At 54.4% G+C, this 70,022-nt stretch overlaps 1 protein-coding gene across 1 annotated transcript; it reads right to left on the minus strand.

Moving 5' to 3' along the window:
* Positions 1 to 15,585: 15,585 nt before the first annotated feature.
* KCNK3 (potassium two pore domain channel subfamily K member 3) lies at positions 15,586 to 53,630 on the minus strand. Its single transcript, XM_081797078.1, has 2 exons — positions 53,238 to 53,630; positions 15,586 to 18,832 (listed from the first exon to the last, which is right to left on the minus strand). The coding sequence occupies exons 1-2, from the start codon at positions 53,518 to 53,520 to the stop codon at positions 17,904 to 17,906; spliced, it is 1,212 nt and encodes a 403-aa protein (XP_081653204.1). The 5' UTR covers positions 53,521 to 53,630; the 3' UTR covers positions 15,586 to 17,903.
* Positions 53,631 to 70,022: the final 16,392 nt, after the last annotated feature.

The raw sequence follows: 70,022 nt of genomic DNA on the forward strand, positions 1-70,022 counted from the left end.
GGAATGTGAATGATCTACCCTGGCAGAGAGGTGGTAGATGGTGGAGTTCACCAGCTTTTTCTGGCTGACTTTGATGGTTTCTATGGTGACTGAAGATGATTAGATTAGGAGTCACCTGCTCCTTCCAGCTTCAGACTCTCATAAGGTCATTCTCAAACCTTCTCTCTGCTTTTCTTTCTTAACATCTTTTTGGGAGCCCCTCCCACCTTCCTCTGGAGTGTATCACTAGATCCTGGGAACTGGTGTTTGCCTTGGTCCTCTGGGAGCACGATCAAGTCAGATCCAGATAAAGCACAGACTTCCAGTTAAATTGGATTTCAGATGAGCAATGAGTCATTTTTTTAGGATAAGCATATCTCCAATATTGTTTGGGGGGTACACTTATACTAAAAGATGATTCATTACTTATTTGAAATTCAAATTTAACCGGGCATCCTGTATTTCATTTGCTCAGACTGGCAACTCTGCTGGTCTGGCACCCAGCTCAGCTCCCTTGCTCAGAGAGAATAAACCATGATGATGGCTGAATTGAATTGGTGTGTCATGAAGCAAAAATCTTCCTTTGAATATGCTGTTGAGTAAGCCCAGGATATTTTCTTTTCTTTTCTTTTTTTTTTTTTAAGATTTTATTTATTTGACAGAGAGAGCACAAGCAGAGGGAGAGGGAGAAGCAGGCTCCCCACTGAGCAGGGAGCCTGATGCGGGACTCGATCCCAGGACCCTGAGATCATGACCTGAGCCGAAGGCGGACGCTTAACTGACTGAGCCACCCAGGCGTCCCGCCCAGGATATTTTCTTTCCCTGACTCTGTTAAGTCTTAAATTTATACCGGCCTCTGGGATGTGGGCCTCACACAGGAGAACCCCCATCTCTTGTATTTAACATCCTTGGGAGGAGGAGTGAGGGAATCTGTAGGGGATTTTAAGGCACAGACCAGGTTGAGAACCCTCCCTCCTTTGCATCTGGTTTCGCAGATCCCAGAGGGAATACCTTGTCTAGCCCCACCCCATCGCTTTTCAGATTAGGAAGTCCAGGCCCAGAACAGAGGTGACTTGCCCAGGTCAGTAGTGAGTGACTTGTAAGCTATATTTATTGATTATGTATTTCAAAAGAATCTTTTTAAAGACTTTATCTATTTACTTGACAGAGAGAGAGAGCACAAACGGGGGGGGGGGAGCGTCAGGCAGAGGGAGAGGGTGAGGGAGATACAGGCTCCCTGCTGAGCAGTGAACCCATTGCGGGGCTCGATCCCAGGACCCTGGGATCATGATCTGAGCTGAAGGCAGACGCTTAACCAACTGAACCACCCAGGTGCCCAAGGAGAGAGAGAATCTTAAGCAGGCTCCAGGCTCAGGGCGGAGCCGGACGCGGGGCTCGATCTCACAACCCTGAGATCATGACCTGAGCCGGAATCAAGAGTGGGATGCTTAACCGACTGAGCCACCCAGGCGCCCCTTGATTAGGAAATTTTAAACGAAGCATGACAATGTGATGTTGGCCAGACTGTAGGGAAACACTTCCACACTGATGGTGGAAATAAAGACATAGAACCTCTGAGGAAGGCAATTTGGTGATGTCTATCAAATTTTCACAGGCACACCTTTTGCCCCTCCATGGGGCTGCCATGGGCCTCTGGACCATCTGCTTTTAGACTTGTTTTATGTGAGAGGCCTTCAGTATTTAAACTCTTGTTGGGTTGGGTTTTCCGGTGTATGAGACACAAAATGAGTCATAACCAATACTCCCAGCCATGCTACTTCAAGGAATTTAGTCTAAAGGTTGTCCAGTGTGTGTGTTATAGCAGTGGAGTGGAACCACCGAAATGTCCATCAAAAAGAAAGTAGTTAAATTCATGATGATCCCTTCATACACCCCCCACAGGGAATGCAGAGAAGTTTTCCACAGGATTGAGGATGCTCTCTATGTGCCAATGTTCAATGAACTCCGAGATGCTTTGTTAAGTGCCCTGGGTAGGAAATGCTACCATTTGTGTAAAAAATTAAAAAAAAAATACACCCTTGTAAAGATACAATTTCTAGACAGATGTGTAGAAATCGGTAACATTGGATGCCTCTGTGGCTGGGAACTGTGTGTGGGGGGGCTGGGGTGAAAGACTCACCTTTCATCACATACCCTTTTGGTACCTTCTGGATTTTATGCCATGTACCTTTATGTATTCAAAAGTGATAAACGGAATACAAGGATGCAGTACTGGGAAGATGGTACACCCTGAGAATGGGACCCTTCCCTCACACTCACGACTACTAGGATTTCGAGCTGCATCCAGACACTCAGCTTCCCCAGAACACCAGGGAGGTTGGGAAGCACAGTCCTGCTACCCAAGAGTTGGGTTAAAGTCCTGGAGAGACTGGATTCTAACTTGCTGTGTGCCTTTCGGCTGGTCACTTCCCCTCTCTGAACCTCAGCTGGACCACCTGTCAACCTAAGGGCCTCCCAGATCCCACCCAAGCTCTGCTCTCGCAGGTGGGCCAATACGAGGTTCACCTCACAGCCACTAGGTGGCGTGCTGCCCCTGCTGCTGAGAGATGCTGCAGCTGAGGCCCACCCAGCTTTTAAGAATACTCCAGTCACCTGAGGGAATTTTCACGTCAAAAAGCATTCCCCATCTTGAGAATTGAAGGGTGAGTGATTCAGAGAGATGCAGAATGATGAAACAGAGGGGCTGCGGGCTCAGATGGAAGATACAGTCAAGTGGTCCTCAACCAGGATGGTGGGGGCGGGGGGGAGGTTGGCTTAAGAGGGTGGCAAGACCCCAGGCCCCGCTCCAGGTTTCAGACTGTCAGTTCAGGGACATCTTGGTAGGGGCTGGGAGCCTTGAAGGGCATGAGCTGTGGAATCAGGGGTGGGCAAGTCGGTTGACCCATCCAAGCCTCTGTTTCCCATGTGTAAGATGAGTGTAATAATCATGGTTACTCTATACGGTTGATCTGGCAAATCAAATACTAGGTGTAGTTCTTAGTAATCACTGCCCTTGACACATTGGAGAGGCAGTGAATGTAGCTGTCATGTGGATAAAGCTGCTTCTACAGGGGACACTTTTTCCTAGGGACTGACGTCCATATCCCAGAGCCCAGATGAGAGGCTTGAGGGCTTCTCAGAGGAAGGAGTACACAGGTTTGAGGCAGCAGTCTTCCAGAACGATTTTGCAGGAGGAACTAATCATTGCTGGGCTCAGCAGGCATTCCCTAGGCATCCAATGTAGATGTTTCCCAGATTTTACTTTTTATGGGGACATGGGAGGAAAGGACTGCATATCTCTGCTTAAAAGCAGTTCTGTTTAAATGTTATAAAATGTAAACGCTATGGAATAAGAAGGGAGGATGACCTTTTTAAGAAGTTTTTGGCCAAAGCCAGCACTGGAAACTGCTGGACATCAGTAGGGCCGTTCATGTGTAATTTTTAGCGACTCCGGGGAAAATGACCTTTTCTCTGCAGCAGAGATAGGCTTTAGCAGGGAGGCGGCAGGCAGGAAGATGTGTCAGGGGATGACTTCTCCTGACTGAAAAGTAACCATGTGGGAGGGGCATCGGTACCTCATGACTCCCTGTCCTGCGCAGCATCTCCCCATGCTGCGTGCCTGAGGAAGGGGCATCATTTTGGCCACACCAAAGGGACTCTTTGCTTACCCCATGAGGTTGTCCCTCCCAGAAGGGGCTCCTTTTCAATTCCATCAAAAGGGCATCCTTGCTTACTTTAGTCCTCAGAGGGTAGAGTGGAAACTGGTTTTCCTTCTCCAACGGAGAGATACCCACGGAGCAGAGCGGCAGATCCCAGCCTTTTTTCTCTTTCTTCAGAAGAGTGCTAACACAATGTTCCTGTTAGAATGTAGTTTCCCAGGTCGATTACCGGAAGATTCTCAAGGGGTGGGTCTGGTGAGTTGGTCCTGGCAGGCCTGGGGCTGCCTCAGCACAGTCTAATGAGAAGAATCTTGTGTGAGGGGCCCTGGGGCAGGGGCTGGGGGACAGCACAGAATAATCCCAGAAGCACAGGCTGGGGAGAGCCAGCTGGAGGACCACAGAGGCCCAATCTCAGGGATGCTGGCTGAGCAGATGAAGTAGGCCATTCCAGCCCAAAGCAAAGAGCGGCCCAGTAGCCCAGGCTGAGGGGAATGAAGTAGAGGGGGAATAGCACTGTATCTTCGCTCCAGCTCTGCTCCTTCCCACCTGTGTGACCTTGGGCAAGTCATTCAACCTCCCTGAGTCTTGGCCTCATCTGAAAAATGGGGAGAGTGACTCCTGCCTTGCATGGTGCTGACATCCGGGTCCCTGGGGCAGGCTTCAGAGTGTCTGCCTGTGCTATGGGAACAGGGGATGGGGTGCGCTAAGCCCGTGCCCCTCAGAACTCTGCCCATACACACCCTTCCCTTGCCAAGACTCCCCTGGGCCAGCCTGGTCGGGCTTCTCCCTGACGCCTAGTCTCTCAGTTCAGAGCGGCTGAAGGTGCAGACTCAATGGCCACCTCCTTGGTTGGAGCCTCAGTTTCCTGATGAGTGAAATGAGGCAGGTTGAGATGCCTTTGGGATTCCTTCCAACTCTGGCCAAATCTGTGCAATGATTAGTCCCATGCTATGCCAACGGGGGCAGAGAAAGGCGAGCCCCGGGCAGGAATTCACAGCCCTGCTGGGGACAGTGTTCAGTGCAGCCTCAGTGACATGGGGCATTGTCTGGAGGCAAGGGTCAGATATTTGACCGTGAACTGACAGCAAGGAAGGGGACAAGCGCTCTCCACAACTGGTAAAACCAGAGGCCTTTCGGCTAGAGCCTGGCTCTGCCATTTCCTTTGTATGACTCCGGACACATTATTTCAGCTTTCTACGTGGAGTCTCCTGATTCATAAATGGAGGGGCAGAATCAGGTGGCCCCCGTGGGGGCTTGTTCCGAACCGGAGCTGTCTGTAAGTTTCCCCATGAAGGTCCATCCGGGCCTCACTGTTTCTGGGCTTGGAAGTGAAAGCTCCCACTTCCCAGCTGTTTTAGCTCTGGGATTTTGGACAAGCCCCCTGGTCTAGGTGCAGTGTGGAGCCTTCATCTGCAGGGTGGGCACGATTTTTACTGCTTCACACATTCAGGGAGCAGATGAAGGGGTTAACTGTAATGTGGAGGGCCGGGTTTGGTGGATTACAGTGTCCATTTTAACACCTCAGGGCAGGATGGAGTGAAGGCAGCTGATGTTCTTTTTTTTTTTTTTTTAAGATTTATTTATTTATTTTAGAGAGAGAGAGAGAGAGAGCACAAGCGTGCGGGGGCAGGGAGGGGCAGAGGGAGAGAGAGAATCCTGAAGCAGGCTCCCCGATGAGTGCAGAGCCTGATGCAGGGCTTGCTCCCAGGTCCTGAGATCATGACTCCAGCCAAAATCGGGAGTAGGCTGCTCAACTGACTGAGCCACCTAGGCGCCCCTGATATTCATTTTTGATGCTCCAAGTGGGAGTACTATGACAGCAGTATGGATGGTCCAGGCAGAGCACTGGGCCCAGCACCTGGAGAACCTATTCAATTGCTCATCCCCACTCCCAGCCCAAAGCTGGTCCTGAGGGAGGTGGTGTCCAGGGGGAGGGACTTGGCTTTCCTCAGTTTCCTCAGCTGCTGGTGGTGGAGGAGCCAGGTGGATGTGTGGCACCCTCCACTCCTACCCTCAGCTTACTCCTGGAGGCTTCTGGTCCTCCTGCCTGTCCTCAAGGCAGGGCTCTGGGGCTGCTGCTGTCTCCAGGGGTCTGATTTGTGGCCTGGAAGCTCCTGCGAAGCATGAGGCCAGGGAGAGCCAGGGAGAGCCCATCACAGGGTTTTAAAAATCTTCTCCCCTCTGGGCTATGCTGCAGGCCCTCCTTGGCTTCCCTGGCGGATGGGGGTGGGGGGTGTTGCGGGGGAGAGTAGCTTGTTCTTGGCCCTGGAAGCAGCAGCTGGGCATCCCAGGCCCTCCCAGCTCTTGGAGAGGGGGACTGCTGTGTGCTCCCCACCGTTCCTCTGTCTAGGTTGTATAGAGAGGGAGCCCCCACCCTTCCAGGGAGCAGGTGCATCCATCAGCCTGCACTTTGCTGCCAGGTTTATTTTCTGGAAACTCTAAATGACATGCATTGTTCCCCTGTTCTGAAACTTCCCCTGGTTCCCTGTTGCCTATGGGCTAATATAGCCACCCCTCCTAGCTTGGTGGAAGCCTCCAAGGTCTTCCATTCTCCTCCTCCCTTTCTTCCTTCCCTCCCTTCCACACTTGCACACCATCTTCTGATGCCTGTGAGGCTTTAGAGAGGTAACTGTGAAGGAGACGGATACAGAGCTACTCTCCTCAGCACCACTCCCTTTCCTTCCCAAGGCAGCCCGGGGCTCTTCCCCTTGTTCTGGATCCTTCTGAGAGCATTCCTTGTCTGAGCCCAGATTGAGCTCCTATCTCTGAAGTGCTGTTGCCACTTGCTACATCCCAGCCTTCCTTCAAGGCTCGGTCAGGACCAGCTCTACCCCTCACCCACTTCCTCCCCAGCCTTGGAGCCCCCTCTGTTTCAGCTGGTGCTCAGCCTGCAACCCTTCACCCTGACCTTCAGCTCTTTCTGCAAAGCTCGGTTGGCCATGGAACCACACTTCTAGTTGGGGGGTGGGGGTGGGAATGGGCCTTGTCCAGGTTTGTCCCTGGGGCCCAGGTCCTAGCATTGGAGCAAAGCATGGGGGTTCGCATAGGGCCAAAGTTGGACTCATCTAGGAGTGCAGCCTGCTGCAATGAGGAGCCTGAAGGGTCACTTGGCATTAGGATTCGAGGTGCTTCTTGGCCATCTTCATTTGGAGGGAAGCAGTTAACCTATAAGGGAAATACCAAGGGAGTGTGGCATTAAAGTTCTCATGTGTTCAGCCCAGGCCTCGTGACCTCAGGAGAAGGGGCTGAGTCATAGGAGGGGGCTAGGAGTAAAAACCTGAAGGGATGGTCACTAGGCCCACCACGAAATGTTAGAGCATCAGACAACATGCTCTGAAGTTTCTTCTAGAACACGGTGTGGCACCACATGGGGGGTGCGTGTGGGGACTCTCCTTATTGGGGTGGACCCTGTGGCCTGAGCAGCAGGATGGCCTGCCTCTGAGGCCACTGTTGTAGAAACAGAACAGCCACCCCTTGTCCCCACCTTGAGCGGCTTCAGTCCCAAAAGCAGGTTGTAGGATGACTGGGCCTCATGACGCTTGGTCTGTTGCCCTGGTGTGGGGGTTGGCCCAGGAGCTGAGGAGGTAGATGGTGACCACTCCACCAGTGGCTTAGGTGGCCTGAGATCCCTCAGGACTCCTGGAAGGAGCCAAGAGGGTGATTAAAAAGCTAAGTAACTGCCAAAGGAATGCTGTTTCATGGATTTGGGGGACTTTCCATTTACCCCCAGGCTGCTGGGGCCTGGGAGACCCCGTTTCATTAGTCAGAGGCACAAAGTTTCAGGTTATCCCCCGATTCTATCCACTCCTGGGGAGAGGGTGGACAGGGTGGGGTGGAGCTGGGTCTGTCTCTGTTCTCTCTCCCCGGCTGACTGGCCTCCCTCCCTGCTCCCAGCAGCCTCAGCAGTGCCCTACTTAGACCCCAGGGAGGGGTCTGCCCATCTGTTCACATGATGGGCTGGAGGGGGTGGGGTGGCAGCAGATTCATGTCGAGTGTGTGGTGCCAAATCTGGAAGATTAATCCCAAACCGCTCAGGTCTTGGGAACAATGGAGTGGATTCCCTGCAGCCTGATGTCACCCCCACAACCAGCTGCTTCCTCCCGGGGCCAGGAAGGGCTGTGCTCAGGCTTACCCTGCCTCCCAGGGGCTGCTGAAGCAGCAACTGGGTGCCCAGTCGCCTGGGAGGGGAACAGTGGGAAGGTGACAAAACAAAGCGGCACAACTAGCCAGGGGGTGTGGTGGCTGGGCGTGGAAGGTGGAGACACAGTCTTGGGGTCAAACCCTGGTTCTGCAACTCCCTGCTTGGTTGAGTGACCGCCCTTGCCTCCTCTCCTCGCCCCCGTGATGGAGACGGTTATGTCTCCTTCCCCCTGGGTTGTGATGCAGCTCTGGTAATGCACGTAGCCCAACTCCTGACACGCGCTTAGTAAATAGTCTTTGCTCCACCCACCTCAGCCCCAACTGACCTAAGGGCCCTGGAAATCTGGCAGTTTCCTGTGGCGGATCTCAACTCTCAGGGAGCCTGATGGCTCCAATGACTGGTCTCCCCTCAGGGTCAGACCAATCGCCCGAGAGAGGGGCTGAGTCTGAGCTGGGAAGCGGGCAGGAAGGGCAGTGCTCAGCTCAGGAGCTGGGGCTGGGGGTAGACTTGGTTGAGTGGAGCGGAAGGAAGAAGCCCCAAAAAAGGTGGTGGGGGGAAGGGGGTGAAGGCTGAACCAGGTGAGGAGGCACCCGCTATTTCCAGCAAGTTCAAATCCCCAGCCCAGGTCAATGACATCTGGGGACTCAAGAACTGTGCTAATGTGACTGGAGCCCAGCCACCTGTGAGCTTTGATTAAACAGACAATCTTGGAGCACAGATAAAAGGAAGGGGTAAGTGGCTGGAGCCAGTAACAGTTCCCCAAGAACATGCCATAATAAATGTCACCCTGAATTAAGGTCCTCTATTTTGTCCTGTCCTCTTTGATATTTTCATCAGAGGTTTGAATAATGGCACCAGAGGCTGGATTATCAAATCTGTGGGTGACATGGAGCTGGCAGAGAGTGGGTATAGATTTTATAGTGGAGCCTGGCTTCAACACCTGGAATGCCATCAAAAGCCTGGGACAAACCAGATAAGATCTAGTAGTGCTAAGTCAGTGAGATCGTGCACTGACATTAAAAAGAGCAACCGCTCAGCTTTGTGCAGGAGAGGACTGGCTCGCAAGGTACATCACAGGCACTGACTTTTTCTCTTACCTGGAATTTGCTACCAGAATGCCTGGTCAAGCTTGGGGGAAGAACGCTGTGTCCCGTCCCTCAACCTGGCCAAGTGGGGCAGTGGGCTCCCGGGAATCCTTCCTACAAATTCCACGACACGGGAAGATGGCATCTGCTTCCCAGGTTGGGTGTCTACTTCAGAAACGAGGGTGCTGCTCCACCCTCTACCTGTTTGAACAAGGGTAAAGAATACTGGGGGGCAGTGGCGGGGCTCACTGGCGGCTGTCTGCACTCTCGCCACCTGGCATGGTCAGGATGTGTGAGTGTCCTGTGGGTCAAGTAGACACTGGAAGATGGTGGGGCCACCTTTGCATTTTTACAGCTTTCCAAGAGCACTAGCTGTGGGGCCAGAGTAAGCTGTGAGTGGACCTTCCCCACCAAGGGCTGGAGCTGTGGGGGCACTGGGTTGCCCCTCTGGGGTTCAGGGCAGTGAAGAGTCTCCTGTACGGCTTCCAAAAACCCCACACAGGGCCCTGGAGAGCCGGCACTTGGAGCCAAGGCACAGAGAGGTCTTTGCTCCTCTTTTTAGCCCTCTACGGCAGCCCGACTGTGGAATAGCTAGAAATAGGGGGTGGGGGAGAAGAGCAGGACTACCCGCCGCCTCTCGAAGTCCCTCTGGAGCAGGGAGAATATTAGCATTAAAATGGACTTGAGGGGCGCCTGGGTGGCTCAGTTGGTTAAGCGACGGCCTTCGGCTCAGGTCACGATCCTGGAGTCCCGGGCTCGAGTCCTGCATCGGGCTCCCTGCTTGGCAGGGAGTCTGCTTCTCCCTCTGACCCTCCCCCCTCTCATGCGCTCTCTCTCTCTCAAATAAATAAATGAAATCTTTAAAAAAATAAAAAATAAAATGGACTTGAGATTAAAAGTTTTCAACCGAACTAGACAGACTGGACTTCCTGAGACCAAGAGGGACCATGAAGCTTTGGGACTGGCCCCAGCTGTTATTTAAGAGACAGGAATGGGGGCCTCAACCTAGTGTTGCTAAGGGCCATGAAGGGATGGAAAACAAAGCCATTTCTTCCTTGTGGCCTACCAGGTTCGCACTGTGCAATAATCCTGTCAGAGGAGCCTGGGAGCCATGGGGCTCTCAGCTGCCAAGAAGGGGAAAAGCTCGCTCCAGCAGCACCACCTCCCACCTTCTGTGACAAGAGGTACTGATGTCAGGGGCCCCAGGGATTGCTTGATGTCACGGTGACAAGTAAGCTCTTCATCTCTTCCTTCTGCGATCTTCACTGTGTCCACGATGTCTTTTCTCGTGGTCACAAGACAGCTGCCACTGTTCCAGGCATCACTCATAGACCTGACAATGTCCAGTCAAAGTAGACTGGCATTTGCTCCACAGTGATTTCTTTTAGGAGGAGGAAAGCCTTTCTACCCCAGCAGACTTCCCCGAAGAGCCCATTAACCAAATGGAACACACTCATACCTAATCCGATCTTTGGAAAGATGTGGAGGTCACCATGACTGGCTTAGTCTCTAGAAATGAAGTTGGGAGAGAGTGAGCACCTGAGGAATGTCAGTCCTCTGCCACCAAGGCAGAAGGGCTCAGGGATGATTTTTGATTCGGTAACCAACCGTGTCTGCCACAGTGGTTCACACAACAAACTCCAGGGCAGGTTTGGTGGGCTGCAAGCTCTGCGTGAGCCTGTAAGTCAGACACACTCTCAGGCTGCATTAATAAGGGAATAGCATCCAGAGCAAGGGAGGGAATGGTCGCTGTGTCTCTGTGCTGGCTGGACCACATATAGTACTCCAAGCCCTAGGGGAAGAAGTAAGCTGAAGCTCTTACAGAGCAGGGAGTTGGATGGGTGAGTGGGTGGGGTCTAGTTGCACTGTCTTGGGAAGTAGGGTTGAAAGAATAGGGCGTTTAACCTGGAGAAGGGACGGGCACCTTTCCATGTGGGGAGCCATCCTGAATCCTTTAGCAAGATGCGCACAACAGAGAGAATTACTTCATGTGGTTCCGGAGGGCACAGCCAGACCCGGAAGCAGTTCTCGTCTCAATAGAAGGAAGACATTTATGGTCATTAGAGCCGCTGTTCAATGAATGACAGGACTGCCTCAGAGGGTGAGGGTCCTGTAAATGGAGGCTGTATGACCTGCTGGGAAGCCATTGAGGTGATTCTTGCTTTGGGAGGGAGGCTGGATTATATGCCATTTAGGCACGGAGGTGCAGGAGAAAGGGCCCGAGTTTAAGAGTCAGAAGGTCCTGGATGGGCTTTGCCACTTACTAACTGTGTAACCTTGGCTAAATCACTTAACCTCTCCGAGTCTCGCCTTTCTCATCTACCTGCCTCACAGGGTGGTTGTAAGATCTGTAAAGCGGTGGCACATAGTAAATGCTCGAGAATGAATGGACCCTTAATTCTCTGGTGTCTCCTTTACCTTTGGAGAGAAGCTGGCAGGGATACCAGCTGTAAATACCCCCGCTAGCCAAAAGTGTCCTTTTTCTGCCCTGGATGAGGCAGAAAGGGAGTTTTTACCACAAAGGCAAGGACAGAGCACACGAAAGCCCAGGCCAGACCTTCTGTCCCAGCAGGGCCTGTGGTCTCCCCAGGCGGACCTGTGCACTCTGGAAGGATAGCGCCTCTCCAACCCCGACGATGGCTCCAAAGCAAGCCCAGGGATGCGGGCCTTCTTCCTGCCACTCTGAGCAGATAGTCAGACCAGAATATTCTGTAGCTGGGGTTGACCCAGTCCTGTGCTCCCTCTTTAGGGAACAAGAGCTGTGGAAGTGTGTTGTTTGGGGGATTTGGCCGGGGTCGAAGGCACCACTTTTCCCCAGGAACCTTTGGACCTTCCATCTGAAGGGCAGGGGTTGTTGACTGGACATTCTGCTTCCCTTCGTCCCAAGTCTAGGGCTCTGGGCAGAGTTTGCCCAGGACACATGGTGAAGTGGGGAAAGTGTTCATGACCCCTTGTCTCCTTCTGCTAGTGGGTTCTGTGAGCCATGTCCATCTGGGGGCTCCCTGACCCATGGGAACAGCATGGCAAGCGGTGTGGGATGCGCAGCTGGGACTGAGCACCAGCCCTGGCTCGGCACGTCTGTGGCCAAGGAAATGCCCCAGTGGTTGGCGTGGCTCTCAGATACGGAGGTCACCGTGAAACAGTCCCAGCTTTCAGGACCTCTTTCTAGCTTCAGTTCTGACAGCTGTAAAATGGGGATGTTAACCCTCACCTAAATCACAGAGTTTTCCAATGATCAGATGAAAGAACGAAGTGAGAGAGCTTTGTCAATGGAAAATGCTGTCACGTGGGTTCTTGGGGGTTCATGGCCAGAGAAAATCATTAAGGTCAATTCTGTCACAGCCCCTGGCCTAAGGGGGTGGCACCACACACAGAAAGCCCTCCCCTGCCACTGGGAGACTGAGGGACAGGGGTCTCCTGATGTTTGTCCAGATGTACAAGTGGGAAATTTCCAGCATCAGAATGACTCAACCTCAGAGATTAGCAGCTTTCATCTGGGCCCCTACTGTGTGTGCGTGTATGTGTGTGTGTGTGTGTGTGTGTGTGTGTGTGTGTGTGTGTGTGTAGGGGAGTGGAAAGTGAGCCTCCTTGGATACTAATCCTGGCTACGTCGTTATCTTGCCTCACGACCTTGAGCATCTCACTTCCTCTCTGTGAGCCAAAATCTCTTCCTCTGAAAAAGAGGAGCTGGGCCAAGGATCTCAGGGAGTGTGTGTGTGTGTGTCTTTGCAATCTTCCAAAGGTGGTGGCAGTGCCCAAGGCTGCGTTCCAGCATCACTGTCACCTGGGCAAGGGGAGGGGACTGCGTCCTCTGTAGACTGCTCCTTCCGGGGCTCCCGGGGAAATGGCGTCTCTTAGCCTTCAAACCGGAACCCAGCTCTGGGAGTCAGAGGGGGCCCCCACTTTATGCTTCTCAGTGGAGATGGCCAGAGGTGCCCTGGGTGGGGAGGCTGGTATGGCCAACATGGGCAGTTGTCTGTCCTACAGAATTCTTCCCCGGGCACTGGCTTCCTGAGATTAGTTGTGGGGGATGCTGGGGGGCTTGGGGGGGCGGTTAATGCTGAGCCTGTGGAAAGAGCTAAATGGTCTTCGGTGGGAGTTGGGAGAACCTCAGGTGGGACAGGATTTCTTAGCTCCATTGGCATCTGCCATCTTTGGAGGGTGACATTTTTAGATTCATAGTATCCCCTCGCACCAAGGTTCTGAATGAGAAACGACGCGTCCTGAACAGCTCTGTGAAAGCACACAGTGAGGTGGGTGAGAGCACATTGCTTGGGGGCCATCGGTTCTGGGCTCAGATCCCAGCTCTGCCATGGATCCACGGCTTGATCTTGGCAAGTGAGCTGCTCCGAGCCTTGGTTTGAGCGGACACATGATTGAGAATAGCATATGTATTTTGCAAAGGTCATGGTCCTCAGTTATAGAAGGACTTATAAGCTAAACTCCTTTTAGAATTTACTGTGGGGGAAGGACCAGCCTCTCGATCGGCATGTCCCAAAGCATGCTCTATGGAACGCGGGCTGTGCGGAGATGTCATGCAGAGGGTCTGGTGCTGCAAACGAGTTGGGGCAAGGCTAGGTTAAGCACAGGTAAACAGCTGTGTTTGCTGCAGGGCTTTTCCTAAACTTTACTAAGCCGAGATGGCTCAGGAAGCTCCACGAGTGAGTGATATGTGCCGCGTTTCCCGAGATTCGTTTGCCCGTGGAACCCTTTCCCACAAGGCATACCACAGGACACATTTGGGAAGAGCTGTCATCGCACGCCTCTTTCTCTCTGGGCTCCCAGGAAGATTCTGTCTCTATGTGAAGCTTACACAGAGTAACCACATCAGCGGGGTTCTGATATATTTATACCCCACATCCACTCTGCGGTGCTGGTTTTCTATTTCTGTTTTGCTGTACATATATTTTTTAGTGCAGGATGCCTCTAATGCTGTGTGAAAGTGAGGAGGGGGGGGATGGCATCCTGCGGAGATAAAGAGCCCATGGTAGTTCTCCAGACAGTTCTGAGTCCTTAGGAGCTGGGGGCGGGGGGCTGCGGTGCATTTCATCACTGCCATCATTCTGATCACGATCCTCAGAAGACTGGGGTGAATGTAGCCCCTTGGGGATTCCTTCAAGTTCTGATTATTTTGCCCCCCGCGAGGAAGAAAGGAGGGCAGTTGTCAGCATATTTATGTCCTGCAAGAGCTGCTTAAGAAAGTAAAAGCAAGGGCACCTGGGTGGCTCAGTTGGTTAAGCGACTGCCTTCAGCTCAGGTCATGATCCTGGAGTCCCGGGATCGAGTCCCACGTCGGGCTCCCTGCTCAGCAGGGAGTCTGCTTCTCCCTCTGACCCTCCTCCCTCTCATGCTCTCTGTCTCTCTCTCATTGTCTCTCTCGCAAATAAATAAAATCTTTAAAAAAAAAAAAAAAAGAAAGTAAAAGCAACCTTGCGCTGGTCCCTGCTGACCTCAGAAATGACATCATTTCTACTGTTGCGTTTAGCTTTGTTAAGAAAGACAGAGACAGCTGGGTCGCGGGCAGGAAGCCTGGCTTTGGATGAGGTGGTCTTAGGTATGGGTGAGCCAACAGGAACTAACATCCAGTTTTGCCATAGCCACCCTCAGAGCCGTGGGCCAACGAGGAGCTCATCCCAGGAACAGCCTGCAGGTGTGAGGAGCGCTGTCCCATGAAGACTGGCTGGGTCCTGCCTCCTGGGAGAGGGGTGCAGGCACCACCACCTCTTTCTTGGAACTCTGAACCCCCAATAAATAGGTCTCTCCCTGTATATTTCAAGTGATCCAAGTGGGTAGATGGGGGGACTTGGAGAAGTTGCCCCTATCCAACCCTCCCCCTTTATTTCCCTGGAGCATTTCGACCTGTAGGGAGCAAACCATTAGTGGACAGAGAAATCAATTTAGTGGGTTGTGACCAGCATTTTATAACATGAACTAGAATAGAAAGTATTAGAATGTGTTGGCTACAGTAGGGGTTAAGTATTATTTCATGGAAGATAGGTGGGCAGAAAGGCAGGCAGATAGATAGAAATGGGGTTGCAGTGGACAAGGTGTTACTGTGCGCTGTCCTCAGTGACATCTGGAAGCCTCTGGCACCGGCTGGGAGGGTGCATCTGCTCCCCGGGTCTGTTCTGGGATCTGGGGTCCAGTCCCAACCGAGTTATCCCTCCACACCCAGAGAGAAATATACCTGGAAGACGGGAGCTTGTGATGTGTCTTCCTTTGAAAAAGACATTTTTGTGTCCATCAGACCATTGAGCCCGGGGGGAACGGGTGGATCCCCACTCTGGCAGATAGGGAGGGGTCACTGTCAGCTGGGGTGCATCCAGCCAGACTCTAGGCCACGTGAGGAGGGGGGAACACTGGATTTGGAATTCTCAGTTCTGGTTCTAATCCTGGGTCTGCCATTCACTCCTGTGTGACTCACAGCAAGTGACTTGCCCTCTCTGGGCTTCAGTGTACTCATGTACAAGGGGAGGACTGGACCAGGTGATTTCTCTTCTAAGGTCTTATGTAGCTCTCATAGTCGTTCCAGGATGACACTGAGAAAATCTGGATCTTGGAGGAAATTACAAAAGGGACGCCAGTGTTGCCCCGGGGTTTCTTCCTAAGGCCCCTGAAGCAAAGGGTTTGGTCAGCCCGAGGCGCGTCAGCTCGGTGTGTCTGTGGACCTCGCTCCTTGGCAGTGCCAAGGGTATACGATACAGAGGCAGCTGAGCCTGAGCCTGGTCTCCATGGACAGCATTTATTAGACGCCATTCTCAGTGTGAAGACAGATAGGCAGGAGGGGCGGAAGGGAGGCCGTGGCAGCCGTAGCCTTTGGGGTCTAGGGGCTGCCCGGGGTGGGGTGTGGGCATGGGGGCATGTCACCCACATGTATTGCATATTCTGTGGCAGTGTGCCCAGGCATAAGGCATTGGGGAAGCAGAAAGGCTGCCTGCAGCGGGAGGGCGGGAGGCAACGCCGGCCCTCCAGTTCCCGGAAAGACCCAGCTGGAGACGGAGCAGTCTGCCATGCTCTGCTGAGGACCGCCTGGCCTCCTTCCTCACCATCTCCCTGCGACTTTGGTTGTGGCTCCCTCGGGACTGACAGGACAGGACCCCTCGAGGGCAGGGTCACACACAGGACAGAGGCAGCCAGCACCCCACACATAACACAGAGGGCGCCCCTGGGTCCCGGGCCCTCTTCTCCTCCACACTGAGACAGGACTCACACACCGGCCAGACTTCTTCTCTCTCAGCGGTTCCCAGAGGCTGGAGCACGTGGCTGGGGTGTGGCCGAGGCCGAGCCCCCTGGGGCTCCCCCACTCCAGCCATCTTTGGCTGACCTTGCTCAGCAGTGGTAGAGAGCTGACAGGGGCACAAGGCGGGAGGGCAGTTTTGAGTGGGGAGGGGCCCCCCGCCCACCCCTCGAGGCTGCCCTGAGACCCGGGACCAGCTCCAGCTGTGGGCCCAACCGTGCAGTCGAGGGCCTCACCTCCCTCTGCTGTTCCGCACCTGGGTTTCTGGTTGCAGGTGGGGTGGGCAGTGGGCCCACCGGGTCCAAACTCTCTGCCTGGGAGGGGCGTTCCTTGCTGCAGCGTTAATTTACCTCTAGCTACCTGGGACACAGGCACCAAGGCTGGCTGCGCAGCCAGGGATAATGTCCCAGGAGGACATGCCTGACACTTGTCTAGCTCATTCTGCCCCATTCCCCCACCCCTAGAGCCCCCGCTCCTGGCCTTTCTTCCATGAGCCTCAGCCCTGCTTCCCGGTCTGTAAGCAGGCAGTCCAGGGACTGAGGGCTCCTACCCTGCCTCAGGGGCCCATGCAGAAGGCCTGCCTCCCGGCCAAGCGGCATAGAGGCTGAGCCCCGACACGGCTCCGTCCTGGAGTCTGCTTCTGGTTTAAGCCCCGGGGGCTCACACAACGCCTGGGCGTGCAGGGCAGGAGCCTCGCTTTCAACAGTGGGCAGAGGAGTCTGAAGGAAAGGGCGCTGAGGCTCAGCACAAGCAGCCTGGGTTCTTGTCCCCCTGGGCCTTTTGCCATCTGTGTCACCCTGGGCAAGTCACGTCGCCGTTCCGGGTGTCCATGTCATCTGTAAAATGGGGATGAGAACTCCTGCCCTGGTGACCTAACCGGGGCGTTGTGAGAATCACACGAATGAGTAGTCAGGACAGGGTTTTGGGAGGCTGAAACTCATTCCACAGATTTAAGAGTTGGTCATTGTCAGCAGCGGCTGGGGATGGCAAGTATCAAGTGTTCTGTTTGATTCTAAGGGCAGTGTCTGAGGCTGGACTTCTCTCGCCCTGATGTGGCTGGAGACCAGTGAACTCCCATCGACCACCCTGCAGACTTGGGGCGGGGCGCTGTCTCCCCATCCCTTCCCTGTCCCTCCCGCAGCCTGCCTGTCCTTGCTTCAGTCTGCCTGCCTTCTGGGGACTAGCTCTGGGGACTGCTGGGTTTCCACTTTCTCCATAACTGCAAAGCCATGCAAAACAACACAAAAGGTAGTGGGAGGTTGGGAGACACAGCTGGGGATGAGGAAGGGGAGTGGGGCTGAGTGGGGGTGACCTGAACAAAGACACCCTGGCTTTTGGAGCCTCGGGAAGGTGGGAGACCTGGCAGGACAGAGGTATAAATAGAGATGCAAACTTACACGGAACACAAAGTTCCCTCCGGACGGAGGAGAGGGTGGGGGGGGGGGTGGTCTGGGTACCAGCAGGGCCTCTGAGAACTGGGGAGCTCCTTAGATTTCCAGAGGGATGAGAGGCTCCCAGCTTCTGCCTTCCCTCCCCCACCCCCACCCCCCAAATTTCACATTTCTCGGAATTTGCAGGGCGCCGATGTCCTGAGACATCCTCAGAGCCCGGGCTCCTGCCGGCTGGTGCGCGAGCAGGCACAGTTGGAGATGGGGGGGGGGCCAGGGGATGGTGGTGAGGGATGTGGGGGGAGCCCCACGGGGCCTCCTCGCCGACCCCTACTGCTCCCCCCACCCCGGCAGGAGCCCCCCCCGCCCCGGCCCCCCTGCACTCCCAGGCGCTCCAGGCCCCGGCGGGGGCGTTCACACGGAGCTCCTGCGCTTCATGAGGCCGCGGAAGGTGGACAGGCTGTGCAGGCCCGTGGACACGGAGCTGATGGCGGAGCGCTGCGCCCCACTGCACAGGCAGCGGTGCGAGGGCGTGTCGCTGTAGCGGCCGCCCCCTCCCGGCGACGAGTGGCTCTGCTCGACGCACGTGTCGGACGTGGAGAGGTCCCGCGGGATGATCATGGGGATGGAGTACTGCAGCTTCTCGCGGCTCTTGTACCAGAGGCACGAGCACATGGACTGGAAGTGCAGCACCTCGGCGTAGACGTTGCGGAAGCCGCCGCCGCCGCCGCCCGCCGCCGCCGTGGACGAGCCGGTGTCCGTGGTGTGCGCGCTGCCGCCCGCGCCGCCGCCCGCGCCGCCCGCGCCGCCCCCGCCCGCCTGCCCGTTGCGCGTGAGCAGCGCGCGGTGCTCGGCGTCGCGCTTCTCGTCCTCGGCGTTCATGGTCATGAAGCGCAGCACCACGAGGTTGAGGAAGGCGCCGATGACCGTGAGGCCCGTGAGGATGTACACGAAGCTGAAGGCCACGTACTGCGGCTGCGTCTGCAGCGCCTGGTCCTTCTGCAGCGCCACGTAGTCGCCGAAGCCGATGGTGGTGAGCGTGATGAAGCAGTAGTAGTAGGCCTGGAAGAAGGTCCAGTGCTCGTAGTAGGAGAAGGCGGCGGCGCCGATGCACAGCGTGCTGATGCACGAGAAGAAGCCGATGAGCACCATGTTGGCCATGGACACGTCGGCGCGCCGCATGCCCAAACCCCTCTTGGCGCGGTGCAGCAGGTACTTCACGAAGGTGTTGATGCGCTCGCCCAGGCTCTGGAACATGACGAGCGTGAGCGGGATGCCCAGCAGCGCGTAGAACATGCAGAACACCTTGCCGCCATCCGTGCTGGGTGCCGCGTGGCCGTAGCCTGGGGGAGAGCGGGGGAAGAGGAGAGAAAGCACTGCGCTGTGGGGCTGCTCTTCCAGAAACCCTGCCCCCTTCCCCCGGGGTCTCTGCCCTCCACCTCCCCGACTTTGCAGATTCGGGCTTCTCCTTCCCGCAGAAGAGAGGACAACACGCACTTATGGGCGCATCCTTGACCCCGTACACTGTGCCAGTTCCTTGTTGATGCTCTTGGTCGAGTCCGTAGGGTAGGTAGGAAGGAAGGGGGAAACAGGGAGGGTTAAGTGACTTTTCCAAGGTCCCACCCTTTGGAAGTAGAGCAGCCTGCGTCTGAACTACAGTCTGGTTTCAAAGACCTAACTTTTCTAAATCTAGAGTGGGAGCTGACACATAGAATTGAGGGAGGCAGCAGGGATAGGGTGAAGGGTGCTGGCAGGTCATTTGGGAGACCTGGCTTCTAGCGCAGTGTCTGTGGGCTTTGGACCTGTTCCTCGTCCTCTCTGGGCCTCAGTTTCCTTGACTGTAATGGGTGGAGGTTGCACATCCCATGATTCAGTGTGGAGGGAGGGAAACTGAGGCATGGATGGCTCCTTGATGATTTCCCTGCTGCCAGCCAAAGCTTATGAGAGGTAGTTGGCAACCAGGGCCCACCAGTTTCCCTGAGGCAGCTGGCCGACCAGTGTCAGGGGAGAAAGGGGACATTGCCTCTCTGTTAGCTGGATGAATGATGCTCCAGGATCTTCATCAGCCACCAGTCTGGAGCCCCGGGGTCATTCTCTGCGCCTGGCCCTGAAGTAGGGTCTGTCCTCATGGAGAGGTGGCATTGCCCTTGTTAAAGCAGGGACCCTGCCTGTCCTTCCAGGTATTACTGTCACCAGCCAGACAAACCCAACCCCTGTCTCCTTCACACTGCCCCCAGCCCTCACTGAGCCAGGAGCCACGCAGAGGCAAAGCCTCCCTCTGAGCCAACCATCAAATGGCCTTAAGTCAGGAGTTGTGCCTGGAGACCTGAAGGGGAAAAGACCCTGGATGGGAACTCAGAAGCCCTAAGCACAAGTTCTGGCCCTGTCACTAGTGGCTGTGTGACCTTGGGCAAATTACTCACCCTCTCTGAGCATGTTTCCTCATTTGTAAAATGAGGTCTGCTGGTCCTGGACCTGCTTTTTTCACTGGGCTGTTACGATATTTATTACTTTTATTAATAGGATTATTATAACAAAATAATGCTGGTTGGCAGGATTTCCAATTTTTCCTCCTCTCTAAGCCTTATCAAAAATGTAACCAGATGCTGCTTCTTCCATGCAGTTGTCCAGGATTCCTCAATGGAAGTGATCTTCTCTGCTTTGAGTGGCACTGAGAATGTTTGGCTTTGAACTCCAGGGCCAATTTTACCACCATCCCTGCTCTGTCCCCTCGGTTCCCCAACTACATACGTACAGCTAAACACTGTAAACGCTGGGGGTAGCGGGGTGGGCACTGCTCTACCTTGTCATGCTCCTCGCAAGCTTCCCCTCCACATTGCCAGCCATGCCCGTGGAGTAGGCCCAAAACATGTGGACGGCAAGGTAGGGTACCATGTGCTTTGATGTGTGATCTGAATTCCCATCCTGACTCTGCCGTGGACCGTTTTTTGTTTTGTTTTGTTTTTAAAAGCCCCTGTGAGCCTTAGTTTCCACATGTGTAAAATGGGGCTAATAAGTAGAACCTGTCTCCCAGGCCTTTTTGGGAGAAATGAATGAGATAATGTGTATGATGCACTTAGCCTAGAGTCTGGTACATATCAAATGGTCAATACTGGCTCACGATGATTAGCAATGAACGAAGGGCCAGATTTCCCTCACATTTCCAGGCTGGGGGGCAGCTCAGTTCCAGGCAAGCTGGCATCTCTAGAAGCCCAAGGCCATTTGAATCTGAAACCTCAGGCAGACCTGGGGACAGCTGCCTGAATTGTGTGAGGCTGTGGACTCCCCTGCTCCCCACCAGGGCACCGAGCTGGTTGACTGTGTCACTCCGTGCCGGGGGCCTGGCTAGCTGAGCTGTTGAGCCGCCAGGCCTGGCCTGTCCGCATCCCAGCAGGGTGAGAACAGATCGTGCCCGCCAGCTCGGCCACGGCAGCCAGACCACAACTCACCTCGACAGCTGGGCAGGCCCCGAGCCAGAGCTGCTTCTCATCCTGTCCTTCTCTGTCCCCCGGGGCCGGGGCCGGCGCTGCATTGGTGGGGGAGGGCGCGGCACTGTGGATGGGGCCGGACAGGGATTGGGGAGCATGGGCGCAGCGCCGGCTTGACCACATGCTGCCTGTGTGACCTTGGGCAAATCCATTCCCCTCTCTGGACCTCTTTGGCCTTGTCCGCACTCCGGGGGTGGGTTGAGCTACAGCTGTTAATACCCGGCCTGGTTGCCCGGCAGAGCGCCGTCAGGGGGAAAGGAGAGACTGGAAGTGCAGGTACTTCAGAACCTGTGGCGTTTGTGATGAAGCAGTGGTGATGGAATCTCATAGGGAAAAGGCCTCCTGAGAGTGTGGTCTGGGGGTCAGGCAGCCTCTGTGGGGTCAGCGCGAAGGACCCCCTCTCGCTGCCACCACCACCTCGCCCTGTGCTCCCTCAGAGGCTCCGACTTCTCTGGGACCCATGGGCCTTTAGGAAAACCCAGTGTCTGCGGGCCCGGCAGCCCTGTGGCTGCCCACAAGGTCCCCCAGCTGCGGAGAGGCCCTCTCTGGTCTGAATACTGCCCATGTCCCCGCAGACACGAGGCCACCTTCTTCCCCTGGGCCTGTCGGCACACTGTGACCTCCCTGCCTCGCGGGCTTTGATCCTGAGTGCCCTTGTGTTTTCCCAGCTCCCAGCCAGAGGGGACGACTCCTTCCCCTGCCTGCCCCCTGCTGAGGTGCAAAGCGGTGGCACGTCCGGGCTCACCCAAAGGCTCTTATCAAGCCAGAGCCTCGTGCCCCGCTCTGTCCACCGTCCTGTCCAGGGTGGCCCAGGCTGGATGTGCCTCAGCCTTGGGGTCAGATGCTCCCCCCGACCCTAGGCCCACCCTCCCTCCCTCCCTCCCTCCCACAGGCTGAGGCTTAAGGTCTTATCCTTCAGATACATTTTAAACTTTAATCCTGAAAAACTTCCACAAGGCCATTATTATGACTATCTCTGTTTTATAGCTGAAAAAGGCTGGAGAGGCCTTGTGAGTTGGCCAAGGCCTCTAGGACTTTCTGACTCATCTCTCATTCCGATGCCTCAGAGCCAATTCATCACCCAGGAACAGTGACCAGGATGGGAAACTGAGGCCCTGAGAGGTGAGCCTTCCACTTGGAGCCTCATCCTTGGGCACGGCCCTGAGCCGGATGTGGAACAAGTGGCAACAGGAGCACGATGCCCTGGGAACCAGATGCTTCTGCAAGTACCTGGCCCCGGGTCAGCATGCTCCTGTCCCTTCATCTGTTCTCTTGTCACTGGGTGAAAGGGCAAGGGAGCTATGAGGACCTGCTGACGTGGGCGCCCAGCTGGGAGGTGTGCCAGCTGGGGTGGAGCCAGTCCCGGGGGGCCCCGAAACTTCTGGGAAGTAACTGGGAATTTGGCAAGGCCTGTCTGCCGTCCTGAAGGCCCGCCGCCTGCCTGGGCCTTGCCCACACCGGGCGTGGGTTTACGAGAGAGGGGGCAAAAGGTAGTCCCCACCTTCTCCTTGCTGTCCAGCTCTGCGAGTCTTTGGGCGAGGAGCTCCATCTGTCCTTGTGTGTCACTGACACACACGGAAGCTGGCGCTCTGGTCCGAGGACCCTCCCTCCCAGGACCTGATGGACTGACCAGCCAGAACTCATGGCCCGACCATGAGACTCTAGCCACTGCCTCTCAGAGCCCTGGCTGGGGCTGTCACCGCCCCTCATCTCCCAGCCTCCCTTCCTGAATCCACCAGACGTACGAGTTCTCAGAGTCAGGAAAGTGCTTCGTGATCCTATGATCCAGTCCTTCTGTTGTACAGATGAGGAGATAGAGGTCCAGAGAAGGAAAGTGAGTTGCTCGAGGTCACACAGCCAGTGAATGGCAGAGCCAGGACTATACTCCACACTCAATGCTCTGTCCTCTGCCCTGTGGCTCAGTGTGACCAAGGTTGACTTGTTCATTCAACAAGGGCCCAGCAGCACCCACTTGCGAGCAGCTCAGCTAAGAGATGGCCCTGGAACCTGGCCAGAGGCATGGAATTCACCTGAGGAAGCCAGGTGGCTGGACATATCAATTAATTGTGTGGTCAGACATAAATATTAATTATGGATATTTGGGGCAACAGGAAAAATGAGAGGTGGGACAGCAGCCCTGGGCCTCAGTTTTTCTGTTTTCCTCCTGATATCACCAAGGAGCTCAGAAACTGGCCAAAGCTGTCTTCCAGGCAGATGCAGAGGGTTAGGGCATCTAGTGGCTCCCCCCCAACCCCTGCTCCTTACTGGATTTTCTCTCTCGGTGGCCTATATCCTTCTAGTCAAAGCACAAATAGCCAAGCTGAACCCTTGGTGATGGCCTTGGCTGGACTGGGCTCAGCTGCCTGTTCCCCACTGCCTTCATGTGCTCCCCCAGTCTGAGTGCCTGACCTCCTACCCCTGGCTTGGCTGGCTACAAAGCCAGAACTCTGGCCACAGCCTTGGGTGGAGAAAAAAGCATGGGGCTATGGAGGCAGGAGATCTGGCGGTCTGGCTCGGCCCTGGCCATAACCACTTTTGTGTCTCGAGCAAGTCCTTTTCCCTCCCTGGGCCTCGATCTTCCTCCTCCATGACTTGTGGGATAGGGCAAGATAAAAGGTTTCCATTATCTTCCCTGCTATGGATACCTCTTAATGACTTTTTTTCTATTAACCCACCCATTAGTAGAGTCTAAATTTTGAAAGACGTTATTTATGAAATACAAGGTGTTGATCAGTGCGGGGAGCTGCTGCATAGAACAGAACAGGCACTGGATAGATCATTGTGAAAGCAAGAATTCATTCTTTCCCCTCATCAAAATGAATTAAGAGCAGCCCTGCCAATCAGAACTTCTGATTAGTATGGGCTAACTGATTCTAGAGACTGAATTAAGTTACTGTTATGCTTTTGAAATACTGGAAATAGGTTATTTCTATTTTCTACAGGGGATCTTGGCAGGTTGGTGGTGCCCATGACTGCCCACAGCCTGCGAGGAACTCATCTTCAGGGACCTCGGTTTCCTCATCTGTAAGATGGGACCCATGATCCACGGGCCTCATAGAGTTGCTGTGGGCATTTTGAGGCTTTGGCAGACTTAGGATGCTTAGGGCATTGGCATCAATGAATATTAATTATGAGTATGAATATTTGGGGGGGAACATCAAGATTAGATTGTCTTTAAAGTTCCTTTTGGCACCAGCAGTTTGATTCGTGTTTCCCCAAGTTAATTTCCTGGAACACCAGTTCCAGGGACTGCTCATAACTGTTGGATGCGAAGAGCGTTGCTTGGTTCGATTAAATGAGATGAATGCTGAATTTAACAGGACTTGTCATCACTGGATTTCAGTGTAGATTTTATCAGCTCCACACACGGGCTAAGGTGTGAAGCGGGTCAAGTTGGGGGAATGCGCTAAGTGTTCCCGCTTATTTGACCTTTGAGCGCTTTCCTTACAGTGCGTGTTGTCGGACCAGTGTTCTGGAGCAGTTTGGGAAATGCTCGTCTGTAGCATCACGAACTCTAAGGTCTTCTCTCTAGGTCTCTGGCTTTGAGAGTCTCAGATGGCCCGTCTCTGGTTGGCCCGGCCCTTCTGTAGATTAGAAACACGCAGCCCTTGGTAGTGCCTGGCTGCATCCTGTTTCCTGGTTCCCTGTAGACCTAGTTATCTAATGTAAATATGGCACCAGCCAGGCTAATGTTTGCCCTGAGAGAAGATGGATCAGACCTGTGGCCTGAGGCACCCAAAGGCTGTGAACTCTGGGCCAAGCCGGGCTGGTGCAGAGGTGGACACGGGGAGGGGGCCTGCCCTTGGAGCTGCCCCAGGCTTGGTGGGGGCAGCCAGAGAGAAGTGGGGGCTTGAGGGAGACACAGGCAGCTCCAGGGGACCAGCTGTAAGACACAGGTGTCCCCAGAGGGTAGCCGGGCCCTCCTTCGGGGCCTGCAGAGGGTAGTCAGGCCTGAGCCCTTCGGTCCCCTCAGAAAGGCCCACTGAGCACACTGCCTCCTCAGGGGCCTGAGGCGCCAACAGGGAGCCGCCCCCTGGGTCTGGAGATGGCAGCCGTGTGGAGCCAGGAAGTGGGACAGGAGGCTCCGCAGGAGTCTAATTGGTGTGTTAAAGGAGATGAGGCGGAAGGAAGCGGGCAGGAGTGCCCAGGCCCTTGGAAGGAGGGAGGAGGCTGCCGGGCTGGGCGGAGACAGGGAGGAGAATGCAGGCCTTCTCCTCCAGCCGCACCGTCCAGCTCTGACAACGCCTTTCCCAGAACCCTCTGGGATCTTCGCTAGTACTCGAGGCTCTGCTCCCCCTGCCTGGCTACAGTGCCCGCCTTTCTGCTCTCAGGTCTAAAGAGGAGTTCTTCAGGGCTCTGGGCTCCCAGGGGGCCAGCAAGTCCCCTCAGTGTCCAGCGCAAGGCCTGGTGGGAACCGCTGCTTGGAAAATGCCGTTCAACCCAGAGAGCTTCGAAGTCTGGGGTGCAGAGCTGGGGAGAGGAACCTCCCCTCAGACACCCAGCAGGGGGAGGGGAGGTGGCCTTGGCAGGAAGGTCTTTAGTGACTCATACCTCCTGTCCTTCTTGTGGCCCCAGGCCCTTGCAAAATGAGGTCAGCTTCAGGGCTCCAGAAGGAATACCCCTGCCCTAGGCCTGGCCAAGGCCTGAGCGAGGCCTGGGAAACCACCAGGGCCTCATGGACCTGGGTTGTGGGGGAGGGACCAGTGTGCAGAACTCTGTCTGGAGTTCATCGCCTCCAGGCTAGAGCTCCCAGGAAGGACAGCTCTGCGGCACAGCAGCCTCCCTCCCTCCCTCCTGCCCCTTTCCAAGGCCTCTTTCCCATCTTCCCAGCTCCTCTTTCAGCTCTTCTCCCCATTCCCCACTGGCAGGTGCTCTCCCTACCCCTGCTTTCCCACGACACTTGGCACATGGAGGCCCACTGCTCTCTCCTCTCTCCCTTTTAGCTCTACCCCATCCACAGGAGCCCCACTGCTATGATTCAGGGTCCTCTGGAGTAATACAGCCCCTACCACTCCCATCCCCCACCCTCCCCAGGCCCACGTGGGATTAGGGGGAGCTAAGGGGGAGGGTGCTGGTGTCATGGAAAATCCCTGCGGCAGCCAAGGTCAGTGTTTGCAGACACAGCCTGGCCTGGAGCCAGGCCTGCCTCCCTGGCCAGCTCCCTCCGGCCTATCCCAGAGGCTGGCTTTGCAAGGGGCTCTCAGAGGCACCCCAGGGCTGCTCTGGGTGCTTGGGGCCGCAGGGCCAATCAGTCCCAGAGGGTGAGAGACTCTGTAGTTCAACCCACTCACTTTATAGATGAGTAGACTGAGGCCCAGAGAGGGACATGGACCGGGACATCGAGTCACTAACAGAGCCAGGACTGGCAGCCAGGGCCTCTGTCCCAGTCAGTCCTCACTGCAGAGAACATCCTAAAATCTGTTCCAGTGGACCAAGGAATAACGAAGGCTGTTGTCAAACTCCATTAAATCAGGGGCTGGCTTGAGGGTTGGGCTAGATCTGAGATTGGCAATGGGGCCCAATGGGGCCAGGGTAAGTAGACCCAGATGATCAAACCATGGTCCTTGACCTCAAAACGCTTTGTATCTGAAGTGAATCAGATGAAACATCTCAGTGGAATACTTTGGAAACTTCAATGTCTTGTACAGAGAAGAGGACAATAATGTGTATTGTTATGTACATTGTTCAAATGCATGGCCTCAGAGGGAATTATCTTAGGGAGAATTTAAGACAGGGGCTGAAGGAGGGCTAGAGGTGGAGAACTTGGGTTGGGCTATCAGGAGGGGCTTCCTGGAAGAGGCGGCCTTTGCCCTGAGTTCTGAAGGATGGATGGGAAATGCAGGGTTCTGACAGAGGGGAGCTGCTGAAGCAAAGACACAATGCAGGAAGACACGTGGTACAGTAGGGGCAGAGAAAATGTATCTGTCTGAGGCTAGTGGGCATTCTCACAAAGTGGGGAAGGGGGACCGACAAACTCTCAGGAAGGCAGCTTCATGATACGCATCAAGAACCTTAGAAATGTGTCTGCCCGGTGACCCTGCAATGCCACTTCTAGGAATCTCTGCTGGGAAAATAACCAGAGATTGGAACAAAGATTTATGAACAAGGATGTTTATAGCAGCATTTTCATTGTGAAAAATTGTAAACAGTCCAAATGTTCACCAATAGGGTTTGGTTAAACATATTAAGGTATATTTATGTGGTGGAATATTGTGCGGCCACTCAATATACTCTTCAGGAGTCTCTTAATTACATAGAAAACCACCATAGAATGTTAAATAAAAATGGCAGGATACAACACCATGTGTATTGGGATGCCATACTAAATATGTAAATATAACAAATGTATTTACACGCACATAGAAAGAGAAGCTGGAAAGAAATATACTAAAAAGCTCATAGAGTTTATCTTTGAATCATGGGCTCATAATTAATTTTAATTTGCTCTTATATATTGTATATTTTCTACAAAAATCTATTACTTTTATAAGTAGATACCAGTGAATATTATAAATCTAACACCAACAAAAACTCTGGAGTTCTCGGAGCAGAAAAGTTCACTTGAGTAGCGTAGGTTGGTAAGAAGAGCAAGGGCTAAAATGTGAAGTGCTTTGAAGGGTAGGTGCAGGCGTTCAAATCTTAACTTGAAGGCAGTGAGGAGCCATTGAGGGCTCCTGAGTAGGGGAGGGACATGTCAAAGAAGGGTCGAGATGGATTTTCCTTGCATCCCGGTTCAGGGGGTGGCAGTGGGAGATGGGGGGGCAGGAGGTTTCATTAGGAGGCCTGTGCATGCATGGTCCTCTTGTCAAGTGCTCAGGCCTAAACTGAGTTCAGGAAGGGAGAGAAGAGGGGAGGGATGGAAGAGGGGAGGGAGGAGAGAGTAGATACACAGTGTATGGGATGCTCTTGCATTTGTGGGCTTCAACTGTAAGCTCGGTGAGGGCAGGGATTTTGGTCTCTTTTGTTACAACTATTTTCCCTGCACCCAGAAAAGTGCTTGGCACGTAGCTGGCATTTAATTACTCTCTGTTGAATGACGCTGTTAAGGAAGGGAGGCATCACCAATGAGCCTGAGAGTGAAGGGGGTGGAGACAGGGAGGATGAAGAGAGCCTGAGGCCTGCAGCGGGCAGGGCCACACAACAGGGCAGCAACCCGGCTTGTCCTCGGAAGTGCGCTGACCCGGGGCTCCTGGGCTCTATTATAGGCCAGTCACTGTACCAGGTGGCCGTGGCCCAGGCCTGTGGCCTGTCTGCATCCTTATGACCAATTGGCCAGGACATGTGTGAACTCAGAACTTCTAACAGATTGGATCTGCTGGGGTTTTAATTAAACGAATCCACCAGGGACAGTCTGGCACGGAGAAAGTAATTCTACAGCGCAATAAAGTGGACTTGGCCATCTCAGCAGATGGCTGGAGATGCCAGTCCTCCTCTGTGTGCTTCTTGAAAGGCTGTGTCTATAACTCTGGCATCTGGCTGGCCTGAGTCCTACACTTAACACTCTCTGGCTCTTTCTGTTTTGCCCATGGAGGAGAAGCAGGCTCATGTTGGCATCTCCTTGTCAGACTCCCCCAAAAGGGGCTGAACTGCTTCCAACAAGAAACCCTGTTGTGTCATGGAAGTAACTGTGGCCAGCCCAGATGTTCCCTGTTGGCTGCACCATGTGTCCTGGAGTTGAGCTTGTCCAGAGCCTGGCCGCCTGAAATCTCACCCTGCAGGCAGTGTGACAGGGGGGGAACCATGGGCCCCGAGGGGCAAGGTGCACGGAATTAAAGAGCACCCAACAAGGAGTCAGAGGCCTGGCTCCCATCCCAACTCTTGCCACCACCTTACTGTAGGATGGGAGTTGGCAAACTTTCTTCTATAAAGGGCCAGATAGTAAATATTTTAGATTTCCTAGTCCATATGGCCTCTTGCAACTACTCAGCTCTGCCATATCAAGGCAGCAGCCAAAGACAATATGTAAATGAATGGGTGTGCCTGTGTTCCAATAAAACTTTATTTATAAAAATAGGCGGTGGGCCAAATTTGGTTTATAGGCCCCAGTTTGCTGAGTCTGCTGTAGGGCCTTTGTGAAGGCATGCCAGCGTCCTGAGCCTCAGTTTTCTTACCTGTCAAATGGAATGTTAGATTAGGAGGGTATTTCTTCTCTGACCAAGTTGTATTTAAGGATTTCATAAATTGCTAGCTCCCCCTGTCCCACGCACCGTGCAGAGGCCTGGAGGAGAGAGTTGAGTTTCAAGCACGGTCTGGAGCCCAAACCTGCATGTGAAATTGGTGTCCACAGCCCTTTGGAGGCCACGGCTGCATTTCCACATTGGTGGACGCTGCTCATGCTTTTCTCCGTCCTGATGGGCTTCTTCTCTTCCATCAAAGCCCATCTCAAAAGTCATCCCCTCAGTGACACCTTCCCTGATCCTACCCACCTAAACACATCAGTACTCCTGGAGCTCTTCATTCATCACTTGCCATGCCTCAAACATTCATCCATCCAACCAGCAGATTTCGTGAGTCCTTAATACGTGCAGTGCTCTTAAGTTCTAGAATAAGAATATTTTCTGTTCAAAGGCGGTTCTCTTTCCACTGCCCCAGGCTGTCTGTCCCTGGGCTCTTCCATGGGAATGAGAGTCAGAAGATCTGGACTCTGGTTCTAGCTGTGCCACTGGGTGATCACGGGAAAGACGCTGCCCTTTTCTTAGCCTGGAGGCCCTCCTATGGGAAGCAACGAGGCTGGAGATGTTCTTGAGGCCCTGTGACATTCTAGGATTCTGGACCTCTAGAGGGGCCATGTACCCTGCCCCACAAACAGTGGAGAAAGCACTGTTGCGTCCCCAGAACAATGGCCCTGAGCCTTTGGGTGCATATGAGACGCAAAACTGCTGGGGCCGCATGTCTGCGGAGCTGCCCCTGCTGGCCCTGAGTAGATGCTAGGGATCCCGTGAGGACCCCTGCACTGTCCTGGGAGGGGGCTGGAGCTCAGCAGTGCTCTAAATAACGCCCCCCAGCTGAGGCAGAGGGACAGCCAGAATCATCTCTTTGGGTACTAAATCGTGCCCCACACCCCACGCACATCCAGCCTCCTGCCTGGCACAGGAGGCCACATGGAGTCAGGGAGGAGACAGCCACGTGTCCCATCTGGGTGTCCCAGGGCCAAGATGGGCCAGGGCATCCAGGGAGTCTTTTGGGTCCCCAGGTTCCCCCTACTGACTGCCGAACCCTTGAGGGACCCCTCACCGCACCCGCATCCAGCCCTGGAGACCAGTCTCCTGGGGCCTCGCGTCTTTGCTTCTTTTTGCTTTTTTGGCTGCTTCTCTGTTCTGTCTTCCTTCTCTTTTCCTTTTTCTCTCCTCCCCCTTCTCCTTTTCTCGTTTTGTACTCTCAAACTCCCCCTGGACTCTGAGGACAGTGATGGTGTCTCATACTTCTTGGGAGCTCAGTGCCTGGCATGCAGTAGCTGAGAATACTGGTGGGGGGGCTGGTAGGAATGTTGTAGCTGTGGTAGGAAGAGTAGCAAATAACAGAGCTCGCATTTACTGAGCATTTGTGTGCTGGGCACTGTACTAAGGGCTTTCCACATATCGTTTAATCTTCACAACAACTTATTGAGAGCTGTATTACCTCCATTTTACAGGTGAGAAAATGGAGGCACAGAAACTTCGCGGAACTCATTTAAGACCACACAGCTGATGAGTGGCCGAGTCAGGGTGCACATTCAGGCCTGCCGCCTTGTGCAGCCTGGCCGATGTTAGTTGATTAGATGCTGCATTCTGGAAGGCAGGTGCCTGGGTTTTCCTGCTGAGGAGACTGAGCCGAGTGGCTGGGTGACTCGGACAAGGCCACACAGGTATATGGCAGACAGGCCTTCCTGCTCTCTTCCTTCCATGTCTTGGTGGTCTCCAGGCCCTCTGGACCAGAGTCAAAGCAGGTGCCCTCTCCAGCTACCATTCCTCCTCCTTCCCATCCAGGCCCTTCTCCCAGGAAGGTGGACCTCGGCATGCCGCAGAGGACACGCTCCCCGGCCAGAGCCAGATGGCAGGAGGCAGTGGGGTGCTCCGAGCCTGCCCTGGAAGAGGGGGGGCACAGCCCCTGCGGTGGCTGAGTGGGCAGCAGGGGACCCAGGAAGTTTGCAGCACCGGGCTGGTCTCAAGAATATCAGCTGGAAAATCAGCGAGGCCAAGATGGCTTCTTTCCCTCTTAGCTTGTCTTAATCAATCAATAGAGCAAACCTCCTCCTCGGCACCAGGCACTCTGCTCTGCGCTGGGAGAGGACGCAGGGATGAGGATGGCTCGGTCATGCCCTCTGGGAACAGAAGCAGGCCGGGGGCAGCTGAGAGGAGACCGTCCCTTAAGTAAAGACCTTCCCCAGGCTGCGCTGAGACTATGCCAGACGTACCATTCTGTGACGGGGGACAGTGGGCACCCAGAAACCAGAAGGGAGGTGGAAGGCGTAGCAAGCTTGCCAACGCTCCTGTGGCTGGGAATGTGGCATGTTCTGTTCCTTAAAGCATCCGGAGATGTCCCTGGATACCTGGGAGCATCGTCCCAGGCGGGCGTGAACACCTGGCTGGCGTGCGGCCTGCTCCACCCTCCTCGTTGCTAGAAACCTGGCCAAGGTCACTGTCAGAGCCCATACTGCCCCCTTCCTCCTCCTCCATGTCCTCCTCCTCCCCCACTTCTGTCTTCTTCCTCTTCTCCTCCTCCTCCTGCTTCTACCATTTACTATTTTATTTAAGTAAACTTTTAATTTTAGAACAATTCTGGATTTACAGAATTATTGCGAAGACGTTCCTTCCTTCTTCAACATTCCCCGCCTCCCCTATGCTGATGCGAAGTTGGCTGCTGTGTCCCCCCCCCCGCCCCCCCGCCCCGCCTTCTCCCTCCCTGGGGCCTTCTGAGGAGACTTCCTCCAGCTCTGGCCCAAGAGCATCCCTTTCTCTCAGCTCTCTGCACAGCATCCGTCTCTGCCACTCACTTGCCTCTCCTGGCGGACACTGGCATATTTACCCACCTCCTGATGCACAGTGGTGTGTTTGTGAGCAAAGCTTCAGTTAGTCAAGTCTATGCAGGAAGCAGGGAGGGGGCTGGCCGGCCTGGGGGGCGCTCGACACTGGACCAGGTTTCTACGAGGCGGTTGGCTCCCTGGGTGGAGACTTGCTTCCCGGCCCCCCACTCTGTGCGGCTGGCTGTGGGGCGGCAGGTGGGAACAGGGAGAGGATAGAGTCCGAGAGGAAGACGGGGGAGAGCAAGGGGGGGGCATTCCCAGGCCAGAGCAGAGCCTGGGCTTTGTCTGCCCTTAGCGCCCCTACTGCTAAGAGTGACAGCATCAGGTACCCCAGTGCCTTTGCATTAATTATCTCCAGTCCTCGCCATGACCTTCCAGGTAGGCATCATTAGCTCCATTTGATGAGGAAACCGAGCCTCAGGGAGGCTAAAGAGCCCGGGCCTAAAGTCATACCGATAAAAGTTGGCAAAGCTAGGATTCAGCATAGATCTTTTGGCCTTCAGAGTCCAGGCCCTGTCAGGGGTCCCTGGGACCATGCAGTTTGTTGAGAGAGTGTGGAAAATGTGTCCAAGGGGCCATCATCCTAAGATCACTGTGAGCCCTTCAGGGCAGGACAGTGGCTGTTCAAACCATGTGAGGAGGGAAATAGTGTCCTTCCAAAGGCTGGTCCTTTCTGTCCCAGGGAGCAGCCCTCTGGAGGTCTCTTTGCAGACTGCTGGGATGCTTCAGTATGGCCCTGAGCCGGACGGAGCAGGAGGTGAGGAGGGGGCCGCAGCAGGGCAAAGGGACAGGGCCCTGAGGGAGGCTGTCTTTGGTGGATGTGGCTGGAGTGCCTGCCCCTTTCCTGGGACAACCTTAGTTGAGGGCCTAGGCAGCCCCTTTCTACCACGTGAGCTTGGCCTAGGCCACAGTGGGTTGGACTCGTGGTGGCCCCCGATCCAAGAGGACCGAAGCTATCAGCTGCGCCAATCAGGTCACCTCTCCCAGGGACTGGGATTCCGGGCTGAGGGGCTGGTCGGCTTTTGGGGGCTGAGCTGCAGGGTTATAAAGAGCTGGGTCCTAGGTGGGACCACTGTGAGCCGAAGTCACACTGGAGTTAGAGTTGCAGGGGAAGAGAAGCCAGAGTGACTGGGCACAGCAGAGACGGGCGGTGTCGCCCGAGAGAGCGGGAGGGAGAGGCCTGGGCTTCTGATCACTGGCCCTCCCACTGGCTAAGTGCCGCTGTCCCCTTTTATTCGCACTGGTGCAAAGGGGCCCTGTGCCTCGCTAAGCTCCAGCCCCTGTTCATGGAGGGGCTAGGCTCCCAAGCCCTGAACAGGGTTTGCTCCTTGCGAGGTGACGGCACAGCAGAAGGGCCCTGGCTGGGTTTCAGGGGACCCACCTGGGCACAGCACTCTACAGTGTTGAGGAACATTCCTGTGTGGCCCACTGGGCAGGGGTGGTCTGCATTCAACAGCCGGGGACAGTGAAGCCTGGGCAAGTGGGTGTCTCCCCCAAGGTTATAGCCCCAGAGAGCCAGGTCCCCTGATTCCAGGCCTGCTGCCTCTCCCACAGCTCACACTGCCCCTCTGATCCCCTGTCTTGCTAGGTAGCTGGGGGGCCTGGGGTTGAGAAATACAGTGTGGAAAGTGCCTAGTACAAGGCCTCGTGCGTGGAGAGTCTCAGGAAGTAGGAGCTGTTATTAATGCTATTACTTTTTAAAGCACAGCTCTGAGCTGCCGCCCACCACCCAGAAGCCTTCCTTAGTTCCCCAAATGTACACAACACAGTCTGGGGTGTCCTGGCCCAGCACACAGATTGTCGGGCCACAACCTTACCCTCTACCTGGCCTGCTCTCTTCTCACTCCAATACTTCTGGTCCCCTCTCTTGCCAGGGTTTCCCACATCTTTCCCGCACCCCACCTCCGAAGCTTCCTCATGTTGCCTGGAATTCCCTCCCTCATCTCTCCTGCCCCCCAAGGACAACTCCGCCTCTTTGGGCCCACCTCCCCCTGTCCCCCAGCTGGAAGAATGGCACCTTCTTCTGCCCTCGCCACTCTGCCAGGTGGTAGGTTTTTGTGTGGAGTTGGGTCTCTCTCCGCTGGCCCACCTTGCCCAGTGTTGCCAGTGGATTCCCAGCAGATGTAGGAAGCCGGTCTCAGTGACTGAGTCGGTTTTGGTGGGGAGGTCTTGGAGTGCGCGTGGCCCCTGTAGGCCCTGTCTCTACCACCTGCTTGCACACTCTCCTTTCTGGTCATGGATAGTGGCCCACACAGCTCTGGGCTGGCAGGGAATTTGGGAACAGATGCCAGGAGATGTGAAGGAGGCTTTTCTTAGGCTCAACACTCTCCCCAGGGCTCAGGAGCTCAGATGGTGCAGGTTGGCATAGTGCCAGGAGCAGAAGGACTCCAGGCAACGCGGACTTCAGCCTGGAGCCAGCTGCTGGGACCTTCTCTTCGCCTGAGCCCGCCTGCAGATGTGGTGTCCCCACCCCCACTAATCATGTGTGCACACAAGCATGTGTGCATGTGTGCACCCACAAACATATGCGCATACCCGCCCGCTCCAACACCCCGCAGGTCCCCGCAGTAGCCTGCTGGCACCATTCCGTCCACCATCCGGGGCAGAGAATGCAAGAACCAGATGGGGTCCCGGGCGGACAGGGAAGCAGGAGAGTCTGCCCCTCAATAAAGGGAGAGGGAACCCCTCACAGGACCTGGCCTCTGGGCCCTGCTGTTCCTTCAAGTCATTAGGATTTAAAGAAGTCCCCAAATCCAGCCCCTCCCCCACAAAGACAGACTTCTCGGAGGCTAAGATTCCATCACTCTCCATGGAAACACATTTCACCAAACCCTACGCCCTGTCAGAAATACTCCTTAGGCGGAATGAAATGACCAAGGCTCAGGCCCTTCCCTTTCAGCCTGTTGTCCTCATTGGAGACAGCAGGTAGCTGTCCCCATCCTTGGGGACACTGCCCTTCACACAGAGACACAGAGGCAGATGCTCAGCCCCCAGCCTGCCTCCCTCTGCCTGACTCCCCCTGGGCTTGCCATCTCTCTTCTGCCCTCTGACTGCCCAGCCTTTTCAATGGTCTCTGCCACTCTGCCACCTTCCAGGCCCTCCATCTTCACTGCTGTTCCCAGCGCAGAGTCGGGTATAATAGGAGAGTGACTTCAAGGCTCCTGTGGCCTAAAGAGGCTGCCTATTTATGCACTGGTGTCCTGAGTGTGCTTTTTATGGTGCCAAGAGCTCCACGATGGGCAGTGTCCCCAGCACCCGGGCGGTCTCCCTAGCTGCGGCTTACAGTTCCGCCATGCCTCCCCTCCCCAGCCCACCCCACCCCAATGTGAAGTCTGGGTGAGCTAGCTTTCTCTGCACTTGACTTTATTCAAATGATAAATGCCTCTGTCACTGCTCCCTCCTCCCGGATTCAAAACAATACTAGCTGACTTTTATATAGTGCTTACTATGTGCCACATTGTTCTAGGCGAGCAAATACATGCTCCTCTTTTAATCCTCAGACAACCCTATTTGGTACGTGCTATTATTATCCCCATTTAAAGATGCAGGAGCTGAGCCACAGTGAGGTGAAGTGACTTGATCGAGGTCATACAGCTAGAACATGGCCGAGTGAGACCCTCCTTATACTGCTTCTCCTGTTCTTTTTGTGGGCCTTGCTCCCTTCCCGCGTCTCCCATTCAGAGGAGGAGAGACCCCCCTTCCCAAGGCTGACCCCCTAACTGCACTCTGCCCCAGCCCTGGGCTCTTCCTCCTGGCTCTGCTTCTGGAGGCACACGCTTCCCCCACCCCCCTCCCCTGCCCCCATTTGGCGGTATTTTCAAACTCTCCTCTGCTGGTGTCTCACTATTGGCCTCAAGGTTTTTCAAAAAGAGAAGGGAGGGAGACAGGCCCACCATGCTCTTTCCTCCGTCTTACTCTCCACCCCCCCAGAGAATTGCTTCCCTCTCACCCCTCAGGCTACCCTCACTTCACCAAGACTACGCTGGCTGAAAACCTCAGGAACGTCCTGAGTACCAGAGCCAGTGAGGAAGGGCTGCGCTAGCTATGGAACTCTAGGACAGATTAGAAAAAAATGGGCCCCTCTGGGTGGATGCAGCCTCTGGGAGTGCAGAGCTTGGTGAGGAGGCTGAACTTCGGCTTCCCAACCCATCAGCTGGATTCTTTGGGACAGTGCACAACCTGGACAACCACACATGGTGGTCTTGGATGTTGGCATCCTTATTTGCTCTTCGTATTCTGGCCACACTCAGCCCTGATGGCCACTCTTCCTCTGACTTCTTTCTGGACACTCCCCACTCCTGCTTCTGCTGGTCCTTTGCAGTTGCACCTGATGCACCCTGACTCTAAGAGTGGGCCAGGACTCTGCCTGAGCTGCTCTGATACTGGCCCCCAGGGAAGGCCACCAAGAACTCGCCTCCGGCTCCACCTCACATTCCACCTGGCTGAACTAAGACACCCAGGTCCGGTGTGGCCACCGGAAGGCACCGTTCTCCCCCATGTTGACGCTCTGTGTACTGCCTGATTCCTGTCAATGTCCTCATGCCTCAGTCAGCCGGACTGAACACCTTGCCTTTCCTTCCTCTTTTCCCCCACACCTGGCCCCAGCCATTCCTCCTTCTTAGCCCTGTCCTTTCCTTCTGTTCCGCTGTGGTCCAGGCCCTCACCCTTTCCATTCCGGGCTTGGCCAGTGGTTCCTGACCTCCCCAGCAGCTTCCAATCCCTTCCGCTAGCCTTCCCCACACCAACTTCCCAATTATGCTCCACTCTGCTCTCTGCTCAAAATGTCACTCTTCTGCTCAAAAAAGCTTCCATGACTCCCCATTGCTTACAGGGAAAGAAGCCCAAACTTTCAACCTGCCTTTCAATGTCCTCTACCATATGTCATACCTCTCCGGCCTTAACTACTACTCTATAGCTGAGGAAAGCGTTTTGGAGCTAACCCTTGGCAGTGCTTGTCTATAGCTGAGCTCTCTGGAAGGCTGCCAGGGAGGAAGTGGGTGGGGGTAGGTGCTGGGGGGGGAGGTGGCTCTGCCTTCCCCACGGCCATGCCAAGCAGAAGCTTTTGATGGCCACCAGCAGCCTCACAGCTGCCCCGCACCCCAGGCAGCCTCGGGCAGCCTGGAGTAGAGCTCGGCCAGGCTGTAAATGTGGAAGGCTGGTCTTAGGGCACGTGGGTAAGAGATGAAGGCCACTAAGGAGCCTCTGGCAGACCGGAGTCCCTCGCCCAGGGAGAAAGGCAGGGCTTCCAGAGAGTTCAGTGGGACAGTTGGCGGGGAGGCATGTTTGAGTGGGGAGTTAAGCCCAGGATTCCCTCCTGCTTGTGCGATCTGCAGTTTGACAGTCAGGAAGGCAGGTCTGGGGATCTCCCTCCTGAGGAAGCTGAGGCTTGGGCAGGTGAGGTGACTTGATCAAAGTCATGCAGCGTGTGCATCAGAGGCAAGACGGAGATGTGGGACTTCCTGGCAGGGTCGCCCGCTGCCCACCCACCTGCTCGCCCCAGGCTGGGCCCCGGCTTTCAGAGCAGCAAGAACTTCCTTGCCCTCCGGTGAGGAGCTGGCGAACTCTGGCACCTGGTGGGGGGCCCTCGAGGAGGGCTGCGTCTTGCCCTGCTCCTTTCCTGGCCCAAATTGGCATGGGCATCTGGGAAGGGCAGCTGGCCAGCCACGTGCCAGTATTACTTTACAAATAAACCAGGGAAGAACGAGGCTTAAAAGTAACGCCGGGGGTGTGTGAGGAGCTAATTACTACTGCAGCCCCCTGTCAGGACTTCGGGGAGTGTGGGCCCCCTGCTGCCCGCGTGTTGGGTCCCCTCTGCTCATCTCATCGCTTCCAGTCGGGGGTCAGGTGACGGCACAGCCAGGAGCAGGCAGGGCCTCTGAATCTGAGGGTAGAAGCTGGAGCTGGCTCTGGGCACCCTGGAGGGCCCCCTTTACCTCCACTGGGAGACAGAGGCCGGGGAAGGAGGAAAGCAGCCAGGCTGGGCAGAAAGAGCCATGTGCCCCACGTCCTGATAGGGCTTCTCTTGACCCTGCTTAGCTCTGGGGCTGCCTCATGACTTTCCCCTGGAAATCAGCCTGTTCCAAAAGGGACTTTGGGGTCCTGCCCCCGCTCTTCTCGGAAGTGCCCCCGGGGGGGGTGGCGTCCAGGTAGCTCGTTTTGCCAGTTACGCCTCCCTATTTAGAACTCCTGATCACCACTTCTCATGTGGACCATTCTCTTGAGAAGAACTTGGAGGCCCACCTGACTCAGCGGGGTACAGATGCATGGCCCTTCAGACTGCCCACTCCTGGCTGCCTCCACGAGCATCTCTGGCCCGTGAGTTCCTGCCTCTGGACCCTCAGTGCCAAGTGGAGGCTGGACTGCAGCCTGGCCCGGCCTGGGGGCTCTTCCCCGGAGAGAAGCAGCTGGGGAGGCAGGAACCACACTCCCGTCTCGTCTCGCAGACTGAGGCTCCCCCGAGGCCCTCAGAAAGTCTTGCACATCCCCCCCACTTTGGCAGAGGGTGTGAGGACATCCTGCTGTGATGGGGTTGGGGTGGGGAGGGGACATGGGGCCCAGCTGAGGACAGACTTGCAGGATCAAAGAGAAAAGGCAGGCTTACCCCAAGGAGGGAGGCAGAGGCCAAGGCTCCTGGAAGCTGACAGAAATGATCAAAGGATGAGGATGGATGGGGAGGCGGGAAGCAGCAGCAAGGGGAGACGGGCCGAGCTGGGAGTTGGTTGGGGGCTACTGCACAATAGGGGGCTGTGGGGTCAGACAGGCCTGGACTCAGGTCCCTAGCTGGGCGCCCTAAGCTGATAACTCATAACCGTGCTGGAACTCGGACCTCATTTGCATGATGGACATAATGATAACCACTCATGGGCCTCGGCAGGAGGCCTTGTGAAGCATTTACGAAGAGGCCTGGGGACGGGCAGGTGCGATGTTGCGTGTTCTCTCCACGGTCTCTCTTGGACTCTGGTCCCTCCGTTCCACCTCTGGCTCCACAGATAGAAAAATCGCTCTTACCCCCTTCTCCCGCTCCCGGAACAAGCCGTGGCCCGCGGCCCTGGGTTTCCATAGTCAGTGACTCCCAGGGCCACCAGGCTGCCAAACGCACTGGTTGTTTCCCTGTGGTCATCTGACTTGATTTCCCAGCAGTAACTGGCAGCTGATGGCTCCCTCTCTCCTGAAACACTCTCCAGGCTCCTCTTCAGGGTCTGGCAGGCCCCTGTTCCTGCTCCCTCCCTCCCCGTGTTGGTGGGGGGTGGAGGGGGTGCTGCGTGCTGGCCCCCGCTCTTCTCCCCTGCTCTCCCCTCTTCCCAGCTGATCTCATCTAGCCACAGGACTTTAAATATTCTTTCCATCTGATAACTCCCAAATGTGTATCCCAGCTTTGACCTCTCCCTGGAGCTCCAGGCTTGTCTGCCTATCTGAACCTCAGGGACTTGTACTAAGCACCTCAGAATTAACCTGTGTGTCTAAAACAGAAGTCTCAGCTCTCATCTCTTTACCAAACCTGTTACTCTCTGCATGTTTTCTTTTCCGTCTCAGACAACACTTACCCTCCATCCAGTCGCTCAAGTCAAAGAGTGTCCTTGACTATCCTCTTGCCCCGATGCCCACAGCCCTCTCCCTCCCTCCTCTCCCCCCAACACACGCATCCTGTCCAGCATCAGGTCTGGCCCCTCGGCCCTGACGCACGCCTTCCATCCGCGCCTGCTCACCACATCCACTCCACCTGGGTCCAACCCATCCTTGGTAGGCCTCCCAGCTTTCCTCTTGAACTACAGCCGCCGACCTCCACAGAGCAGCCACAGTGATCTGGTAAAAACTTTAGTCATATCACGTAAGGACCCTGCTTAAAACCTTCCAGTGACTTCCATTACACTTTGAGTAAAACCCAAGCTCTTGACCATGGCCTCCATGGCCCTGCAAGCTCCAGCCCTTCCAAGCTTCTGCCTCTAGGCTTGGTGCGCCCGCAGCTCACCACCCTTTCCGCTCCTGTTCCTCAAACATGCCAAACTCTGGCCCACCTGGGGGCTTTGCATTTGCTGTCCCTCCCCTCTCCCAGGCTCTTCAGTGATTTTTACATCATATAGACCCCTCCCTGTAAGGATTGCCCATCCCTCTCCCTACTACATCCTCTTGGGTTTTTTTTGATTTAAAAAGATGTATTTATTTTATTTTAAAGGGAGAGAATAGGTGGGGGGAGGGCAGAGGGAGAGAGAGAATGTCAAGCAGACTCCCTGCCGAGCAATGAGCAGGGCTCCTTCCCACCACCCTGAGATCATGACCTGAGCTGAAATCAAAAGTCAGATGCTTACCCGACTGAGCCACCCAGGCACCCCACCACATCCTCTTGCTTTATGGTCTCCTGGTACTCCTTACCACTGAGATGATGTTTATTTGTGATCATATAACTCAGTTTATTGACTACCTACTTCCTCTGAAATGTAGACACCGTGAGGACAGAGCTGAGGCTTTGGGACCTGGAATGGTGCCTGACTCACGGAAGATGCTCAGAAAGATGAAGGGAATGGAGGGATGACCGTGTGGTTATCGAGGGAGTGGGAAGGGCCAGGAGGCTGGGTCTGAGGACTGGTTCTATTAATGAACTGCTGGTGGCTGGGGCAGGTCATTCTCTATCTCCCCCTGCCCCTGGCTCTGGGTCTCAGTCTCCTCATCTGGAAGAAGGAAGTGTTGCCCCAAATCAGCGCTTCTCAAAGAATCCAAAGGACCCTGGGGATGCCTGCGATGCCATCCAGTGCCAAGCTGAGCCCTGGTTCTGCACGAGCAGGCCAGTGTCAGCACCCCGATCTCACCATTTTCTGGCCAAGGCTGAGGAAGATGCTTGCCACGACCTTCGGTTGGTCTGTGTATGCTCTGCAACAGGTAGTCATGTGATGTCCCACATACATTTTGAGATACTAAGCCATGGTGGGGACCCAGGGGCTAACCCCAGTCCCTCAGAGATCGAACAGGTCACTGGTCTAGGCAGGATGTTGAAAGTTGGTCCATGAGCAGGACTTTAGCTCCCAGGGCCCTGGGGGCCTCTGAGCTAGCCTCGGGCCGGGATGGCAGGACTGGCCACCCGTGTACTCACCCTGGGCCGGCTCAGGTCCAGAGGCATCCTGGGAAGAAGAGTGTCTGCAGCGTCTCTCCAGGCCACCCCCCGTCAGACAGCACGGGCTGGGCTCAGCCTGCTCTCAGACCACGGCTGCCTCCCACACACCACCCAGGACTACTGCGGTAGCTGCCAGCCGGGGGTACCGCCCTTTCCGGTGGGAGGCTCCTGCATTCCAGCTGTCCCAGGGGCTGGGGCAGTGGACTTGCGCTTGCTGATAAGCGGGGCCTTGGCCACAGTCAGAAATGCTCTCTATCTAAAAGGGGTGACTTGGAGGTCCGGTACAGAGCTCTATTCTTGGGACTGGACACAGAGGAAGTCCCTCCAGGGCTCAGCCAGCATGGGGTGAAATGGGGACAAGACTATAATCCCGGGTAGTGTGCTTCTTAGGAGGGGCTGGGAGTAGAGGCCAAGAGTAGGTCCAACAGAGACCGTCAGAGCTGTAAGGGGCTCAGACACACCAGCCCAATCCCTCGCAGATAAGGCCGGGGAGTGGGGGTTGGGACCTGGCTGTGGGTCACCCAGGCAGATAGGAGCTGAGAAACAGTGGAGGGGATCATGGGTCCCACTTTCCTTAGCTCAGCTGCAGTAAGCTAAGTCATTAGTCAGGGCTCTGAGAAAGGACACACAGCCCACCTCCGTGAATCGGGTGGTTGACCCTGAGGGACAGACATGGGACCTCAGGGCCTCTTTGGTGCCAGGGAAGATGAGTGCTTCCAACTCTGGAGTGCTGAGCTGGGCATGACACCCAAGGGGAGGGCTGCCACTGAATTTGGGTCCAAGTTTCTCTCTCTCTGGCCCCGCTTGGAGGTGGATGAAAGACCAGGAGCTGCCCCAGAGGGTCTTATCCTGTCTAACCCTCCCCGTGGAAAATCCATGATGCAGGGTCATACTGAAGAGGGGGTCACCTGGCTCAGCCGGACCAAAGGCCCCCAATTGGTTCCCAGGTGAGTGATGCTCCCATGGCTGAGGGGTCTCGCTGGGGCTGACCCCCTTCCCTGGGGTCAAGAGCAGCCTGAGAGCTAACGCTCTGAAGGTGGAACCTGTCCCTAGGACCCCACTGAGACTCTCAGTCCCCTTTACCTGGGGGATGACGGCACTGGCCCTTTCTCCTGGGGCCACCCACTGACTCCTGCTGTTTCTGCCACCTGGCTCACCCCAGGAGCTTTGGCTTGTGAACTCCAAAGATTTTTCCTTAGCTGCCCCTTGAATGTTTCCTAAGTACCAAGGAAACCCAGAAAGAAAATGCTAGCCCCTGGCTGGCAAGCGGCCCAGCCTCTGAAGTACAGAATTCGATTCTAACCAGTGCTCTCCTCCCCTGTGCTTCCCAAACCTGGCTGCAGAGCCCCTTCACCAGGGGTTGTTTAAAACTTATAGGCTCTGGGCTTAGTTCGGGCCTAATGAATGAAGTCCGAAGGCCAGGCCCTGACTCCCATCGTTCTGGCTCCAAGCAATGGCTGGTACTGGGACAAGAGTCCTACTTGGTGCTCAGCGGGGAGCAGTTAACTTGGCCAAGTCGCCCCTGACAAAACTCCCTCTCTCACTCACTGGCCACTCCTAAGAACCGTCACTCTGTTCTCATTTTTAGGCTTGGGTTCCCCTCCTTTTCAGGAAGATGGCATCGATAGATGCATGAAACTAAGACCACCCCATGACAACTGCCTTCCCCCAATACTGCCCCTTCTGTCCTCCGTAGGCTCACTCGCACTTCTGCACCGCCCCCGCATCCATGCCATGGGAATAACTGTCTAGGAGGCGAGGGCACCCGTGTTCGGTGTGGGGGTGGGGAGGGAGTGGTTTAGGTTTGGAGGGTCCTGGGTTGACTCCTGCCCCCACATCATGCCCCAGGATCGCGGGAAGTGACCTGATGCTCTCTGGTTTCTTCATTGGCAAAGTAGGAGTAATGATACCTACCCCTCTGGGTCGCCAGGAGCCTCAGAAGAGGTACCGTACGACCAAGTGCCCAAGTGCTTTATAAGCCAAGGGCTGTGCGTGCTTTACACTTCCCTGTTCTGCCGCTTGCCAGCAGTCGGCCTTTGCGTGCGTTCCCTAACCCCTCTGAGCCTCGGGTCCTTGTCTGTAATGTGGGGATTGCAACAGCGCCCCCGTGGCCATGAGGACTGAATGAGGTGATGTGTGTAACAGGCTCCGCCCAGAGAAACCTCCCAGCGAATGGCAGCTACGGCTCCTAACTGTGGAAACTGAGGCCGGCCCTGTGGGGAGTAGCTGCTCCACCTCACGTCTAAGATCTGGACCAACAGCCCAGGGCAGACCCCTCTGGTGCATCAATCTGGGGCTTGCTCCTGCCTGCAACCGCCTGGCCCCAAGGTCCCGGGGAGCTCCTCTGCGCTAGCAGGAGGCCTGGGGCCGTCCTGGAGGAGAGGGCCGCTTCCTGTCTGAGAGCCTGGCGTCGTTCTTTCTGGCCTGCTCTACTGCTCTCTGCAGAGAGCCCCCCAGACAGTCCTGTGGCTGGCGGGCTGGAACCTGCCTCTCTGGAAGGTTCTGAGATGGTTATTTCTGCATTGGAGCTGTGGTCAGGAGGCCCTACACATTCCTGAAGAGGGACACTGAGTCCATGCCCAGCTGTGAAGGCTCCAGCAGAGATGAAGGGGTCTGAGAGCTGGGGTCTGGGGTTGTCCGTGCAGAAAATATCCACACAGTGTCGTGTGGCAGTATCGCCTTGTTCAGCTCAGCACTGCCCCGGGATTCCTGCATACCATCCATGAACCTGGGTTCAGTCTGGGCTCCAGAGTGGCCTTCTGGCCCAGAAAAGGAAGTGTGGGAGGGAGGGCGGGAGGGAAAGCACCCCATGGGGGCTGAGGTCTGCTGGGTGACCAGAGCAAGGGTGAAGGAAGGCTTCAGGTTCATCATGGAATCCTGGGGGCACCTACTGGTTCAGCTGGGGTTATGAGGGCACCCAAGGGTTCAACCAAGGTCATGGAGGCACCTGCTATTCAACTGAGATGATCCACTGGTTCAATCAGGGTCATAGGGGCACCCAGTGGTTTAACTGGGGTCATGGGGGCACCCATGGGTCAGGATCCAGGCAGGAGGGTGCAGGTTGGGGGCGGCACTTCCCTCTTGCAGAGGCTGTGCAATCAGGTCCACCCACCAGAGTCCAGAAGTCTGCCCCTCTATGGTCCGCCCCTGCCCCTGCCTCTTTCCTTGGGCGCACTCATGCCCCTCAGCCTGCCCCATGCTGTTCCCTCATCTAGAAAGTTCTCACTGCCCATCATCACCTACTAGAGTCCTCACTCCTCATTCAAGCTCCCTCAAGGGCTACCTGCTCCGGGAAGCCTTCTCAGATCCCTACTTTGAGTCAGTCTACTAGGATTTAGTATATATAACATTCAGCTTGTGGTTCCAGGATTCCACTGGACCAGAGGCTCCGTGGGGAAGAAGCTGGGTCTTCATTTTCTAGTCTTTCCGTGCCAAGTATAATGCCTAGTACTCAGGAGATCTCAATGATTTTTGAGGGCCTGGGGTCCCTCTTTGGATCCTTGGACTCTCGAGACTGCCGCCTTCAAGATCAAGAAATCAAAGCATCTCAGGGTTGGGAAGAATCTTAAAAGCCCTTTAATGTAGCTCCCAGTCTGATATATGGGTAATGTGATGATCTTTATGATGTGTCAGCTTGGCTAGGTTAAAGCCCTTAGTTATTGATCAAACACTTATCTAGGGGTTGCTGTGAAGCATTTTGTAGAAGTAATTAAAGTCCATAATCAGTTGACTTTAAGTAAGGGAGATTATTTCACATTATCTTAGATAATCTGAGTGGGCCTGATTCAATCATTTGAAAGGCCTTAAGAGCCAAACTGAAGGTTCCCTGAAGAAGAAATTCTGCCTGGGGACGGCAGCTTCAGCCCATACTAGAAAGACTTCAGCTTCCTGATGGTCTACTCTATGGATCTTAGACTTGTCTAGCAGCCACTACTTCACATAAGCCAAGTCCTTGTAATGCGTCTCTTAATATAAGTCTCCTACAGGTTCTGCTTCTCTGACTGAACCCCAATGGATACAGGTATCTTCTGCATCTTGCCCATCCCGTGTCTTCTTGTATGCTTCTTGTGATGGGGAGCTCACCACCTCTCAAGGCAGCACAGTCCATCTTTGGTCAGCTTCAACTCTAACAAGTTCTCCTTATATTGGACTTGATTGAGTCTTTCTATGGACTCGACCCACTGGTGCTGGTTTAACCCCTTGGGCCCAATCAGCCCAAGGTTGGTTCTTTTATCTTGCAATAGCCCAGCAGATACTTGAAGGCATCATGCGTGCTCTCCACACCTGTCCTTGCCAAGTGTCCTTCATTTGACACGCTGCTCCCCTCCTCTGACTGTTCCCCAGGTTGTTGATGTCCCTCTTAAAGTCTGGCCTTCCACCTGTCAGCTGCATTCCACACCATTGCTGACAACAGGGTGAGTGTATCTAGTAGTCATAGGACCACGGGCCTGGAGACCTCCCTGGGCCTTTGCTGTCTGGATCCCAGCCCACAGGAAGCTGGGGGCTCTTCTTGAAAGAAGAAATGAGCCCCAACCTCTTCTAATGGTGACTGGAGGCTGCACTGCCCCTTGGGATTTTGGGTAGTTGCCATGAGGGAGGAGCCAGTTTCCCACTTGGACATTTAATCTCTGGGGCACCCCTTCTCCATGGATCTGAGGAGCTTCCCTGGCAGATGTGGGAGGAATGGAGAGCCGTTGAGGACAGCAGATACCCGTTTGCAGACTTCTCCATGGGGCAAGCCCTTCTTCACTCCTCTCCTCCCCTCCCCCTCCCCCCACATGATTGCACAGCCTGTGACCTCCTCTAGCCTCCAGGGCCGGTTCCTGTGGGGCCAGCCACAGCCCCTCTCCAGCCTCCAAGTTGGGATCCACCAGCTCTGAGGCCATTGGCTCTCATATTCCACAACCAGATTCCTAGGGATTTTTCCAGCTCTACCCATTCTTGTTCTTAAAACCACAGTCCACACCTCAAGTCTATTTCCCAAAATCAGGTCTCCAGGCTGTTTAGATCCTCACTCCTCAAAAGTGTGGACTACGAGTCAACAGCATCAGTGTCCCCTGGGGGCTTGCTAGAACTGCAGAATCCCAGGCCCAGCCCCAGATCTCCTGATTCAGAATCTGCATTGAAACCAGATCAACCAGGTCTTTCCCTGCACAGCAGTGTTTGCAAAGCATTAATGTATCCGCATTGCTGAGCAGGACTTCTTCAGGTCCCCTTCGGAACATCTCCTCTGTACAGGTGGGAAGACTGACGCACGCCGGGGAAGTGTCTGTTCCTCCCCCAAGTTCAGGGGCAGCAGAAGCGAGAGAGACAGCTAGAAGGATTTGTCAAAGGGGAGAGAAAGAACCCTGTTTCTAGCTCCCAGGCCAGGCTCCTGCTTTGAATTCCAGGCAGCCACGTGCCCCCTCACAAAGGGGTCCTGTGTGTCACTGGCGGCAGGAGCGGGGAGCGGGAGCAGTGAGAGCCTGCTTTTGTGGAGGTGGAGGGTGGGAGCTGGGCCCCAGCCTGGCAGGGGTCCCAGGAGGCCACAGGACCAGGAGGACGGGAGCAGATTGCTCTAGGTGGCAGCTGAGGCCGGTTCTGGAAAGCAGGAAGGTGAAGGTGCGACTTGTGGCCGTAGCCTGGGGTGGGGTGGCTCCAGGGGAGGGAGAGGGGTGAGTCCCCAGGAGCTGCCTGGGAACTGCCTTAGCCGGGGCAGTTTCTGGACAACGAGGAAGTGTGGACAAGCCGGGAGGCAGAGGCATCACTGGTACCCTTGACTGCTCTCCCCACAGCAACAAGGGCCTCGAAAGGCATTTGTCAGGTGGCTCTGTGCCGAGCAGAGGCTAACAGGTGGGTCAGGAGGAGACCCAGGGCTAGCAGAGCAGGCGGCTGGCAGCTTGCAGCTTGCAGCTTGCTCTCTTCTTTAAGAGCCTGCGGGGGCGGGGGGGGGGCTAGAACACCAAGGGAGGTGTCAGTAAACAGGGCTTCAAGGCGAGCTCTGAGATGAACTGTGAAGTGTAGCCTTGACCATGCCCTTTCTCCGATCTGAATTTTCCCTTCCACCCTGTAAAATGAGAGGGTCGGAGCTAAAATTCTGATTTCTCTTTGGGCAAAATACTCTTGAGGGAGAGAGATCCTGACGCTGAGGCCACAGCTGAGTGTCCTGCGTGGACGCTGGTACCCCATCCAGCATCATTTGTGACATTCATATATAGAAGGGATGGCAGGGGCTCCTTGGGGTAGGGGGAAGGGGACGAGCTGCATAGCTCTGTGAAAAGATACTCCCTACAGCCCTGGGTGGCCCTTGTGACTTGAACTTCTTTGAGCTTCCCTTTCCTTGACCGTAACAGAATGAGAAGGCCTGCCTTCTCCGTCCCGGGGCAGCAGTGAGAGTGCAGGCTGCGAGGAGCACCCCACACACCTGGGGGCGGACGTGTAACAGACACACGTCAGCTCCCTGCATCCGAGGCAGGGATGGGGCGTGAGGGCGTGCCCATCTGGGTCTCTGATAATGATCTCCGTCAGAGCTGGGTCTCTTCCCTTGCTGCTGGCTGACTGCAGAGAAATCACTTTTACATTATTTTTTTTTATTACAAAATCAACTCACAGATTCACCGTTTGTGCTGCCAGCTGAAAGCTGTTTATAGTGGTGATTTGCACTACACTCATCTGTGCTTGTTTATGTTTTCTTCGAAAATACTTATTGTGTTTGTTCTGTCCCCACTCTGGCCAGGCGTGTGTCTTCTATTTCTGGTCCTATTCTCGCCCCCCCTCCCTCCATGTCTCCAGCCCCCAACCGTGATGTGTGGGAACTGGACGTGCAGGTAGGAGGCATGACGGTCAGAAGGACCTCTGATCAAAAGCACCCTCTTTGTAGATGAGGAAACTGAGGGTCAGAGAGGACCAGCAACTGAGCTAAGTGGAGCTGGAACTCTTGCCTCCTTGCTCCAATCCAGGGTAGGTTCTCCTACCACTGTGAACTTCACCGTCCTTGACTGGTTTTCTGCAGGGTCTGCCTGCTCAGGGGAGGGAGCACTGTCCCTGAGCCCGGATGTCAGGCAGACTCCAGGCATGGGTAAGATCTGGAAAGGGTTGGGGGAATGGGATTAAGAGAATACAGGGAAGGGTGTGGCAGCCTCTGGCCCCCAACCCCACTGTCCGCCACCTGTTAAGAGGGAGCAGAGGTAGCTGTGGTCTTGGTAATCCTTGGGAAACCGAGCAGTTCCCTTCTGTGGGGGGGAATAATGTAATGAACAATAATGTTAATTCCACTGATCATTGCAGATATTGCTTATTAAGCACCAACTGTACCAGGTACTTCCTTTATATTATCCATTTCATCCTGGGTGGCAAATATTATCCTCCCCATTTTGCAAATGGCCAAACAAGCTCAGAGAGACTAAGTAACTTGTCCAAGATCATATAACTCGTGGTGTGGGGCTGGGGGAGGTAAGTGGAGAGGCGGGTTGAGAGAGGAACCCAGGCACTCTGGCTTCTAAGCCAGAGCCCACCTTCCTAGACCACCACAGAGAAGGCTTGTGCCGTCAAAGCAGAGGGGTGGCCTGTGGGCAGGGAGGAAGGAAATGCTGACTGAGAGTGGGCAGTAGGACTATTCCAGGCCGGGCTGCCCCTCCACCCTAACCCAGCAAGTCAACAGAGGACAGGGAACAGTGGAGTGAAAAGCAACCGGAGGTCTCAGTGCTAAGAGAGATGGTGGGTGGTGAGGGGAACAGGCTAGGGTGATGGAGAGAACTCCAGTGGGGGCATCAAAAGGCCTCAGTTCTAAGTGCTTGCAACTTGCTGTGTGACTTTGGGCAAGTCACTCACCTCTCTGGCTGTTTGGCTGATTGCTGATGTCTCCTTTCACTCTTATTTGAGGACTCTAGGATGTATTGGGTGGCAGGTCACTTCTGTACTTTCCTCCTTCTCGGAAAGGTGCAGAAAGTACAAGTTCCTTCATGAGCTGCCTGCTTGATTTCACAATCTAAGGACTCCCAGGCCACGTGGTGGGTGATGGGAGCCTGTGCTCAGCTGAGAACAGGCCGGAAGCTGAGGAGAGAGCAGAACAGAAGGTTTTCTGCCCCAACTCCTTCAGCTAATCAATCACCTGGCCTCTTGTTGCCTTAGAGCCCCGAGGATTACGGGGGGCCCCCCATGGGAGAACAGCACCTGTGAGTCCGTGGTGGTCTCAGAGAGGGCCCGGTGCTGGGCACAGCTCTGCCATGTGGCCTGGGTTGGCCAGGGACCGGAGTGGGGGGAGCAGCAGGCCGGCTGCAGGGTGCTGGAGGAAGAGGCGCTCTGCTGGGAAGGGCTTCCAGGGGAAAAGACAAGCCTTGGCTCCTCATTGCCCTCAAGATACAAGGGTCTGGGCTGAGTTCTTGAAGTGGAGAAAGAACTGGCAGGAAAGCCAGGGCATGGGAGTCAAAGAGGCTCAGCTGAATCTGGGCAGGTGCCATACTTTCAAGTCACAAGGGCCACGGGTGAGTCATCTACACGCAGAGCCTTAGGTTCCTCCGCTGAAAAATGGGAGTCATAATGCCCCTCTGGGGGGGTTGGCGAGAGAATCGAATGAGAGCGTATGGAGCCTGACAAAGAGTAGACAATAAACGGTGGCTGCTAGTATTATTGTTGCTGTTCCTGCTGTCAATAATAATAACAAATACGAGGCATCCTGAACGAGTGGAAGGAGCGGAGGCCCGGGAGTCAGGTTCGGCTAACCCCTGGCTGGGTGACTCCTGTCACCTCTCTGGTTCCTTATCTGTAAGAGGAGGGGGTGCCACTAGCTGATCTTGAGTCTCTTTCCAGCCCTGACAGCCTCCGGGCTATGAATAGATGGGGCTGGGGCCCCGGAGGAGTTTAATGACTCAACAGCCAGAGAGGTTAAGCTTTCCCAGAAAAGAGTTTCCGTTTGCATTTGATGAACTTAGGGCACAATAAAGGAAGGGTTTCCTGGCTGGGAGGCCAGGGATGAGGGAGCTGGAGGAATCCTTGCAGCCCATGGAGACTGTGACTAACCAGGTGAATGACTAACTTAGACCCTGCCGACCCTCAACCAATCGGGGCTGCCCGAGAGTGCCCTGCGAGCTGGCATCACTGAGCACGTCCTGGCCATGCCAATTTCAGCTGGCTCTGGGCTTCACAGCGTATGGAGGCAGAAGAAGCAGCCAAGAGACCGGCAGGGAAAGAACACTGGGCTTGGAGTCAGAAGACTTCAGGCTCTAACTCTGCTGCTCACCAGCTGCATGACTTTGGGGGAGTCCCTTCCCCTCCTTTCCCTCCATGCCTCCATCTGTGCAATGGAGCTAATAATTCCTGCCCTGGCAACTTCCCTGAGCGGCGAACGCTGAGACTCAAGTGATGAGATGAGTGTGCATTGGGATCACTAAGTGGGGGGCTCTGTCATTTTTCTATCCCAGTGTGAGTCCCGGTGCCTCAGGAGAACTGTTTGGGTCCCCAGAGGGGTCAGGTGGACAGAGGTTGTTGCCCCTGGGTTTTGGGTCACCATCAGTTTCATACAGGGCCCCTTCTGGCCATCTGATCACAGCCCAGACAGGCTTGTCTTAGAGCAGAGCCCCTGTGGACCGTTTCCAGCCAGATGGTGTAGCCAGAGAGAGAGGTGACAAAAAGCCAGGGAGGGTTGGGTGGGGCAGGAAGTGGGCAGTGCCTTTCTGGGGCCCCCACAGAACTAGGGTGGTGCATTGATGCTGTCTTTCCTCTTGCCCAGTGCTGTATCAATAAATATCACCAGAACGGCACTCGGTCTGCCTCTACCCCCAGCTTTTAGCATCTGTCTGGGTAAGAACTATAAGCACTTTGGGAAACGGCAGGGATGGAGGGGAAGGATGATGCCCTTTCATTTCTGCACACCTTCAGCCCATCAGTAGCATTCTCTGAGTGCTCGTGTGCCAGCGCTGGGAGAACAGAGATGGGAACCACAGGGCCCTGCCCACACGGAGGTTAACTGCAGTGCAGTTAAAGAGACAAAACACATCCCCTAAAATGTAAATAACCATGCAAGAGAGCCTACACTGTGTCACCCAGGTTGTCCTGACAGTGAGTCCTGCAGTTGAATACAGTGGGGGCCTGGGATGGTCTGGGAGACTTCAAGGAAGAAGTGGGATTGGAGCTGGACCTGGAAGGTTAGCTTGGAAGACAAAGAGAAGACAGAGAAAAAGGTGTGCCCCATAGGCACACTGAAGGTGTTCTCAGGAGACAGTCTGACTGCAGTGGAGGGATCATGTCTGTAAGAACTGAGAAATGAAGTTGGAGCCAGAGTTAGAGCCAGGTACGAAGGTCCTTCGAATTTGGAGTAAGGAGCATGGACCAGATTCCACGGGCAGCTGGAAGCCACTGAAGGCTTCTGAGAGGGTAGTGGTATGGTCAGAGCTGCACGTTGGGGAGATTCTTTCTGGCAGCATTGTCTAGGGGGAGCTCATTCCATGGGGGAATGAGGCTGGAGGCAAGGTCAGTTGGGAAGTTACTGTGGAGCTAGGGACCATGGGACTGAGAAAGAGGACACACAATCAAAGGCACCACTTGTGGGAAGAGGAAGGGGGAAAGCCTAACTCATTGTTCAGTGCTCCTGAAACCCTGGCACATGGCAGGGAAGTGGGGGAAGGGAGGCTCCTTTCTGGGCAGGTCTGAGTCTGACTATTCTGCCCTAAACTCACAGGGTCAGCAGGACCCAGAGGTGCCCCCATTTGAGCCACATCTACTCCTGGGGCCCTTTTCTTCCTCTTCTAAGAGGGGAATCCAGAGACTACATAGCAGAGATCCCCATGGACCCCAGAGAGGAGTGGAGCCTTGGGACAAAGTCCTGCAGTGGATAGATTGCAGGAACAGCGTCCAGTCCTGCTTTTTACCCCCTCAACTCCTGTGGACTCCTAGGAAAACACTGCCATCTTGTCATGGGCTATACCAAGTGGCAACGAGCCCCTGGGAGCTCAGCCAAGGCAAGGAGGGGGACCAGAGAGAGGAGAAGGAATGGGAAAGATGGAAGCCTGGAGGCATCCCAATGGGCTTTGGGGGAAGGTGGGCTAGGAGCGTGCCAGCACTGGGCGGAAGACTTGAGATCATTTTAGCCAACCCCTCATGGTCTGGAGGTGAGCCTGAGACCCAGACAGAGGAAGGGACTTACCCAAGGTCACGTAGTGGGAAAAGTGATGGAGCAGGGCTGGAATGAGTCTTGGGAGCCAGTGAAGTGTTTACTCCTATCTGGACACTTCCAAATAGCACTGGAGATTCCTTTCCCGGACATCCATTTGTGTGCTTTGTGTGTGCGTGCCTCTGTCTGCCCTGTGTGTGCTTGTGTGTGTACCTGTGTGTATGTGTGCCTGTGCCTATGTTGTGAGACAGTCTGTGTGTGTGTGTGGCCTGCCGCACCGCTGTGTGGAGAAGGGAACTGAGGCCATTCCTGCGGGTTGACTGTTTCCCCGGGACAACAGAGAAGGCAGACAGAGCTGCATCTGGCTTCCAGCACCAAATCTGCTGCCCTAAGAAAATTAAAGGCACTGGCTGGCTGTGCCCAAACTCTGGGAGCAGGACACACACACACACACACACACACGCACGCACGCGCGCGCGCGCGCACACACACACACGCACGCACACACACACACACACTCCAAGCGGCACTCACAGAGGCAGTTGGAGGGTGTTTTAGGCACCCAGAGTAGGCAGGAGTGCCACGGAGTGCCAGAATACCTGCATCCACACGTCTCCCTGGAGCCCCAGCCGGTGTAGACACGCCAAGGTGCGGAAGCCCATCTGCCAGGGACCCGGAGTTGCGCGCTCCCCGCCGCTCTACACTCAGCTCTCCGCTCCAGGGCCTGGCCCGGCCACACCCCTCCTCCCCAGCCTCCGCCGGTCGTTCCTGCCCCTCTCACACACTTCAGAGTCCCCTGAGGCCCTCGCGCAGCCTGGCAGGGACAAGTTAGGGCTGGCCCGGCCGGAGAGTCAGGTCCGGAGCCAGGAATCGACGCCTCCCCCGAGTCCTGTCACCGCGGAGCAGACAAGCCAGGCTGAACTCGGGTTTCTGGCAGCGCGGGGTTCGGCGCCTAGACCCTCTCCGGGGGATTACCCCCCGCCCCGCCAGCCCTGGCCGGCTCGGGACTACCCCGCGACGCGGCGCCCAGCCCCCGGGTCCCCGCCCCCCGCGGGCGAATAGTTACCGATGGTGGTGATGACGGTGATGGCGAAGTAGAAGGAGCCGGCGAAGCGCCACTGCACGCCGGCCTTGTGCGGCTTGAGGCGCAGCACGACGCGCTCGAGCTCCTCGTAGCCGCCCTGGCTGAGGTTGTAGCGCGCCCGCAGCTCCTGCTGCCGCAGCTCCAGCCGCTGCCGCTCGATCATCTCGGGCTCCGACTCGAGCGCGTCGAAGACCGCGGCGCCCACCAGCAGGTAGGTGAAGGTGCACACGATGAGCGCCAGCGTGCGCACGTTCTGCCGCTTCATCGTCCCACCCGAGCCGCCGCCGGCCCCCCGGCGCCCCCGGCCCGCGCCCCGGCTCCGGCCGCCGCTGCTGCTGCCCCGGAGGCGGCCTGGGGCATGGCTGCGCTCGCGGCTCCCCAAGCCGGGCACCCGCTCCGCGCCCCGGGGCCGCCGCCGCCAACGCCGCCGCCGCCGCCGCCGCCGCCGCGGAGCTGTCCCTTCAGCACCACCCACCGCCCTCCTTCGCCCGGCCCCGCTCCCGCCCCCCGCCCCCCGCCCGCAGGCCTCCTCCTCCCGCCAGCCCTCCCGCCCAGCCAAATAAGGACTGGGGAGACGCGCCGAGGGAGGGAGGAGGGGGGCTGGCGGAGGGGGAGGGGAGGGGGAGAGAGCGGGAGAGCGGCGGAGAGACCGGGCAGGACCGAAGGAGAGAGACCCAGGAAAAGAGATAACTAGGCAGAGAAACGCCTGTAACTACAGAGAAAGAGAGAAAAAGAGGCAGAGGGGGGTGTGACAGATAAGGAGATAAAGCCAGAGGTAGACTCCTAGGCACAGAAAAAGAAGCGGCAGGCAGAAAAATACAGAGCGAGAGAGGCACAGAGCGAAAGATGGAAACAGAAAGAGCGACAAAGACAGGGAGACCTGGATAGCTGGAGATAAACTGAGGACGGAAAAAGAAAAGCAAGGGAGGGAAAAGGAAGAAGCAGAGCGAGCCGCCTCCCGCCTCCCCTCCCCCCGCCCCGCCTCCCCCGATCTCCACCGAAATTACAGCATGCTTTAGTTGGAAGGAACCTTGGGTCTTGCTGTCCTGCCCTTTATTATGTCCATGGGGAAACTGAGGCACAGAGAGGTCAAGTGACATGCAAGGGCACACGGTGAACCAGGGCCAGCACTGGGATTCAGCCGTGCTTCCCTCCACCCAGGCCACACACCCCCACCCCCCACTGCACACCAGCGCACCAGGCTGCTGGCTGTCTTAGAAACAGCAGGGCACAGCTGTGGACCTGGGCACGCTGAGACCAACACCCAAGGGAAAGCCCTGCTCTCATGAAATGTGACCCTTCCCAGGTCAGCGATGCTCCTGGAACTGGCTGAGAAAGCACAGGCTGAGCCTAAGCCAGTAGTGTTGAATCCCAGGCTCTCCTCTGCTCCCCTGGGGCTGTCGCGTTGTCTTGACATCCATAGCCCCAGTCCTGCACCAGTGGGCCAGGCTGGGCTTGGGGTGGGCTGCCAGAGATAGTGTCGGACATCAACAGGGGGCATCCCAACAGAACAGGGATCTAGCTAGCTGAAAAAGGGCAGGTGTGGCCCAGACCAGGAGGCTTGCTGACAGCCTGGGGGAAACAGGAGGCCTCTCTGTGGCTCAGTGTCTTCTTTTGTCAACATGGTGGTAGTGGCCGTGAGGAGGGGCAGGCCGTGGGACCTCAGATGAGTTGTCACTGCCCCTCTCAGAGTCTCACTTCCTTATCTCCTCGATGAGGTGCCATGGCAGATGATCCCGCAGGCCTTGCTTAGCTTCAAACAACTCCAGACTTGGATGGGCCGAGTGAGCAGAATGATCGGAATGCAAATCCCACTGCCAAGGAGGGTCAGAAAGTCTTTCATGGGACCCTGACATGGGCCACGAGGAGAGACAGGGAAGAGGCCCCAAGGCCCTGACTAAGGGTAGGTTGAGAAGGCAGCCATCCAGAAGCAGGAGAATCATCTGCCCACAGCCTGGCCTGACCTGTCACTGCTGGGCATTTCAGTGCCTCTCTGAGGAATGTTACCAACCCACTGCTTCTTTCAACCATTCATTCAGAGAGTATGTATCAGTCATCTGCTGTGTGTCAGGCTAGGCAGGTTACATTTATTATCTCTAGTCTTACCACAACCCTGAAAAGTAGGTATGGTTATGTCCATTTTAGAGATGGAGAGACTGAGGCAAAAGACGGTGCAGAGAACTGTCCAAGGTCATTCAGCTGGAAGCCTTCAGTCTGCCTTCCAAACCCATTCTCTTCTCCATACTGACCCCTGGAGCCTCAGTTTTTTTCACCTGTAAATGGAATAGCTAATTACACTAGAGTCTTTGATCTGACACAAACTTTCTGCACCCTTGGCCATGAACTCAACCTACTGCAGCCCCCCCACCCCTGGCATCTTCTGGCTCCCTGGAAGACAAGCACCGCCTTTCCTGGCTTCCTCGGGATGAGGGCACAAGTTAGGTTCTGTCCTCCTGGCCACAACTGCCCCAGAAGCCACTTCCCCCAAAGCCCGTCTAAATAAGCAAGGCTCAAGAGGCCTGGTTTTCAGTGTGAAAGGCTGTGTGTCCAGGGTCTGCTCACTTCTGGCTGCCAGTCCAGACTGTTGTGCAGATGAAAGGTGATATTATGAGTGAAAGAGCTTTGGAAAAGGGAAAAAGCTCTCTTTAGGGGCAGGGCATTTATTATTAATTATGATGAAGCTTGTTCTTACAGCACTTCAGAACTAGAAGGACCTTTAAAGACCAGCTAACCTGATCCTCTCATGTTGCAGATGAGGAAACTGAGGCCCAGAGAGTAGGAAGGGGGTTGCTCAAGGTCACACAGGGAGTGAAGGGGGGCCAAAACTTATATCCCATGGCTGGGGTTTCTCCTGTAGCCCCTATATGTGTGGGATCAGGACACCTGCTGGCAGGGGAGGGCAGCACATCCCCACTGTCCTTGGAGCCCAGGAGGTCAGTTTAGGTTGCACCCTCCTGTCCCTTCTCCCTTTCTTCTCTTCAGGAGGGGGAACTGGTTGCGGGGAGCCAGGCCAGTGCCAGTCTAGGTTTCTGAGTAGGCCCTGGTCCTGCAGGTAGGAGTCCCATCAGCTCACCCTTGACCTGCATGGGATAGCGCCAAAGATCTAGAAGCCTATCTCACCTTCTGTCCAGGACTCCTGGGACCTGCCTGTATGGCCCCACCCCTCATGGGGCTGCTTCATCCTCTGCCAAGGGCCACATGTCAGAAAGCACCTCTATCAATCATGTATTTATAAATGCTAAAATCCGCTCCGCTATGACTTCTCTGTGTTCTATTTTTTCGATCTATCGGTGATTCCAGTGGAGAATGCCTTGGGCCAGTTCGAAAGAATTGTTTTACATTCCTCAAATCATGATACTGGCCGGCCTCCTGTGTGATCATTTTCTGAAATCTGATCCAGTATAGAGAACATGGGATGGAGAGTTGGGGTGCCTGGGCTGGGGTCCTGTCTCTTCCACTTGCTTCCTGTGGGACTCAGGGCCAGTCACTCCTTCTCTCTGGGCCTTGGTTTGCACATCCATAAATGGAGTGGTTTGGACCAGGACATGTCTATGCTCCCTTCATTTATAACATCCCATGACCTTCCTGGCCTGCTTCTGCTTCTTTAGTTCTTCCAAGAATCAGGTGCAAAGAGGATTTAGTCACTACTTCTAAGACTTTAGTTTGTGAGGAAGAGTGCACAATCAGAATTAGGATAAATGGTACAGAATGTACCATTAGTTGCTGCATATTATTATGTACTAAACTTTATACACATGTTTTCCAGCTTTGTTTTCCATGTCATTCCTCTCTAAGCTCTGGATACATCTAAGTACTTTCCTGTGTTACTTCTGACTCATGTGGCTCCCATCAGCTGGGATGCTGGTACTTCCTTGACTCTTCCATTGTTTATCTATTGAACTCCTATTCAGGCTTCAAGACCCAACTCAAGGGCCACTCCCTCCATGAACCATTCCCCATTACCTCCAGTCAGAACCACTAGCTCCTTTGTGCTTCCATAGCACCTTGCCTATGCTTCAATTCAGTAGATATTCCTCCTACCTAGTAGGTTGGTCAGTTCTTTAATATCTGTCTTCCCCACTGGCTCATTATCTCCTCCAGGGCGGAGACCCTTCTTATGCTACGCCCCCCCACAGTGGGGAGCTCAGTGCTTTGCACATCAGAGTTATTCCACATGTTTGTTGTGTATTTGGTACACAGCGAAGTCCTAAAAGCATCCTATACGTGTTGGGTTAGAGACCAGCAGTGTCAGCGGGGACAGGAGTATAGAGAGCAGTGTCTGTAGGGAGAAACACCAGGCAATTTGCTTCTGTGACTCTTTGTCAACAGACACTTCTAAAGCTGAAGCAAGCCCTGCCGGGCTGAGGAAAGAGGGTAAAGACACATGTGAGCGTCCTAAGGCCCAAGGAAGCATGTGGAGAGGGCACTGAAGTGGGAGTCTAGACACCCAGAGCTTGGTCCCAGCTGCCACCAACTACCAACTAGTTGGTGGACTTGAGAGAGTGTCACATTGCCTCTCTGTGCCTCAGCTTCCTTTTCTACAGGATGAAAGGGTTGCCTATCTCAAAAAGTCCCATTACTGGTTGGACTGGAGCCTCACATGACATTCTGGTTCATCTTGTCTAGACCAGACCATAAGCTCCTGCAGGGCAGGGGTAAGGCCTTACTCATCTTGGAATACGGTCCTTGGTTTGCTGTAGGAAGGAGTACCCAGAACCATCTTAATATCCACCGAGGAGGAGGCCTGAGAATGGGGGGCCTGGTAGGCCCAGAAGCTGCAGCAGGCTTTGGTTGGTGGAGATCGGCACCAGGGATCCTGGCCTCTGATGGCCCATGGCTGGTTGAGTGGATTCGGGGTGCTTTGGGTATGACTGAGGTGTTTCTTGGTGTATCCCTGAGGGAAAGACATGGAGGATTAGCCTGGATTTACAAAGCATAACCAGTCCCAGTGCAGCCGGCTTGCATTTGTCAAGAGACACTATTTGTTTAACATCTCAAGCCCAAACCAAACACGAAAGGCAGCTGTTCACAAAGGAGAGGCTCTGGGAGCTGTTGGGGAGAAAGCGCCACGCTAGGGGGTGGACACCTGGCTCTGTCCTTAGTCCTGCCCCAGAGGAGCTGGGTGAGCAGCTCTGGATACAGACTTGGGTCTCTCACTAGTGGGAGTGAGAACCAAGCACTTGCTGTGGGGGTCAGGCTGGCTTCATTCGTTCACAGAAAGCCTGCTGCAAAGTCTGCATCCTCCACATTTGACGAATCCCTTCCCCTAGGGACAACCTCCTTGGTGGCCTCCATCTCGGCGTCCGAATATCACCCTGACATGAGCATCTTCGAACGTGTGTCCTTGAGGACCTGCCGGGCACTTTCACTGGGGCACATACTCAGAAGGGTCCCTCAACACTGCTGGACTGTCCTCGGTTCCGCTGTCTTGGTTTTCACTCTCCCCAGCGATGCACGGGATTGCCTGCTTGGCCCTTACTGACTCTGGTGTGATTCATGTTTCTGTTTTTGCCATTTGTATGCGTCTTAATTTTCTACTAATTTCCCCTTTCTCTCCCTTTCCCTTCTCCCTTTAACACTTCCCTCTCTCCCACACTTGGGGTAGGGGCAGTGAGCAGAGCCCCCACTACTGGGGTCTCAGCCAGGCCAGCAGGCGATGAGAGAGATCTGGAAGAAAACCAGCCACTGTTCTTCAGCCTGGGGCATGTATGTGTCCATGTGTCCGTGTGTATGTGTGTGGGGTGAGGGGAGGCTGTGAGTCTAAGACTCTTAGCTTCAGTCTTGGTCTTCCCCTTCCATCTCCTGGCCCCTCTTTTCCCTGCACTCACGTTGTCCTCTGTGTTTGGCCAAGGCTCCAGAAGAGTTCAAGCTAGAGGAAACCCTAGAGGCTGCAGTCTGATGAGGAAGCAGGCCTGGCACAGGGAGCCAGCACAGTTCGCTGGGCTGGAGCTGGGACTCAAGCCCGGCTCTGCTTACTTGGAGCCTTTGGCCGCAAGAGAAGTTCCTTCAACTTGCTTCCATCCCACAGCAAGAATGAAGTCTCTCGCGCCTCTACAGAGACTTGGAGCAGCCACGGCCTGTTTCCCAGCAAACACAATGCTGCTGAGGGGAAAAGCGAGTCTGGAGATCTAGTCAACATCCTCACAAATCTTGAAACCCTTCTTTGCAGGTTTATAGCTTCTGAGAAACAAGCAGAGGCAGCCTGTTCTCAGGACCCAACGCAATAATTATAATAGCACTTGTAATGATTAATCAGCCCGTGAGTATTGAGTGGCGCCTGTAAGCACCCAGAGCAGCGTGTGTGCGCATGTGTGTGTTGGGGGTGGGGAGGGGGCAAGAGAGGTGACTTGACTTCCACCGAGCAGGTTTTAGGTGTCTATCGGTCAGTGGAGGGGCTGGGTCGCCACCACCACGGCACGCCTTGGGTAGCGTCCTGTTCTGGTTAGGGCTGCAGTTCTTTCTGCTGGGAGAGGAGTGCTAACCCCCGGGGTCCCAGTTGCTGGGCTCCCGACCATGCTGGGAGAGAGGAATTGACAAACCAAAGCAGGTTTCAGGCCCATCCATGATTCCTGAGATTAATGAGGGGCCTCATTAGCACGATGGACCTGGCACAACCCAAGGAACTTGGGATGTTCACCTTGGAGAAAAGGTGCAGGGGGCATGGGAGCTGTCCATGGAGGAAGGATTAGCTTTGCTCTGGGTGGCCTAGGAGGGGCCAGTGATCTGTGGGGAGATACTACAGTGGAAGAGCTTTCAGCTCAAAATAGGTAGAACTTTCTCTACACCTCGGAAGAAGGAATGGGCTGCCCATGAGGTAATGAGTTCCCGGTCCGTGGAGGTATGCAAGTACAGCCTGATTGGTCCTTTGGGTTGAGGCTGTTTTAGAAGGATCCAAGGGGCTAGTACAGTGCCTGCTACATCGTAGGTCTGCAAGAAATGCCTTTTGACTTGGTTGCTGAATCTACTGAGTTTGGGGCTGGACTAGACACCTTTTGAAGTTCAGTTGGACTCAGTTCAGCATGTAAGGAGCAGTCCCTCTGTGCCAGGTGCTTTATCCCTCCAACCTTGAAATGCTGCAGTTCCCTGGCCCCAGGGAGGGCTGCACCTGGAGTCTTTGCTAAACCTCCGCAGCCCTGCTTTCTCCCAGCCACCCCAACCTGACCAAAGCCCCACAGACTTATACCCCGTATCTGCCTGCAGAGGCCCAACACTCACAGGTTGGAGGAAGGGCCTAGAAGCCCTAGGACTCCAGCAAGGGAAATGGGCCTTTGGCAGGCTAATTACTGGGAGCTGATTCTATTAAGCAGATAGCTCGCTCTAGGCAAAGCAATTACATCTAATCAGCCCCTTGCAGAAGTCCAAAGGGACAGCCGTTTGAGCCAGACACATGCGTGAGTAGGAACATCAAAGCAGCCTGAGGCTCAGGCCTCAGCCGGCTGGTCTGAGGCCAGGGGCTGCTCAGAAAGTGGTGCCCTGGCCCCTTCCCCAGGGGGCCAGATCTTGGGCCACAGGGGCTGCAGCACTATGGAGGTGACCCAGAACGGGGACTCAAAGACCTAGACCGAGACTTGGCTCTGCTGCTAAGGAGCCGTATTTCACTGGGGAGAGCGCTTCTCTGACCTGAGCCTCAGTTTCCCTGCCTGTCAAGTGAGTAAGATAAATTAGAGAGGATTCATTCTGAGTTTAAAACGGTAGTCCATCTCAATATTGTGCTGTATACTTAAAAATTTCCTAAGAGGGAAGATCTTATGTTAAGTGCTCTTATAAAAAATAACAAGAATCATAATAAGTAAAGAGAGCAGAAGGAGATTTTTGGAGGTGCTGAATGTGTTTATGGCATAGACTGTGGTGATGGCTTCACAGATGTGTACTGATCTCTGAACTCGTCAAGTTGTATACATTAAATAGATAGAGCTGTTTTTATGTCAATCATCCCTCAATAAAGTGGTTTAATGAAAAAAAAAAAACAGAACAAAACAGAAACGCGGTCTATCTAGTCCATGTGGTTTGGATTCTAGTCCAAAATGGAAATATATATCGCAGGGCCGAATTACTCAGACTATGTTTTTAAAAGTAACCGAAATAACGTTTTTTAAAATGATGATGCCCTCTTGATATTCTTTCCTCTTCTAGAAATGTAATGAAATGTGTGTTTCCAAAAACCCAGCCATGATTATTATTATTAATTTTTTTTGACCACGATTTAGTGGCTTCTGAGTCCCAGATTCTTAGAGGAAGTTGGGTCATGCTAGAGAGGGAGAAAATGGGAGAGGAGATCTCTGGGCATGAGGGAGACAGGTGAGACCCTGGGCCATGGCAGTGCCCCCTTCTATCTGTGCTGGCTCCCTTCCCAAAGGAAGAATTTTGTCAAAGATTTCTGGACACTGGCAGGATGCAGAGGAGAGATTTTTTTTTTTTTTGGACTCATAACCATATTTTTTACTCACAGTAAAAAAAAAAAAAGCCAATTTCACTTAAGAAGATCCTTGATGAAAGAGTAAAAATTATTAATTCTTTTATATCTCGACCCTGAGTGCATGTCTTTTTTTTTTTTAATTAACATATAATGTATTATTTGTTTCAGGGGTACAGGTCTGTGATTCATCAGTCTTACACAATTCACAGTGCTCACCACAGCATATACCCTCCCCAGAATCCATCACCCAGCCACCCCATCCCTCACATCCCCCTCCACACCAGCAACCCTCACTTTGTTTCCTGAGATTAAGAGTTTCTTATGATTTGTCTCCTAGAGGAGAGTTTTTAAACATCAGTCCCTTCCAGCGCTGAAATTCTGGGATTCTCGGTTGGCACCAAGCTACTGATGGGACCCAAATGCATCAGCAGGGCAGTCTCACGCAAGGCATGGAAGGCAGGAAACCACGGCAGTGACCAGCTGTGGGGCCTGAGCGAGCTGTGGCCTCTCTGTGAACCTCAGCTTCCTCCCTACACCACGGGAAAATGAGGAGAGCAGTCTCCACATCGCCTCCCTCACATGGTGGTTGGGGGACTCCAAGTGAGATGATGAATGCAAAACTAAGACTAATTAATTCAATTAAAAGGTGAGAATGTAAACTAAAAAGCTTCTGCACGGCAAAGGAAACCATCCACAAAATGAAAGGCAGGTTACGGAATGGGAGAAAACATTTGCAAATCATGTATCTGATAAGAGATTCGTATGGGAAGTATGTAAATAACTCCTACAACTTGATAGAAAAAACTCAAACAATCCAATTAAAAAAGGGGCAGAATTCTGAATAGACATTCTCCCAAAGAAGACATAAATGGCCAATGGGTACACAAAAAGATGCTCAATTTCACTCATCACCTGGGAAATGCAAATCAAGACCACAATGAGATTGCACCTCATACTTGTTAGAATGGTTATTCTCAAAAAGACAAGAGATAACAAGTGTTGGTGAGGATGAGGAGAAAAGGGAGCCCTTGTGCACTGGTAGTGGGAATGTAAATCCGGCATCCATATGGAAAACTGTATGGAGTTTCCCCCAAAACATTAAACACAGAACTACCATATTATCCAGCAAGTCCACGTCTGGGTATTTATCTGAAGGAAGTAAAATCACTACCTCAAAAAGATATCTACACCCCCATGTTCATTGCAGCATTATTTATAGTATCCAAGACATGGAAACAACCTACGTGTCCATTGATGGATAAATGGATAAAGAAAAAATATATATAATGCAATATTATTCAGACATAAAAAAGAAAGAAATCCTGCCATTGGTGACAGCAAGGATGGAACTTGAGGGCATTATGCTAGCTGAAATGAGTCAGAGAAAGACAAATACTCTGTGATCTCACTTATATGTGAAATCTGAAAAAACTGAACTCATAGGTACGGAGAACAGATTGATGGTTGCCAGAGGGTGACGTGTGGGTGAAATGCGTGAAAGTGGTCAAATGTACCAACTTCCAGTTATAAGATAAATGAGTCCTGGATGTACTGTACAACATGGTGGCTACAGTTGACAATGCTGAATTGTATATTTGAAAGTTGCCAAGAGAGTAGATCTTCAAAGTTCTCATAACAGGAAAAAAAACCTGTAACTATGTGTGGGGATGGGTGTCAACTAAACTTATTGTGGTCATCATTTCATAATGTGTACATATGTTAAATCATTATATTGTACACCTAAACTAATACGATGTTATATGTCAATTATATCTCAATAAAAAAAGAAAAAAGATGAGAATGTTATTATGAATAGCAGGGACCCAGCTCTCCCTCTCCAGCCCTTCTCTCGGTTTGATTTTCATGATTGTAGCTCTGAGAGCAGGATGGCCTTGCCCGAGCAGACTGTGAGGGCCACCTGACGCCCAGCTTTCCCCAGCCTTGGTGATCTCCGATGGCTGGTGCCCAGGTAATTAGACCAAAGCCTTGGTCTGTCCTCAAGGAGGAGCCCCCGGTGCTGATTGGCAATCAGGGGCCTCGCTTGGCCACGCACAGCCTTTGAGCATCTGTTGGGGGGAGGAGAAGCAACCTTGATTCAGATGCCCGGGTTGAGGAGAGCTGATTCCCCTGGATTAGGCTGGCAGGGAAGGGGATGGGGGTAGGCTATGGAGGGGGGCGGGAGCACCCAGAAAGCTTGGATCGCCCTGCTCCTCAGCACCCCACACAAATCATTTTCCAGGAGAGAGGCCAAAAGGAAGAAGCTACTTTCCTCCCCATGTTATTCCAGGAGTGGTGGGAGGGGAGGCTGGACCCAGAGCTTGTTGGAAAGCCTGGAGCGCCAGCCTGAGAACCGGCACTGATGCATGGAGGAGGTTTAGGGACATGACAGGTGCGAGGGCGGGGCTGTTCACCCAGGAGGCCTTGGCCCTCTGAGCGAAGCCTGCATTCCTCCATGTGGCTGCCACAATCTGCTCATCCAACCTCTCTGGCCTCATCCCCTTTGCTTCACTTAGGGTTCTTGCCACCAGCCATCCCATATTATTCACAATTCCTCCAAATGCTCCTGGCTCTTTCTTGCCTTTCTGCCAGAAAGGCACATTTTCCCAGGGACATATATGATTGCACTTTAGTGCTCCCCAAAGTCCTTGGAATGGCAGCATTCCCATTTTACAGATGAGGAAACTGAGGCTCATAGCGAAGCAATTTGTCTAAGCTCTTATAGGTAAAGAGACGACAGGTACAACATTCAAGCCCAGGTCAGTTTGACTCCAGAGTCTATGCTTTCACTTTTCTGCCACATTCCCTCTCGAGAAAATGGTTGAGGGCAGAGCTAGGCAGCAATAGGGGAAAAGAACAGAAGGTGCTATTGACACTGGGCCTGGCACATAGTTAGAGCTAAAAAAAAATACTAGCTGTGTGAATGAATAGGTATCTCAGAAAGGATGGCCTTAGAAAGGTCCAGGATCCAGGACCTCGGTTTGCCCCAGGAGAGACAGATGCTTGACTCTCAGTAGGACACAGGGCAAAACTGTGGGGGAGGCCAAGTGACTCTGGCTTGCAGAGGGGCTGGCTGGGAGACAGGGCTGTCAGGAACAAACTGGACTCCGTGACCCATCCAAGGTGGAGGTGAGGGAGGAGGCCAGTTGCCCATGGCCCTAGTGCACGCAGTGCCCAGGCATCTAGCCTAGGCAGGAACTCAGACGGGTCTCTAAGCAGTGCACAAATTGAAGGATGCCTTTGAGGCTTTGAGCTGGGTGCCTAGGAGAAGGGCAGTGTGTCCAGGGGACCAAGCAATACGAAGGGGAAGGGACCATTCAACCACCTGGTTGAGGGTTTGTCTTAGTGCTTAAACCTGGGGAGGCACAGGTGAGTACCTGGTCTCTGCACTGTGCAGATCTCAGGTGGCCCAGAGATGGTGCAGTCCAGCGATCCATGGAATCCGCAGCACCTCCGGGAGATGGAGATCAACTGGGAGGCAGCGCTCAGGCGGAAGGGCACGGAGCCGTCAGCGAGATGGAAAAAGTGATGTCGTTAAAGAACAATGTAGCCCAAGGAATGAGCTGTAACTTGCTGGATCCAAAAGGACAAATGGGAAAACGGCTGCCAGAGGCCCAGGGGTGTCTGATGATGGCCTGACACTGCCCTGGGGGAGGGACTGAGCCCCAGCCTGGAGGCCAGAAGAGAATTACCCTATAGGCTCCATGGACCTTTTCTGTCCCCTAATACCTTGCCAAGCAAACCTTCTGGTCTATTAATAAAGGCTTGATGAATTGAGTCAGGACAGAGAACAGAGAACCCTGCCCCATTTCCAAAGAAGATCTAAGGAGGTCCGCTGTGAGGCCGAGGAAAAAGCGAGGGTTGGCATCCCTGGGTGGGTCTTAGCCCTGCCCAGCTGTGAACCTCCCTTTTGAAGATGGGTTGCAAGGATTAGGTGAGATACAGGATCGCCAGTCCTGAAGTCGAGACTGGCATGTGGAAAGTACTTTCTTCCCTTCCCTCTTACCCTCTTGCCTGGATAAGGGCTGGGGAAAACCATCCCTGACGCATAGGCCAGGGAGGAAGCCAGCCGCGGGGCTCAGGCGACCTGGCTGAGGAAGGGGGCTTGCTGGGTCTGACAGGCGGGGGCCATGGAAAGACTGAGCTGGTTAGAGGCAAGCAGACACTCAGCAGAGACTCAGTGGAAATGTAGATTCTTGAAATAAACACCACAGGGCACTTACGTGTGTGCGCGTATGTGGGGTGGTGGGTACAGGGAGGTGATCTGGTCTCAACTGTCACTTAAGAGATGAGGAAACGGGCCGAGAGTGGGGAAGGGTCAAGGGCATGCCATCTGATGACAGTGCTTGGTCTTGATTGAGTTGGACTCCCATTGCTGAGTTTTCTAATAAGAAAAATCTCTGCCTAGCACCGAGATGATAGGGCCCCAGGCAGTGGCCAGGGCACCAGACTTAAGCAGAGGTAGTTGTGTTGACCTTTGGAATCTGGAGAAACTGGGACGTGCTTTCTTATTGTAGTCAAATTTGTTGAGAATCCAATTAGCCCTGGGTGGGGCTCCAGCTCACCTCCCACTGCCCTGTGGGGCCCAGCATTCTTCAGAAGAGGGTCTTCTCCTGGGAATTTTGGGCCAGGAAGCTTTGGGTATCTGGTGGGCTGGGACTCCAAAAGGTGGCTGACCTCCAAGGGCTTGACTGGGGGGATACAAATGGCCATATCAAGGCCTCTGTCCACCTGCCAGTGGTGACCCCAGAAATAGCTCTCTGGTTTGCCCCCAAACTCTGTTTTCAGCGCACAGATGCAGTTTGTATGGTCCCACTATCATCTCCATTTTTCCAAGGAGGAAGGATGGCTCCATGGTCCACCAGACAGTAAATGTGGAGGTAGGATCCTGGGTATTCCCCACAACATGCTGCGGTCTATGTAACTTCCTCCTCTCTCTGCACACACTTCCAGAGCCTTCCTTGGGACCTGTGGTTCCCTTCAGCTGCCAGGCCAGGTCCCCTGAACTCCGTTAACTGTGAGTGCCACTTCTCAGCTCCTGTAGCTGAGCCTTTTTGCTTTCTGGCTGGACCAACTTGCTCCCCAAGAATTGAGAGAGGGATGCAGAAAGGGAAGGCTCTGTTCCTCTGTACACAGAGGGAAACTGAGGCACAGAACTGGCTTGCACCAAAGCTAGGATCCAACGTCCCTGTCCCCAGGTCCAGCAAGAGAGGCCTGGAGCTGTAAGAAAGAGAGCAGGCAGAGAAACACTGTTCTGTTTTCTTAAGCTCCCAGCTGGGACTGAGAACACCAAATCCTCTTTGAAAAAACAGAAAGGGGATTTAGAAAAAAATCAAGATATTAACCTTCTGAAACTGGACACCCCCATATAGAGATTAACTTATTTCTTAAGCGTTTTTTTTTTTTTTTTGCATTTCTATAAACATCTTAATTCATGCCAACCTCATGGCCAGCCTGGATTATGGCAGGATGGAGAGAGGGATGGCCTTGTCCTGGCCACACAAACACACACACACACACACACACCCCACACACCTGGGGCAGGAGAAAGAACATTGGAAGAGGAGCCTAAGACCTGAGTTTTATTTCCAGCTCTGCCCCCCAGCCTTGAACCTCCATTTCCCCATCTGTAAAGGCGGTGGTCGGACCAGCCAGTTTTGGAAGGTTTCTTCCCAGCCCACTCTCCGGAGCTGCTTGCTCAGGCACTGTGGGCTGGCCCCCCTTGCTTATTTCCTTCTCCCTCCCCTACCCCCACTTCTCAAGGGCCCTGCTGGTGTCTTCTAGAACTTCTCTGACTGCCTTCAGGCCTGGACAGTAAGGACTGGGAGGGAGTGGACGGGGAGGCGGGCATTCTGGATCTGTGCGGGGCCAGGATTGCTTTTATGATTCTTTCAGCTCTGCTGTAAATGCAAAGTCACATGGGAAAACACCCAGCCTGGGGTCGGTGCTTCTCAAAGCCCATTTCCCCCTTCTGCTCCCTCTTTTTAGTTCACCTGGATGCCCAGCCCCATCTGGGGCCAAGGTCCCTTCATCTGCCTCACCCACAGAAGAAGCCACATCGTTTTTTCTAGTTTCAGGTTCTCTGCAGCCTGTGTCACATGGATCCAATCTGAATCCCCCAGTGGTTCTCAGGGCTTTCAGGATGAAGACCTGGACCTCACTGTGGCCTGAGGGCTCTTGTGGATCCACCCCCGCCCCACCTCTCCAGCCTGGCTTTGAGCGAGGTCCACTTGCCCTGGCCCTCAGGGCTTTGGGATCCTTCTTTCAGGTCCCCAAACCTACCATGTTCCTTCAGTCTCTGCCCCCGCATGAACCCTACCCGTGCCCGGGCTCTCCCCTGTCTCTAGCTGGCACACACCTGCTTCCCCAGGGAAGTCCTCCTTGACCCCAGAGAGGTAAGGTCCTCCTGCTCTGGTCCTCTGGCTCCCCTCTCCTCCCTGATCGTGAAGCACCATCCCAACAACAAGACCAGTTGCGCCTCCAGCATTGGATGTCTGCCTCCCTCCCGCACTGGACCGTAAGCTCCAGGAGGGCAGGGACAGGCCGGTGTGTCTGTTTGGTTCAACACTGTCTCCCCAGCACCTGCCCAATGTCTGGTGCTCAATATGTACTCTCAAGTACATGAATGAGTGGCATCTAAAATTGCTCTCTTTAAACACACCTGAAACCGGGCTCTGCACCTTCCATGAAATCGGGGCATAGAATTCCCTAAAATAGCTTCACTCTTCTCCGGGTAAATAGCTGGCTGTCCCTACAGATTCCTTCTTTTCCCTCAAGTTTCTTTTTCTTTTATTTTTTTAAAAGATTTTATTTATTTATTTATTTGAGAGAGAGAGAGGGAACACAAGCATGGGGAGTGGGAGAGGGAGAAGCAGGCTTCCCGCGGAGCAGGGAGCAGAATGCGGGGCTTGATCCCAGGACCCCGGGACCATGACCCCAGCCGAACGCAGATGCTTAACCGACTGAGCCACCCAGGCGCGCCTCCTCAAGTTTCTTTTTAAACTTCTCTCTGACCTGCCAACATCATCAGCCAGATCAAGCTTCACATCCACCTTTCAGTTCCTTCCACCTTCTGACAAGCCTGATCATTTTCACACCTTGATTATGTTCTGCTCTTGGAGCTGCAGCCAACAGCGGTGATTCCGGGCCCTGGGGAGGAGCGCAGCTGTGGGCTAGCCCCGACTCAGCGAGGACTGTGGGAGAGGTGCTGAGGGTCCCCAGTGGCCTTGGGTACAGGTGGGCCACAGTCTGGTTCTGGCTGGAGCAGAGGTTAGAGGAACCCCTCTTTCTCATTTTTGGTCGGTATTCTTCAAGGTAGGCTCATGGCACAAAGGTTCCTTGAGATGTTCTACAAAAGAAAGAATCTTGTGCTCAAATATATTTGGGGAACGAGCATCACTCAGTTCTTGTTTGCAAGCATCAGGAGCTAATTCTGCTAACGGAAGCTTAAAAGGAGTTTATTCTAAGGATCTTGGGTAACTCACAGAATCTCCTGTAGGGCCAGAAAACCAAGGTCAGAGGTAAAGCAGCCAGGAACAATGACCAAAGGCATAGTGTAGGACTGGCCCCAGGAAGTCCTCACTGCGGCCGCCACCGGGCACAGACATGTTGGCTTGTGCCGCCGGCTCGACCCACACTGAACGCTGCCCCTAGAACTGCCATCAGGATAGCTTCTGGAAAGAGTGGACGGTCACCGCCATGGTGTCATCTTTCTCTCCACAGTGGGTTCCGCAGCATTCCTGCTGCTTTGTGTCACAAGCTTGGGGTTCAAAGCCTGGGGAGGTGCAGCCTGATGCTGGAGTGAGGTTCCGTGCCTGCACCCTGCCTCAGGACAGGTGGGATAATGTGAACTGGCCACTTTCAGCCTCTGTCCTGGGAGGCAGCCGCTGCCTCCCAGCATGGAGGAAATCCTCACACACAGGAAGGGAGAGCAGATCCTGAGCACCCCAAAGAATGACAGCTGTTCTCTTCACTGCAGACCCTGGACACTTCCCTTGGGAGTCTGCAGTGCTCCAGGCCCGAGTTTTCCATCTCGGCACTGTTGACATTTTGGACCAGATGATTCCGCGTGGTGGGGCTGTCCTGTGCACAGCAGGATGGTTAGCAGCATCCAGGACTCTACTGATCAGATGCCAATAGCAGTCCTCCAGTTGTGACAACTAAAAATGTCTGAATACGTTGCCAAATGTCCCCTGGGGGGTGGCTTTGCCCCTGGCTGAGAACCACTGCTCCAGGAGATCCGTGGGAAATCTGTAATACGTTTGAGGAACCAGGATTGATTTAACCTTATTGACCATGGAAAATTTTTTTTCTCTAGCACCCTTTGATTCTTATTTCACAGAACTTACTCTGAG

The sequence above is a fragment of the Leptonychotes weddellii genome, chromosome 10 (assembly GCF_054177405.1).
Source record: "Leptonychotes weddellii isolate Sample4059 chromosome 10, ASM5417740v2, whole genome shotgun sequence".
Taxonomy (NCBI): Eukaryota; Metazoa; Chordata; class Mammalia; order Carnivora; family Phocidae; genus Leptonychotes; species Leptonychotes weddellii.

What these genes read in the sequence shown, in the direction of transcription:
- KCNK3 (XM_081797078.1), bottom strand. Translation starts at nt 53,520, where the DNA reads ATGAAGCGGCAGAACGTGCGCACGCTGGCGCTCATCGTGTGCACCTTC. An exon ending in CACCGTCATCACCACCATCG is followed by an intron (nt 18,833 to 53,237) that starts GTAACTATTCGC and finishes GCTCTCCCCCAG; the next exon opens with GCTACGGCCACGCGGCACCC.